The sequence below is a fragment of the Meriones unguiculatus genome, chromosome 16 (assembly GCF_030254825.1).
Source record: "Meriones unguiculatus strain TT.TT164.6M chromosome 16, Bangor_MerUng_6.1, whole genome shotgun sequence".
NCBI classification, from domain to species: Eukaryota; Metazoa; Chordata; class Mammalia; order Rodentia; family Muridae; genus Meriones; species Meriones unguiculatus.
Genome location: NC_083363.1, coordinates 201,307 through 273,395, shown reverse-complemented (window position 1 = coordinate 273,395; position 72,089 = coordinate 201,307). Strand labels below are relative to the sequence as shown.

Here is a 72,089-nt window from a genome sequence, read left to right as displayed (position 1 = left end):
TATTTATTCACTTTGTATCCCCCCTAGTTCCCTCCCACTTCCCCTCCCAATCCCACCCTCCTTCCCCCTTCTCCAGCTATGTCCCTCCCCCAGTCCACTGATAAGGGAGGCTTTCCTCCCCTTCCTTCTGATCCTAGTCTATCAGGTCTCATCAGCAGTGGCTGCATTGTCTTCCTCTGTGCCCTGGTAAGGTTGCTCCCCCCTCAGGGGGAGGTGATCAAAGGACAGGCCAATCAGTTCATGTCAGAGACAGTACCTGTTCCCATTACTATGGAACCCACTTGGACACTGAACTGCCATGGGCTACATCTGTGCAGGTGTTCTAGGTTATCTCCATGAATGGTCCTTGGTTGGAGTATCAGTCTCAGAAAAGATCCCTGTCCCCAGATTTTTTTGGTTCTGTTGCTCTCCTTGTGGAGCTCCTGTCCTCTCCAGGTCTTACTTACTTCTCACTTCTTTCATAAGATTCCCTGCACTCTTCCCAAAGGTTGGGCATAAGTCTCAGCATCTGGAAGCAGTCTTTAAAAGCCTTTCAACCAACCAACCAACCAACCAACCAACCAACCAACCAACCAACAAACCAACAAACTAAACAACAACAACAACAAAACCCCACTATGGGCCAGATTGTTTTAGTGCAGAAATTCTTCTGGACCTTCAAAGAAATGCTGATATCAATAATCCTCAACTTATTCCACAAAATAGAAACAAAAGGAACATTGCCAAATTAATTTTATGAGGTCACAGTCACTGTGATTCTTAAACCACACAAAGATTCAACCAAGAAAGAGAATTTCAAACAAATCTTCCTTATCAATATTGATGCAAAAAAAAAAAAAAAAACCTTACAAACTGGATTCAAGAACACACCAAAAACATTCACCATGAGAAAGTAGGCTTCATACCAGAGATGCAGAGATAATTCAACATATGAAAATCCACCAATGGAATCCATCATATAAACAAACTGGAAAAAAACCCATATGATCATCTCATATGAAAAAGCCTTTGACAAAAATCTAACACACCTTCATGATAAAAGTCTTAGAGAGATCAGGGACACACAGCATGAACCTAAACACAGTAAAGGCAATACACAGCAAGGTTACAGGCAATGTCAAATTAAATGTAAATAAACTTAAAGCAATTCAACTAAAATCAGAGCAAGACAAGTCTGGGAAAAAAAAGAAAAAAGGAGATGCTGGATTGCTATTGTGAGTTAATCTAAAGGACAAACATGATATTTACTAAAATAAATAAATAAATAAATAAATACACTTAAAGTATTACTGTGAGAGAAATGAAAGATAATAAAAGTTCTTCATAGACTTGGAGGATGTCACAATGGGAAAACAAAACTTTCTGGCAATCCCGACAGCCTGAGTTTGGCTTATATGATACAAGTGTCTGTAACCTCAGCATGCTTGCAGGAATGGGGAGGAGGAAACAGAAGCAAGTGGGTCAGCTAGCCTGACCTGAGCAATGACAAAGAGACTTATCTCAAACAGGGGAAAGACAAAGATCAGCATCCAAATATGTTCTCTGGCTTCCGCGTAGGTGCTGTGGTTCTTACACCTGCACTTACACACACTAACTGCACACTAACACACAAGAAGTTCTCGGTGACTATCTGTTGTATGAGATAATAAGCCCTGTGAAATGAATAAAGAGTCACAGTCCCAGACATTGCTTATGGTCATGCATTCAGTGTTTTGGAAACCGATACCTTCAAACTGGCAAGACAATTCAGCATTCTGTACACTTTGATACAATAATTCAATTTCTTAAGAATTATGAAGATAAGAAGCACCCCTCTTTTTTTTTTCTCTGGTTTGTCTATGTAGTTCTGGCTGGCCTAGATCTTGCTATGTAGACCAGGCTAGCCTAAAAAAAATCACAGAAGTCTTCCTGTCTCTGTCTCCTGAGTTCTTGAAGTACATTCTAAAAATGACTTATGAGTACATGAAAATTGATAGTAAATGATACAAGTTAAACAACTGAAGCTTAAGTGCATTTTATAGTAACTGCATTGAATACTTGGCGCCCAAGAGAACTATGGTAATTAGATTATGTAGATATGCACAAAAATGGCATACTTGCTTGTGTTAATCCTTAACATTTTTATAAGGAAAGATAGAAAGTAAAATGAGTCTTTGAAAAATTAACTATTAAAATAAATATTAAAATCATGACCCATTTGGTAAATTGAGTAACTAGTAAATATAATTATTCTTCATGCTTCTTATTTTAACATGCCCATAAACATGTTTTCAAAGCTTAAACATAAGCTTTGAATTGTCAGTAACTTCATCAACCAGTATGCCAATGGACTGAGAGAATTAGGAAAAATTGTGTCCATATTACTAGATTATAATCATACATTTTTTACTAACTTGACAGAACTATAAGTAAATTTATGACATATTCAAGTTTTACTATGCAATGGGTTTATAATATACATCATCTAGAAAATATCTTGTTATTTTTAACATTACACAACTAACATTCAAAATACTAAAAACCATTCTTTATGTCTAGTATTAGCAGCCACTAACAAAAAACAAAAGTAATTTTTTTCCCACTGAATTGTTCACTTAATATTAACTTCCTTACAGCTCCCTTCAAGGACTCATTCCTCAGACTATAGATAACAGGATTGAGTGTTGGGGGTAGGACTGTGTAAAAGATAGAGAGCATGAGGTCTAAAGCAGTTGGAGAGTCTGAGGTTGGCTTTAGATATGCACAAATGCCTGTGGAGATGAAAAATGAAACAACGAAGAGATGAGGCAGGCAGGTGGAGAAGACCTTAGATCGACCTTCAGCAGAGGGCATCCTGAGAACTGTGGAGAATATCTGGCCGTAGGAGAGGGAAATCCCCATGAAGCAGGCAAAGGCCATTACAGACATAAAAGTAGACACTTCCATAACTCCGAAGTAATCATTAGAGCAGGAGAGCTTGAGCAACTGGGGGATATCACAGAAGAACTGGTGAATTATTTTGGCCCTGCAGAATCGGATAGAGAGTGTAGTTGTTATGTACAAAGTTCCTGAGATGCCTCCACTTAGCCACACAGCTGCCACAGCCCACATGCGCTTTCCGGGACTCATAATGACCTCATAGTGCAGTGGGAAGCAGATGGCCACATAGCGGTCATATGACATCACTGTGAGAATGGCCATCTCACTCCAGCACAAAGCTGTGAAGAAAAAAACCTGCAGCATGCACTGGTCATATGAAATGTAGCCAGTGCCTGCCAGCGAGCTGTCAATAGACTGGGGAACTGTGACAGAAAGGGATGAGAGGTCCAGAAGGGAAAGATGCTTCAGAAAGTAATACATTGGAGACTGGAGCTGTGGGTCCAGTGTTGTGACGCTGACAATGACAAGGTTACTTGCAAGGTCCAATAGATACATCGCCAAGAAGAGCAAAGCATGCAAGATCTGCAGCTCACGGTTGTCTGAGAACCCCGTGAGGAGGAATCCACTCTTTGTGGTTATGTTTCTTGCAGTCATTTTGAGACTAGAAATTGTGGTAACAGCTAGAAAATAAAAATGTCTGTGAATCGCAGTAAATATATAGTATGGAAACGATACATAAACATTCCATTTTCTTTATTCTGGGAGCTAATGGTTAATAACTTCCAATATATCAGCTTTGAAAACTTGGTATATACCTTCAGTGGTAAGAATCTGCAGGATAAAACAGTTCTGTGATGAAGTTTAGACTTTTGATAGGTAAGAAGTAATCAGAGGTGAGTAGAGGTGTGACAAATTCCCCTGTATTGTCATGGAATATTGTTTTGCTTTCTCTAAAAACATATACAACCTTTAATTTCCACCAAGGAATCCTATGACTTTCAAGTTACAATAGCAATACAATTATAAGATTATGGTCAAAAAATTCTGGACTTATATTTTGTGTATTTCTCTAGATGGGTTAGCTGTAGACAGGCAAAACACATCTCCTTCCTGTCAAACAATAAGGCCATCGCCTCAGAAGCTATGCACAGTGGAGCTAACAGCCTAATGGCTCTTCCTACTGTTTTTCTGTTTTTATTTTAGTGTGGAACCAAGCCCTGAGCCCTGAACTTCCTCAGCAAGCACTCTATCCTTATCTTTATTTTAAATGCATATTTTATTTTAGTAGGTAACAAACTATTTTTGCAAAGAAAATACATTCTGTTTTTCAATTTGGGGTCTAACTTGATAGCCTAGGGCATAGATGGTATGAATAAACTGTTTTTTAATTGTGTGTGTGTGTTATTTATGTCATTTTTTTATTAAAGACATCAAGTAATGATTTATTGGTAACTGACTCCGAGGGAGGACACTGGCCATCAGAAAGACAATGATTTCTGGGAGGAAGAGTTAATGTAAAGAATATATTTCTAGGTGCAGCACATACTCAGAGAAGGACCCAGGTTTGATGTGGTTTTTAACTCAGAGAAAGGAGTGACCAAGTTTCAGTTAACTCTCTAGAGTTTGGCTTTGGCAGATGGAAAGTGACCATTGACATATGAGGGCTAATAGGTTATTAATAAAGGATCTCACCTTCTTACATACTATCTTCATGTCAGCTATAGACAACAGCGCAAGGAAGGCTGCTAGCTTGGTGCTTTAAAATTCTCTCTCTCTCTCTCTCTCTCTCTCTCTCTCTCTCTCTCTCTCTCTCTCCGTGTGTGTGTGTGTGTGTCAACTCCCTAGCATTGGTCTTGGTGAGAACTCCGAATCTTGAGATTAAAACAGTCCCACCTTGTTTTTAAGCTCAGAGGCATATTCATCCTGTGTCCACCTCTTCCACAGTAGTGCAGACTCTGTCTGCCTCTCACACTCTTTTTGTAGAATAAACTCTACATCTGAGCGTTCCTTTTCTTCAGTTTTGCCTGACTAAGATCTGCTTTAAGATTGTAATAAAAAAATCACTAAATTAAAAGTTTTATGATGTACTTAGCTGCCACACTGGGAAACATCTTGCCTTTTAATCCATAAAATTTAATCTATCTTGAATATCTTTCTTGAGTAACCTATCTTGATTTAATGTTTTTAATGTTTTAATTTAATTTTAATATTTTTCATCAAAACCACATACCATATAATATAAAGTCGGAAAAAAATTCTGTAACCTTGCTTCTAACATTTTCTATAGTTCTCATTTCTGCTTTGCTGTTACTGGTAAAATTATAAGCAGAATTATTGTTTGTTCTTTATTTTAATTTTTATTTCTATCTAACTCTACAAGCAGTTGACAACAGACTGAGAATTTAAACAGTTAATTATTTTCAGCACTGATTTTTGTAAGGCAGAAAGTATGATAATTTTTATTAAAGATCTTTATTTGTTCTACACAAGTAGTTTCATTTTTGTAAAGCTAGATATCTTAAGATTTACTTTCTAAAAAAAACCTTAAGTCTCAAATATTTTTATGATAGAATTGAGATATGACTTTTAATCAGTGTTCTTTGTGATGCACATCGATTCTTTATACCCAAAAATATGCCTATCAAGAAAAGGCATGACTTCAGGGGTGGGGAAGGGAAACAGGTTTCTTTGGATATGTGAAACTAAAAGCTTTATCTCTCCAACTTACCTCAGACAATATTTTAAAAAAATGTTTTACTGATACTGAGTTGCATAAACACACAAAGCTTTCCTATTTATGGTTCACTTAAGTATTATTTTAAAACTCTTACATGGATCACATGTGGGGTTCTTACAAATTTATTTATTTTCAGTAAGATGAGCTTATTTCCTTGATTGAATCATACCCTTGCTGTTTCAAACTTTGTTTAAAGAGTTTAAGGTACTGCCAGAATTTATACAATATCTTCCATACACTGATCATTTAATACTGGAACACTCACCTTAGGATATCTTGGTCTGTGGACATCTGTCCAAACTGATCACAACTTCTGATGTTTCTTTTCACAACTGTAAAACTTAAAAAATGTGTTGTTGAAGACAGTTTTGTTTTTTTAACATTTTTTTTCGTTGATGAGTGGAGCTTTTAAAGTGGAGCCTGGACTGAATGATAGAGGATGTGCCTCATTTTCTTTATTTCTTTGTCACTTGGGATTTGGATTCATTGAAATGTTCACACAATAAGCAGGGGATTTGGTGAGGCTGGAGTTTTATTGCCAGCTCAGTGGTTCCTAAAATAGCAGATCTGAGGATGTGCTCCACAGAAGTTTTCAACTAGGAGCCTCACACTTAGCAATTCTGATTCAGAAGGTCACAGTGACCCACCCGAAAGCTGCATACCCGGCTCCTTCGTGTTGCAGCTGATCACCACGTGGTGATCTCTTTTAGCTAAATCATGTATTTCTAGAAGGGTAATGGGAAAATTTAACTTTGTGTTTTAAAAATAAACTTAGGCATAGTGGTCAGAGTCATCTTTAAATTTAAAATTGAGGCATGTATATGGAATCTCAGATTTTTTTGATTTTAGATTTTGAAGCTTTATATTATTTTAGGAACACTGTGAGGTGCTTTTGAACTCATTACTTAATAGTCAAGTCACAGAAATTCATATGTTTCAGTGTAAAACAGTTTGAATTAAAGAATATATTAAAACTAATTCTGTATTCTTAACCCAAAGAGATGAACTGTGCAACAACATTTCAGGAACCTACATCAACACACACACACACACACACACACACACACACACACACACACACACACCCCAGAGTAATGCCAGCTAGTAATATATGCATATAAGAGGAAATATTAGGTTATAAAACATTACATTAAAAGTAATTGCTCCAATGTTACAACCAAATCCTATTAAGACTACCCATATAAAACTGATTTTAGTAAATTAGAGTGAGAACAAGTTTTATGAATTGGGTAAAGGCTTGCAGTACAGAAGCTGACACTGCTGTGTACTCATCGGCTCTTAGCTCCCTCTCTTCCCTGTGTTAATAGAGTACATGTCCCAACCACCTCTCAACCTGGACATGCACCTCATTTACATCTAGGTAAATGCAAGCAGACATGAAACACTTCTTTCCAGGCCTGACTCAGAGAGACCTTATGCAAAATTTGCTTAGAAACTAAGCACTCAAATATTGGTTAATCAAAAAATTGTGCCCCTATATATTTGGGCCAGGAAAATGAATATCACCAGTACACAAATATTCAGTGCTTCTTGTTTTAATAGTCTCAAGCTGGAAACAACCTGAATGCAATTTAATGGGTGAAATGCTAAGTACAGTTTAGTACATCTGTATTACAGCATACCACTCAAGAACCAGACGGTAAAGGCTTATAAGTGTGAACAGTAATCACTGACAAAAAAGCCAGCTTCATTGATGTATGCCTCTATGTATATACTATTCCTGAAATAACAATATTTTAATGATAGAAAAATGGTTTTGATTATTAAGGACTGGAATGTGGTAGGGAAGGAAGGCAAATATAACCACATAAAGGGCAAACCAGGGAGATCCCTGAAGTGATAAAATAGTTCGGTCTCAGCTGAGGTAGCAACTGTATTGATACATACATGTTAGAAAAGAATATAAACCTATGATTTGATAGTTTAAATAGTAATATATGACTTGATATTATATAGTAATGCAAGATAGAACCATAGGATAAAGGAGGCATGTGTTATATTTGTACTAACTTGCAACTTCTGAGAAATTAGAATAATTACAAAATAATAAGTAAAAAAGACTCTACTGAACAGTCTCATTTTCATTTCATGTTGATCCATGTATTAGCTGAGCACAGAGGACTCTGCAAACACAAGAGTGGAAAGAGTATATCCTTCTCTGTGGCATACTGTATAATTTTGAACCTCACTGTTTTTCACATTAGATGAACTCTGAAAAAACTAATAGAAATTTCTTTTTTGTGAATGTTGTGCTGGTTAAATTTTGTCAGCTTGAGACAGCTAGTTTCATCTGGAAAGAGAAAAACTCAATTGAGAAAATGCTTGCATTGGCCTGTGAGGGAGTCTGTGGAGGCATTTTCTTGACTTAGGATTGATGTGGGATGGCAAGTCCTCTGTGGATAGTGCCGCTCCTCTGCAAATGTTCCTGGATTGTGTAAGAAATCAGGCTGAACAAGTCCTGGGGAGCAACCAGTTAGCAACACTTCTTCATGATTTATACCTCAGTTTCTGCCTCCAGGTGGTTCCTGTTTGGAGATCTCACCTTGACTCCCCTCAATTATGGGCTATTAGCCATAAGATGAAACAAACCATTTTCTCCTCAGATTGCTTGTGGTTATAATGTTATAGCAACAACAGAAAGCATAAATGTCAAATAAGGAGATTAAACTATGAACTCAGACATCCTATGAAAAATTCCTTTATGCAGTGGAAAGTGGCTAACATAAATTCACAGATTGTCAAAGTGCAAAGAATGAGCCATCCATGGAGTTTTCAGCCACAACTGTGACATTCATATCATTGGCCCCCATGAATCAGGGGCCATCATTGAAGAGGCCTTGGAAAGACTGTAAGAGCCTTGGAGAACCAGAAAAATAATGTTTTCTGAACATGTCAGGACTGCTGTACTAATAGATTTAGAGGAGCTGTGGTCGCCTTCACAATATTTGCATAAGATTAAGCTAGTCATCAGAAGCCCTCCTGTATACCAAAGACAAAAGGGCCTAGAAAGAAATTAGGGAAACAACAGCCTTCATAATAGCCACTAATAACATAAAGTACCTTGGGGTGACTCTACTCAAGCAGTGAAAGACCTGTTTGAGAAAAACTTCAAGTCTCTGAAGAAAGAAATTGAAGAAGATATCAGAAGATGGAAAGATCTCCCGAGCTCATGGATTGGTAGGATTAACATAGTGAAAATGTCCATCCTACAAAAGCAATCTACAGATTCAGTGCAATTCCCATCAAAATACCAACATGTTCTTTACAGACCTTGAAAGAACAATTCTCAACTTCATATGGAGAAACAAAAAACCCAGAATTTCCAAAACGATCCTGTACAACAACAGATTGTCCCGTCCAGCGGGAGTTCAACGAGTTCCTAAAGAGGGGTGAAAAGAATGAAGCGGAGACAAGGAGACACAAAGAATGAGAGCAAGTCTATAATCTGATCTCGCTCTCGTTTATTTGAAAAATTTCACACAACGTTATGGGGAGAAGGCAGGAAGGGAAAATGTGTCAGCAATATAGTTTACAAAACATAACAGGGTGAATAATGATGATATAGAACACCACAAGAATGTTTACTAAAAGAGATACTACAAGAATGTCAGCTAAGATATCTCAAAATGTCTAGCCTGATGCACAGATGTCTCATAGGTTCCGGAAATGTGAATCTCTTACTTACGACCTTGTTGCAGCTGTCTGTAACTTTCCACTAGCTGGCCTTGGCTCCCGGCAACAAATCATCTGGAAGTATCTCCATTCCTGATCTCAAGCTGTACTACAGAGCAATAGTAATAAAAACTGCATGGTACTGGTATAGAAACAGAATGGTGGATCAATGGAACAGAATGGAAGGCCCAGAAATAAACCCACACACCTATGGATACTCGATTTTTGACAAAGAAGCCAAAACCACTCAATGGAAAAAAGATAGCATCTTCAACAAATAGTGCTGGTCCAACTGATGTCTATATGCAGAAAAATGAAAATAGATCCATATTTATCACCCTGCACAAAACTAAAGTCCAAGTGGATCAAAGACCTCAACATAAAACCAGACACACTAAACCTGTTAGAAGGAAAAGTGGGGAAGACCCTAGAACTCATCGACACAAGAGGCAACTTCCTAAACAGAACACCAACAGCACAGGCTCTAAGATCAACAATAAATAAGTGGGACCTCATGAAACTGAAAAGTTTCTGTAAAGCAAAAGACACTGTCATCAAAATAAAATGACAGCCTATAGACTGGGAAAGAATCTTCGCCAACCCTATATCTGACAGAGTGCTAATATCCAGTATATATAAAGAACTCAAGAAGTTAAAAAGCAACAAATCAAGTAATCCAATTAAAAATGGGGTACTGAGCTAAACAGAGAACTCTCTGCAGAGGATTGTAAAATGACAGAAAAACACTTAAAGAAATGCTCAATGTCCTTAGCCATCAGGGAGATGCAAATCAAAACGACCCTGAGATTTCACCTTACACCTGTCAGAATGGCTAGGATTAAAAACTCAGGTGGAAACACATACTGGAGAGGTTGTGGAGAAAGGGGAACCCTCCTCCTTTGCTAGTGGGAATGTAAACTTGTACAACCACTTTGGAAATCAATCTGGTTCTTTCTCAGACAATTAGAAATAGTGCTTCCTCAAGATCCAGCTATAGCACTCCTAGGCATATATCCAAAAGATGCTCAAGTACACAACAAGGACATTTGCTCAAACATGTTTGTAGCAGCTTTATTTGTAATAGCCCGAACCTGGAAATAACCTAGATGTCCCTCAGTTGAGGAATGGATACAGAAATTGTGGTACTTTCACACAATGGAATACTACTCAGCAATTGAAAATGAGGAAATCATGAAATTTGCAGGCAAATGGTGGGATCTAGAAACTATCATCCTGAGTGAGGTAGCCCAGGAGCAGAAAGACACAAATGGTATATACTCACTTATGTAGACCTATAAGATAGGATAAACATATTGAAATCTATATACTTAAAGAAGATAAACAAGAAAGAGGATCTGGGGTAAGATGATCAATCCTCACTTAGAAAGACAAATGGGATGGACATTGGATGTAGGAGAAAACAAGTAACAGGACAGGAGCCTACCACAGAGGGCCTCTGAAAGACTCTACTTAGCAGTGTATCAAAGCAGATATTAAGACTCATAACCAAACCTTTGGCAGAGTAAAGGGAATCAAATGAAATAAGAAGGAGTTAGTAAGACCTGGAGAGGACAGGAGCTCCACAAGGACGAAATATATCTGGGCACAGGGGTCTTTTATGAGACTGTTTCTCCAACCAAGGACCATGTATGGAAATAACCTAGAACCCCTGCTCGGATATAGCCCATGGTAGCTCAGTATCCAAGTGGGTTTCCCTGTAAGGGGAACAAGAACTATTTCTGACATGAAGTCAATGGCTGGCTCTTCGACCCCCACCCCTCCCCCCAAGGGAGGAGCAGCCTAGCTAGACCACAGAAGAGGACATTGCAGCCAGTCCTGAAGACACCTGATAAGCTAGGGTCAGATGGAAGGGATGGAGGTCCTCCCCTATCAGTGGACTTGGAAAGGGGCAGAGAGGAAATGAGGGAGGGATGGTGGGATTGGGAGGGAATGAGGGATGGGGCTAAGGCTGGGATACAAAGTAAATAACCTGTGAGTAATATAAAAAAATAAAAATTATAAAAAAAGACTAAGCTAGTCGACATGGAGGCAGAAAGGGTCCATGAGCTCTCACCCCTCTTATGGTCCACTGCACAGGGCAAGCTGAATTGGGCTTAAACAAAACTGGGCCTGTCTACAACAGTCAGTCATGCAACGGGGAGGGGCTCATGGGCCCTGACTGTCTTTGCTAACTAGCTGAAACTGAAGGATTCTGGGGGAAGCATGGTCTTTGCCTTTAGGAGTGTACTAAGTGGTGAACTCATCACTCTTCCTTGGATAGTTCCAAATTTCTGGCCACACATCCTGGTTAAAATCATAAAGCCACAAAGGAAAAAGAGGAACATTATGTGGGAATGTGAGAAAGATCTGTAGCGAGGAGGGGAGAAAGGGATATTAAGGATAAGAGGCGATGAAATAGCATGAAGGTAAACAGAATACACTATATAGATGTATAAAAATTTCAAAGCACAAATTTAATCAAAACTAATAAAATAAATAAAACCATGACTTCAAAATGCTATCTAAACATTCATAAAAGCTTTATTTGCAATGATCCTACACTGCAGTCAATGCAGTTATTTGCCTGACAACAAATCAACGAACAAGATATCTCACAAGTAAACAAATAAAAGCAATAACAAATTATACTAAATTGCAAAGTAAATGCCCCATGTCTATGTTATGGAGCACAATTCAGATAGGAAGAAGTGAAGAGGAAGAAGAGGTTTAACTCTATAGTTAAACCTCAGAATAGTATACTCAGCAAGAAACTCTGCTGTTGATGAGTGAATGATACAAATCTTGAAAGAGAAACAAATGTATAATGTAAAGGTGGTTTAGTGGTCCTGGGGTTAGAAGGCTGGGACAGAAAGAATTGCCTGAAACACATGAATCCTAGGTTGGTTCTGTCAGTGTTTTGATTGAGGTTACTGACTTAAATGGTTGAATTCAGTGCTCAGTATGTGTGCCCTTTACATAAATGTCATTTTAAAAATACATAAACCTCATCACAATAAAGTTGATAAGATGCAAATTGAAAGAAATCTATACTGCATTCAAAACAAAAAAATTGGAAAGGATTGTTTATGGCTTGTCCAGTCCATCAATCTGAAAGATGTTTATCTACAGCACCGTGACACCAATGAAGATGCATTCAGAACTACATATTGAGTGCTTGGTTTGGGGTTTAAGAGAAGATAGCATTGAATTACGTGAACAGTTAGGTGGCCAGAGGAGTCATTAACTGAGGTGAGAAAAAACAAAACAAATCCAAGAGTGAAAATATGAATTGAAAACTAAAGAATGAAATGTAGAAGCTATTAAGAGCCCTGTTACTGCAGATTCTTTGGCAGTTAATGTCAATTACATATTTTTCCTTCCATGACACCGACAAATAGAGTTTCCGATTAGAGTTAAGTGGGCTCACCATTCAACATCATTTCAAGCTAATGATTTGCAATAATGACAAGAATCTAAGATCATTTTCCCTCAAATCTAATTCTAAATTATCAGAGGCACACACATGAACTAAACCTACAATGTTCTTTATCTTCATTCTGTGCTACTGTTTTATTTATTGATGGAACTTTTAAAATTCTCTTGGTGAGAAAAAAACACTTAAATAATTAAATATCAACAATAATATAATTCATAGATGATTCCTTTATTAGAGGATATAGAGTGGGTAAACCAACACTCAGGAAGATGCAGCCCAGTGTTGAATACATGGAGGAAAGAAGATGAGGAGTGAAAGCCAAGGAATAACTCATTCATATGACAAATGCATTTGTAGGTCCAAATGATCCTTAAATTATGCTTAAATACTGTGAATACAAAGCTAAATATTCAAAATATAAAGTAAACTAAATATTACATATAGTAAATAGAATGATCTAAAAACTAGGCACTATTTTGTGTACTTATTAATCATTATGTGCAATGATATTACTATATAATATATTTACACACCTATCTGACTAGAAAAATGCCAAGAAGTGCACTTACAAACAGTGGAATACGGATTCTGATGGAGATTTTTATAAATGATAAAACCCTAGCATAGCTGTCCTTTGAGTGACTCCACTGGAGATAGAAACAGATGCTGAAACTCATTGGACTGAGCGCAGGGATTCTGTGGAAGAGTGGGAGGAAGACTAGAAGGATCCAGCAGGGACAGGAGCTCCACAAGACCAATAGAGCCAACCAAGGACCATGCATGGACTAGACCTAGACCTCTACACATACATAGGCAGTGGGCAACTTGGTCTTCATGTGGGTCCTCTAGAAAGTGTAAACGGGGCTGTCTCTAACATGGACTCTGTTGCCTGTTTTTTCCCCTGGTAGAGCTGCCTCACAGGAGAAGATGTGCTCAGTCTTGATGTGAGTTGATGTGCTCGTGTGAGTTGGTAGGGGCGGGGATTCCTATTATCTAAGGAGTATAGAGAGGGGGGAGTGGAAGAGAGGGTAGGACTTGGAGGGGAGGAGGGAGGGGGCTCTGATTGGGATGCAAAGTGAATAAATAATGAAACAAATAAATAAATTAAAAATAGTAAAAGAAAAGAAACATGGGAAAAATGTATATCTGATAAAATACAAGTGGCTAACCATTGGGAAGTGGAGGGAGAATCATGAGTAGACATTAAATAAGTGCATATTAGATTAAAAAATATACTTAAATAATATATGCCTTTTTGAGAGTTAACATTGGAGGTTCTAGCAGGGAGCAAGCTATCTGTACATCCTTGACCACAGACCAGTCTTCCTCACTTTGGGGAAGGTTGTTCCCATTCTCCTCACTTGAGTATGCAGCTTCTGGAGGGATACAGTTGGAGTGGTGGTGAAGGAGAAAGGAGACACCTGCCTACCCAGCCAGATCTGCTGAATCAACCTTGGGCTGATCAATAGGATGACAGACATCACACCCCCACAGCTTCTTATTTTGAAACATATTGAGAAAGAGAAAGTCATTGTTATTTTAAACAAATTTTAGGATTGCAAAATGTAGCACAAAATAGTTGATCATTAATTTAAACTTCATATAGATGAGACTTTAAAAGCACAATGAGAGACAAGAAAAAAGTCCTCCTTTGTGTGTATTTCTGTGTAGATACTATTGATTAAACCTCTGATCCAGAAAGTCAGATAAAACATACCCTTCCACATTATTCCTACCCCGCTCATTCCCAACATCCTTAGAATGTGAACCCTATTCTTCTTAACGTCGTTTGTATTTTCACTTTGTGAACAATGAGTCTTTGAAAAAACATCAAAATTTTACCCAAGTGAGTAGCAGCATTAGCTCCTGGTAAGTTAAGCTATTGCATTCACAAGTTTGCACCCAGCGCACACTACTCACCACAGCTGTACTTTATCGTCTGGCTGAAAGGATCTTGCTCAAGTCTCATTTTGTATCAGATGGGGTAAGACTTAATTTGAGCCTTTTCAGTGATGGAAAAGAAGATTCTTGGTACCTACCTACCTCATTAGTGAGTTGTAGCCATGTGTCCCTATTTTTATAATCATATGTACGTGCACAAATTATACTTGGGAACGAAAGCATTTGCACTGTGAGACATATAAGTAACTGCCCATTAGGAAAAAAACATTCATGTTATGATTCATGTGAATCATAACTTTACCAACTTTTATTTTAAAAATGTAAAAAGAATTAATTTCTCTAAATGTTGCTCTATCATGTGTAAAAAGGGAAAATGTAGTAAAACTAGGAATTGGTTCACTTGGATCACAAGATTATATAGAGAACACGTGAATTTTGCTAGGGACTGAATACGTTATGGAAATAGCTACAATTCTCTTTATAGCAAGAAAACCTTGCAGCTACTTAAGGAAGATAGGAAGCTTGACACTATAACTATGTACAACACCGTGGATATAATACCACACAGGCAAAATCAGTTTACTTAATGGCAGTCTGAAATGTATTTATTAAAAGTAACTTTAAATTAATATTGATTATATCGCCACTCCTTAATCTCTTATTTCCTGTGCGTCCCTAAAATTGGTTTGAAATAGTATTGAAACTGAAGGAAAGAAGGAAGGCCATGCATATCTTTACTGGTCAATCATCTTTAATTTGATAGAGTTATCTCTCAGGACATAAGTAGAGAGACACTGAAGCAGAACCCTAGAAGAAATCCAGTTCACCCCTCCTCTAATCTAGTACACAGTACCAAAATCTCTTTTTTTAATTTAAATTTATTTTTAAATTTATTCACTCTATATCTCAATTGTAGCCCCCTCCCTTCTCCTTCCCATGCCACTCTCCCTCTCTTGCCCACTATCTTACTTCCCTAGTCCTCAGAAAGGAGGAGCCTTCCTCCCCTACCAATTGAGCCAGCCTATCAAGTCTCATCAGGACTGCCTGCATCCTCTTCCTCTATGGCCTCTTCACCAGGGGGAAATGATCAAAGAGTGGCCAACAGAGTCCATGTAAGAGACAGCCCCTTCTCCCCTTTCTAGGGGACCCACATAGAGACTGAGCTGCCTATAGGCTACTTCTGAGCAGGGAGTCTAGGTCCCCTCCATATGTGGTCCTTGGTTGGTGCATCAGTCTCTGAAGGCCTCCCTGAGCCCAGATTTGTTGGTTGTGTTGGTCTCCTCCAGGTCTTTCTATTCCCTAATTCTTCCATAAGTCTACCTACGCTCTGCCCAAAGTTTGGCTGTGAGTCTCAGCACCCAACAGGGGATCAAAGCAGATGCTGAGACTCACAGCCAAACTTCGGGCAAAACACAGGGAGTCTTATGGAGGAAGAGAGGGGTGGGATTAGAGGGACATGGAGAGGACAGGAGTCTCACAATGAGACCAACAAAACTAAAAGATCTGAGCCCAGGGGTTCCTGCAGAGTCTGATGCACCAACGGAGGACCATGCATGGAGAGGACCTAGACCCCTTTCTCAGATGTGGCCAATTGGCAGCTCAGTTTCCATGTGGATCTCTGAGTGAGGGGAGCAGGGGCTGCCTCTATCATGAGCTCAGTTGACTGCTCTCTGATCACTCGCCCCTGATGATGCAGCCTTGCCAGGCCACAGAGGAAGAGGATCCAGGCAGTCCTGATGAGACTTAACAAGCTAAAGGGAGATGCCAATAGTAGAGAACTCTCCCTTTCAGTGGACTAGGGGAAGGGGATGAGGGGAAGAAGGAGGGAGGGGGCTTCAATCAGGATATATAACGAATAAATTGTGAAGAAATAAAATAAAACAAAAACAAGGAAATCATGAAATTTGCAGGCAAATAGATAGAACTAGAAAAGTCCATCCTGAGTGATGTAACCCAGAACCAGAAAGACACCTATGGTATATACTCACTTATAAGCGGATATCTGTCATATAATACAGGATAACTATACTACAATCCACAGACCTAAAGAAAGCTAAGTAACAAGTAGGACTCTAGAGAGAATGCTTAATTCTCATTCAGAAGGGCAAATAGAATAGACATCAGAAGCAGTTGAAGAGAGGAAACAAGATGGGAGCCTAACATAGATGTCCTCAGAAAAAACTCCACCCAGCAAGGGATCTAAGCAGATGCTGAGACTCACCAGCCAATGTCTCTTAATTTGTCTCTTTAGACTTTGAATATAGCTTTTAAATATGCCATTCTCTGAGAAAATTCTTCTCTCGACAACACTTTCTTCAGAGCTGCTTTCATGGCTTCATTTCTTAAGCTGTAGATGACGGGATTGAGTGTTGGAGGTATCACAGTGTAAAATATGGAGAATGTGAGGTCCATTGCTGACAGGGAATCTGAAGGGGGTCTTAGAAACTCAAAACCTGCTGCTGAGAGAAAGAAGGTGACTACAAACAAGTGTGGCAGGCAGGTGGAGAAGACCTTAGTCCGACCATCAGCTGATGGAATTCTCATCACAGTTGAAAAGATCTGAATATAGGAAAACACTATAGCTATCAAACAGACAAAAGCCATGGATGTTGTGAAAGCAGCCACTGCAATCTCATTAATGAATTCAGAAGAACAGGCTAGTTTTAGCATTTGGGGAATGTCACAGAAGAACTGGTGAATAATTCTCTGCCCACAAAGAGGAATTGAGAAGTTAACACCTGTGTGCATTAGTCCAGATAGGACTCCTGCCGTCCAAACAGCTATCACAGCTCGCTTGCAGGCACGGGGATCCATAATTGTCTCATACTGCAGTGGCTGACAGATGGCAACATATCGGTCATAAGACATCACTGTGAGAATAGCTACTTCTGATGAAGCCAGAGCTATGAAGAAGAAAACCTGAAGCATACACTGACCCAGAGAAATGAAACCATTGTCCATGAGTGAGTTTGCAATGGATTGGGGGACAGTAACAGAGATGAAGCAGAGGTCCAAAAGAGAGAGGTGCTTCAAGAAGTAGTACATGGGAGCATGAAGACGATGGTCCAAGGTGATGATGGTGATAATGAGCAGATTGCCCATGATGGCCAGCAGGTACATCATCAGAAAGAGTACAGCATGTAAAATCTGAAGCTTGCGTTCATCTGAGAACCCCATGAGGAGAAATCCAGTCTGGAAGCTCACATTCATTATGCTCACTCTTGAGACCCAAAGTATATCTCTATTTAGGAAAAGAAAGACTGAAACTACTGATAGTAAGAAGAACTTGCCATCCCTGGGATTAGCTAGCACTCAATTTTGACAAATATTTAGCAATTTCTGGAACTAGAAACCTTAAGTGTGATTAATGAGTCATGACAATTTTCTGGAATAGAGCCTGACTTGTCAAAGTTAGAAAAACTGAACGAAGTGATGATTGAAATGGCTTTGCTTCAATAAAGCCAATGGTAATGAGGTCAATATAGTAGCATCATCTTTTATACATGGTATATTAATACCAAAATAATACTCTGCAACCACCTCTGATAACTATGGAAAATTCAGCTACTGGAAAAACCCATAAATAATTAGAAACAACCCAGAATAAATGTAGGAAAGATGTCAGTCACTTCAAGTGAGAACATGCAGGCAGATATGTGTTAAGTTCCTTATTATTCTATCTGCACAGGAATAAAATTCTCTTTTCTCCTTTCCAAGTCAGTGTCTACCCCTTTGCCTATCTGTATTCTATCTCAGATTGTTTTGTTACAGTGTGGTGTTTCTCTCTCTCAATGAACTACTCATATTGATCACTTTACTGCGCACTCTCTCTATTAAATATAAATAATCTCACCCATTTTAGAGAATGAACAAGCCCATGTCCTGTCCTTAGCATTTTCTCATAATCTTTTTCTTGCTGTTTTGCTCCTGTTTCAGAGCCTCACAATCCAATTCATGGTTAGCTACCTCCAACTGGGTCAGCTTCATCTCTGTCTGTCACATCTCCTTCATTCTCACATTCAAACATTAAAATTTTATCTGCAAGTTTTCTTTAGCTATTACCTCTTGCTACTTTATAGATGAGACTTTCATATTTGGCAGTTTCTTTCTTCAACTTTATGCAATTTAGGTCATGGTTCCATGTTGTGCTCAGTTGGGCTGTAAAGTAAACCACCATGACTTTAACATCACACTTACACTCTGCAGCTTTCATTATTATAAATTATATCCAAAAACATTAGCATACTAAACATTATCTTCCCTAACATGTTTCCTGACTGACCTTCTACTTCTTCTCATTGTAACTTAATCAACCTTCTCAACCTGTGTCTAATAATGACTATTTCTTAGATTACTCCTAACGAACCAATCATATTGTAAGGCTATGCTGTTTTATTTTCTTAAATCATATTTTGATATTTTTTGAAATTCTTCTTCTAAGACTCCACTTGCCTTACTTGAAAAATGTTTGATAACTTTAAGACAGTTGTATTTTTATCCCAGTTTAAAGTTCTTCTGAGTGCTTATTCATGGTAGCGCAGATCACACAGGAAGTGACTATAATTCACGTAACTTACAGATTCACTCTCTGCATGTATTTTCCAGCCTATCTAGACTCTTCTTCAAGGAAGAAAGTTGAAAGCTCATTAGAAGTCATACCTGTGATAACTGACATGAATACTTGTGCACGCTGCTTAAATCTTAGGTGAATTCTATAAAATTTAGAGAAGTTTTACTCACCAATGATGATTTTAGTCAGTAGGAACACATTTCATTGAATCCTTGAGACAGAGTATATTTGTTCTAGAGTCTAGCTGTGGGATTTTCATATAAGGAAAGGACTAAGATGCTTTAATACAAAAGTGAATGTGAAGCAAGAGATGCTTTAACTTCTTATTAAGCTCGTGGTACCCTAAGATGCCCAGGCACCAGGGGATATGCTGTTCCTCCAGGCTGGGTCTCAGGTAAACACTGGAAGTTCAAAGTGTGGAATTTTGAGGAGCTTTCCCTCAGGGACCCACCCCAGTGGAGAGTGCCTAATTATTCTCTTGACTTAACTAAATGTAGATAAGGGAGATAAATAGCTTTTTAAACTTACCTTCTAAAGTTTATGTTTACAAATTTCTGTATGAAATTACCTTTTTCTCTTTATTTTTAATTTCAATTTAACTTGTCATTGATGAACTCATGCATGTACGTATGTAAAATATGTATGTATGTAAAATAGCAAATATTTAGTAGCTGTTTCTACACAGAAACTCTTAATTACAAGAATTCTTAGCATTAAACCATTTTAGCATTATATGAGCTCCAAGCTTCCTTCAAAAAACATTTCTTTTCTAAAATCACTCTAAAGGTGATTGATTCTAAGCTTCCATTTTAACAGTTAATGAGGTTTGTTGTGTCTGAGTGCTTGGTGCCTAGCTGCTGGCATTGTTCAGAAGTTTGTTAGAATCTCAAGGTAGTTGATTTTTTTTGGGGGGGGGTTACATTTGGAAGACGGGTTGAGGTTTTCTTATCTGGGCTCCACTTCTTGTTTTCTCTCTGCTTCTTGTCTATTGATGCCACATGCCCAGCAGCCTCCTGCTCCTGCTACCACGTCTTCTCAAACTTTGAGCCAACATAAACTGTTGCTTCCATAAGTTTCTTCTTACCAGGCATTTGATCACAACTGTGAAATAGCTAATAAAAAAAGCAGGAAACTCTTCAAAAGTATGTGGTCATATAGGGAGAGAAGAAACTATGGGGGTTAGGTGATCAAAAAATAATAATAAAACCCTTTAGCTAAAGTTCAGCTCACTGGGGCATGGATGTGGGCTCAATACATCCCCAGTGGCTGTTTTCCAGTACCAGAAGCAAGCATATTTCCAAGGTTATCTTCTACTTATTTGCATATTATTTAGTTATACTTCCAAATATTTTATAGTTTCCATTAAGGAGTTCTTTCTCTTCTTTTAAATTTTCCTTTTTATTTTCCAATCCTTTATTTTATTTTTACATTTTTATTTTTGATAATTTCACACATGTGCTTAGTGAATATTAAGTACAGTATGTTGATAAGATGATAATACATTTCTTTCATTAAGCTGCAAAACTTTTGTTTGTTCACATCATTGGAAATTGTCCATTTATCTCTAATAAACATGAGAATTTGTTCTGATATTTGAAAAAAAATCTGTTTAGCTCTGTATATTTCTTAATTGGATTATTTGGTTTGTCGGTGTTTAACTTCTTGATTTCTTTACATATATATTCTGGATATTAGGCCTCTGTCAAATGTAGGTGAAGATTCTTTCCCAGTCTGTAGGCTGTTGTTTTCTTCTGCTGACAATGTCCTTTGCTTTACAGAAGGCTTTCAGTTTCATGAGGTCCCATTTATTGATTATTGATCTTAGAGCCTGTGCTGTTGGTATTCTAGTCAGGAAATTGTTTCCTGTGCCAATGAGTTCAAAGCTCTTCCCCACTTTTTCATCTAACAGACTTAGTGTATCTGGTTTTATGTTGAGGTATTTGATCCACTCGGACTTTATTTTAGTTCAAGGTGATAAATACAGGTCTATTTGCATTTTTCTACTTGTAGACACCCAGTTAAACAGAGAATTTTTAATAGAGGACTATCAAATGGCAGAGAAACACTTAAAGAAATGCTCAATGCCCTTAGTCATAAGGGAAATGCAAATCAAAATGACCCTGAGATTTTACCTCACACCCATCAGAATGGCTAAGACAAAAACTCAAGGGATGACATGTGCTGGAGAGGATGTGGAGAAAGGGGAACCCTCCTCCATTGCTGGTGGGAATGAAACCTTGTACAACTGCTTTGGAAATCCATATGGTACTTTTTCAGAAAATTAGAATAGTGCTACCTCAAGATCCAGCTATACCACTCCTGGGCATATATTCTAAAGATGCTCAACCATACAACAAGGACATTTGCTCAACTATGTTCATAGCAGCTTTGTTCGTAATAGAATCTAGAAATAACCTAGATGTCCCTCAACCAAGGAATCAATACAGAAATTGTGGTACATCACACAATGGAATACTACTCAGCAAAAAACAAGGTAATCATGGAATTTGCGGGCAAATGGATGGAACTAGAAAAGATTATCCTGAGTGAGGTAACCCAGAAGCAGAAAGACACATATGGTATATACTCACTTATAAGTGGATATTAGCCATAGAATATAGGATAAATATACTAAAATTTATAGTACTAAAGAAGCTAAACAAGGAGGACCCTAGAGAAGAGGCTGAAACCTCTCTCAGAAGGGCAAACAGGATAGACAGTGGAAGTAGGAGAAGACAGGGAAACGGACAGGAGCCTTCCACAGGGGCCCTTTGAAAGACTCTACCCATCAGGGTGTTAAAGGAGATGGTGAGACTCATAACCAAACTTTGGGCAGAGTGTAGGGAAACTAATGGAAGAAGGGGGAGACAGAAAGACCTGGAGGGGATAGGAGCTCCACAATGAGACCAACAGAACCAAAATACGTGGGCCCAGGGGTGCCTGCAGAGACTGATACTCCAACCAAGGACCATTCATGGAAAGGACCTAGACCCCCTGCTCTGATGAAGCCAATAGGCTGCTCAGTTTTCAAGTGGGTTCCCTAGTAAGGGTATCAGGGCCTGTCTCTGACATTGACTCAATGGGAGGCACTTTGATCACCTTTTCCTGGGGTGGGGTGGGGTGCAGGCTTACCAGGCCACAGAGGAGGATGCAGCTAGCCCTGATGAGATCTGACAGGCTAGGGTCAGATAGAAGGGGAGGAGATCCTCCCCTATCAGTGGACTAGGGGAGGAGAATAAGGAAAGAAGAGAGGGTGTGGATAGGACTGAGAGGAGATGGGGGGCTACAGCTGGGATACAAAGTAAATAAACTGTAATAAATAATAATACATAAATAAAAAGAAAATGAAAAAAACATGGCTTCTCCTAGGTATGGTGGAGGAGAAAGTTTATTATAGATATGTGGGAGAGCATAGCCAGTGGCATGACCCTAAGCTGTGTGACGAGAGGGGGAGGAAAAGGGAGAAGGGAGAGTGGGAGACCAGGTACAGTAGCCAGGAGACCCAAAAGAGAGTAGACAAAAAAAAGCAGGTAACCAAAATGATTGGAATATATAGGGAAGAAGAGCTTGGGGAAAGGCAGCCCAGCCCTTGGGCTGGAGAAGTATAGGAAAGGGGGCAGAATATGCCAGCCAGGAGGATCATCAAACAGGTAGGGACTAAAGGCACAGGGAGAGCCTGTTAAATAGGCACCTTACTGTTTGTCCTGGGTTTGAAACCTAAAAATATGAATATTTTTACCTTATTAAATGTTTCTATACTTTTCTTTCTATTTGATGGCCACTGCCTTTTTTACAAAATTTGCCAATATGTTTAATAAATTTACTAATAGTTTAAATTAATTTCAAGGATAATGAAGATTTTTCATTGTTTTTACCATTAAACTATTTTGATTTGCCTGTTAATTCGTCTAACCTTGTGTTTAGACTCATTAAATTATTTCTAGTATGGGGATGTGACAGCTAGGCCTAATTTGATGACACTGTGTTGCCTGCTCTCTCCCAATCAATTAGTGACACTTCCTCCACAGTGCTCATGCCTGTGTAATAATTTACACATAACTCCCCTGGGTGGCTAAAGAAAAGTAAAATGGTAGCAAACCTTGTGGGTCCTCTGATCCCAGTCAGCTGTTGCACCCTGTGGTCTCATGATATGGATGAGCCGAGGAGCAGGATATTGGGCTGCATTGAGCACAGCAGGTATAAATAACCAAGGAGACTGTTTTGGAGGACAACTTGTTTATTGAAGTAACAAGGCTAGCTTCTATAGTGAGGGGAGAGGCGAGGACAAAACAACAAGGGAGGAAATCCACCTCATTTGAAGATAGGCAAATGTTAATGATGCATCAATTCAAATACAAAAGTGTGCAGGAAGAAGTGCAGGGAGGAAGTGCTGCAGTGGAGACAGGGACTTTCAAAGAATACCAGTAAGATTAGCAAACTGCCAGTCACTGGATTTCTGAGAAGCCTGGAGAAACAGAAGCTTAACTGACTCTCTGTGACATGACATTTGTCTCTATGGAGTTTTAGGCCCAGGCCTGATCTGGGTAGGGAGTGCTCCACTCCTGCTGTGCTCTCTGAGGGATGTCCTAGATGGTGCCCTCATTTGGCTTGGGAACCCACAAGGCATCCCTTAAGCGCCATTGACCTTAGCTCTGCAATGCCTAAGAGATTTTAGTGGCTGCAGGTAAGATAAGAATAAGTTAATTAGCCTGTCGTGGTAGAGCACTCCTGTAATCACAGCACTCATCAAGACAGAGGCAGTTGGATATCTTTGAGTTTGAGGCCAGCCTGATCTACAAAGCAAATCCAGAACAGCAAGGGCTACACAGAGAAACCCTGTCTTAAAAAAAAAAAAACAAAAAAACACAAAACACAAAAAACAAACAAAAGATAATGGGCCACTCAGGTCTCCTTTGCACTCCATGTGCCAGCCCCTGCCTGTTCTGGGCCACTGGGCAAAAACAGCAGCAGTGAGCTATGCCCTGCCCCGTGTACACTCCATCACTAGCCTCACCCCTATGTACACTGAGGCTGGTAGCCTCCAGTGACCAGCAAATGAGAATGCTCAGACCACAGCTGTCAGCCTGCCCTGTCCTCCCAGAAAACCTAGCAGCAGAGATTCCAGCCCTGTCATTCTCCTTCCTTTGGCAAGGGCCTGGATCCTAGCTGGGGTCCTGGATATCAGCTTCCAAATGGAGAAAGAAGGTTCCGTTTCTCTTAGGGGCAGCTAGAGTGCCTTAGGGCGAGCCCCAAGTTCACTAAGGCAAGCTGTAGAAAAGGTTTTCTACAGAGTGTTACAGTCTTGCTTTTTTATCATGAGGTCTCTAGTGGCAATGGAAACTAGGGTGTTCCAAAACCTATGGCAGATACCAAAGTGTTACAGCTCTTGGTCAAGCTGCTGCACTGAGCACAGCAGAGATGCTGTTCAAAGCCCATGCCTTCGGCTTGCAGCTGAGACACAGGCCTGGTAAAGCCCAGGCCTTGCAAGGCCCAGGCCCAGCAAAAACAAAAGAAGGGAAACACACAAACACAATAACACCACCAACGTCAAAATAACACGAAGTAACTACCTTTGATCATTAATATCTCTCAACATCAATGGTCTCAATTATTGGTCTCAATTCACCAATAAAAAGACACGGGCTAACAGAATGGTTTTGAAAACAGGATCCATTATTCTGCTACATACAAGAAACACCCCAGCAGCAAAGATAAACATTACTTCAGAGTAAAGGGCTGGAAAAAGGTTTTCCAAGCAAATAGACACAAGAAGCAAGCTGGAGTAATCATTCTAATATCTAATAAAATAGACTTTCAAAATTAATCAAAAGAGATGGGGAAGGCACTTCATATTCATAAAAAAATCCACCAAGATAATGTCTCAATTCTGAACATACATGCTCCAAATGCAAGAACATCCATATTTAAAAAAAAAAGCATTACTGAAGCTTAAACCACACATTGAACCCCACACATTAATAGTAGGAGACTTCAACACCCCTCTCTCACCAATGGACAGGTCATTGAGAAAGAAACTAAACAGAAATGATGAAACTAACTGATGTTATGAGTCAATTGGACCTAACAGATATCTACAGAACATTCCATCCAAACACAAAAGAATGTACTTCATCATCTCATGGAACCTTTCCCAAAATTGACCACATACTCACTCACAAAGGAAGCCTTAACAGATACAAGAAAGTTGAAATACTACCTTGTATTCTATCAGATCACCATGGAATAAAGCTGGACTTCAACAACAAAAGAAAGACTACAAACTCATGAAAACTGAATAATTTTCTACTCAATGACCACGAGGTCAGGGAGGAAATAAAGAAATTAAAGACTTTCTAGAATTCAATAAAAACAAAGGCACAACATACCCAAATTTATGGGATACAATGAAAGTAGTGCTAAGAGAAAAGTTCATACCACCAAGTACTTTCATAAAGAAATTGAAGAGATTTCATACTAGAAAAAAAAGTGCATCTGAAAGCTCTAGAACAAACAGAAGCAAACACACTTAAGAGAAGTAGATGACAGGAAATAATCAGACTCAGGGCTGAAATCAACAAAGTAGAAACAAAGAATACAATTCAAAGAACCAACAAAACCAAAAGCTGGTTCTTTGGGAAAATCAGTAATATAGAGAAACCCTTAGCCAAACTGAAAGACAGAGAGAGAGAGAAGAGAGAGAGAGAGAGAGAGAGAGAGAGAGAGAGAGAGAGAGAGAGAGAGAGAATACAAATTAACAAAATCAGAAATGAAAATGGGGACATAATTATAGACACCAAGGAAATCCAAAAAATCATTAGTTCTTACTTCAAAAACCTGTACATCACAAAATTGGAAAATCTAAATGAAATGGATGATTTTCTTGATAGATACTACTAACCAACATTAAATTAAGATCAGGTAAACATTTAAATAGTCCTATAACCCTTAAGGAAATAAAAGCAGTCATTAAAAATCTCAGTCAAAAAAACAAAACAAAACAAAACAAAAACAAACAAACAAACAAAAAAAAAACAGAAGAAAGAAAAAAAGCCCAGGGTCAGACGCAGATGGGTTTAGCATAGAATTCTACCAGACTCTCAAAGAAGAGCTAATACCAATGTTCCTGAAACTATTCCACAAAACAAAAACAGAAGGAACATTGCCAAACTCATTCTATGAGGCCACAGTCTCCCTGAAATCTAAACCACACAAAGACTCAAAGAAAAAGAACTTCAAACCAATCTCACCTATGAGCACTGATGCAAAAATACTCAATAAAATACTTGCAAACCAAATACAGGAACTCATTAAAAATATCATCCACCATGATCAAGTCGGCTTCATCCCAAGGATGCAGCGATGGTTCAAAAAATGAAAATTGATCAACGTTATTCACCATATAAACAAAAACTGAAAGAAAAAAAAACACGATGGAAGTTTGTCTAATGCTAATTACTGACCCTCAAGATCTGGTTACTGCCTGCCAGATACACCCATCCTTGTTTGTGTAAACTTGCCTAAAACATTATACCTGATTGGTTCATTAAATGGCCCATACTTGGGCAGAGCAGGATAGGGTAGGCGTGGCTAAGGTTCCCTGGCTTTCGAGAACCAAAGAATCACAAGAATCACAGGAAACACAGATGGACAGAAAGAGAGGAGGAAGGAGGATGCCACGATAGGTTAGTGTGGAGAGAAAATCATGTGGGTGAGGAGAAAGAACTCCAATAATGGCCCAGATGAAAAATAAAAGCAAGTACCAAGGATTGTGTATAGAAGGTAGACCAGATAAGGAGGTTTAAAGCAGATGGCATTGGATGGGGACTGGGCTACGGATTTTTAGGATATTAAGACAGTATAAGGCCTGTCCAAAGGTAAATAAGGCCATTATAAATCTAAACGGTGTCTTATTAATTGTGATGGCAGGTTAGATAATACTGCCATGATAATCTTAGGGCTAATCATAACTAATATATAGCCCAAAACTCATCATTTTTTATTTACTACAACATCCACATGATCATCTCATTAGATGCTGAAAAGGCCTTGACAAAATCCAACACCCTATCATGTTTAAAGTCTTGGAGAGTTCAGTTATTCAAGGTGCATACTGAAACACAATTAGGGCAACATACAGCCAACATCAAGTTAAATGGAGAGAAATGTAAGGCAATCCCACTTAAAATCAGGGACAAGACAAGGCTGCCCACCCTCTCCATATCTATTCAATATAGAACTTGAAGTTCTATCTAGAGCAATAAGACCACTAAAGAAAGTCAAGGGGATACAAATTGAAAGAGAAGTCAAACTATTGCAAAAAAAAAAAAAAAAAAAAAAAATTCCGTAGCCTTCCTGGATACAAAAGACAAAGGGTCTGAGAAAGAAATTAGGGAAACAACACCTTCACAATAAAATAAAGTACCTTGGTATAACTCTAACCAAGCAAGTGAAAAACCTGTTTGAAAAAAAGTTCAAGTCTTTGATGAAAGAAATTGAGGAAGATATCAGAAGATGGAAAGATCCTCCGTGCTCATGGATTGGTAAAATTAACATAGTGAAAATGGCCATACTACCAAAAGCAATCTACAGATTCAATGAAATTCCCATCAAAATACCAACACAATTTTTACAGACATTGAAAGAACAATTCCAATTTCATATGGAAAAGAAAACAACAACAAAAAACCAGAAAAGCTAAAAGAATCCAATGAAAGATCTTCTGGAGGTATCTCCATCCCAGATTTCAAGCTGTACTGTAGAGCAACAGTAATAAAAACTGCATGGTACTGGCATAGAAACTGGCTGGTATATCAATGGACTCAAATAGAAGACCCAGAAACAAATCCACACACCTACGAACACCTGATTTTGACAAAGATGCCAAAACCATACAATGGAAAAGAGATAACATCTTCGACAAACGGTGCTGGTCTAACTGGATGTCTACATGTAGAAAAATGCAAATAGATCCATATTTATCACCCTGCACAAAATTCAAGTCAAAGACCCCAACATAAAACCAGATACACTAAATCTACAAGAAGAAAAAGCAAGTATAAAGTCTGGAACTCATTGGCATAGGAGACAACTTCCTGAACATAACACAAACATTTCAGGTTCTAAGATCAACAATAAATAGGGCCTCATGAAACAAAAAAGCTTCTGTAAGGCAAAGAACACTGTCAATAGGACAAAAGGGCAGCCTTCAGATTGGGAAAAGATTTTCACCAACCCTATCTCAGACAGAGATCTAATATCTAAAATATATAAAGAAGTTAAGAAAATAAACACCAGATGATTGTTCAAGGTTCCTGAATAAACTGCATTGAAAAAAAAAAACTTAAGTGAGAACAAAAAAAAAAAAAAAAGAAAATAAACACCAACAAAATAAATAATCCAATTAATAAATGAGGTACAGAGGTAAACAGAAAATTCTCAACAGAAGAATATCAAATGGTGAAGAAGCACTTAAAGAAATGCTCAACATCTTTAATCATCAGAGAAATGAAATCAAAACTACTCTGAGATTCTACTTTACACCCATCAGAATGACTTAGATCAAAGACTTAAGTGACAGCACATGCTGGTGAGGATGTGGAGAAAGGGGAGGTTTCCTCCATTGCTGGTGAGAGTGCACACTTGAACAAACACTTTGGAAATCAATCTGGTGCTTTCTCAGAAAGTTGGGGCTGCCTCTAGCTAAGATCCTAGCAATGTAGACCATGGAGACTGAAGTGACCATCTCCTAGCCAGGCAGATTTCTTAGTGGAGAGAGAGGAACACCAACCCACCCACAAAACCTTTGATTCAAAATTTATCCAATCTATAAGAAGTGCAGGGATAAAGAGGGATCAGAGATTGAGGAAATGTCCAAGCAATGATTGGTTCAAACTGAGACCTACTCCATTGTAGAGACCCAGCCCCTGACACTATTAATAATACTCTGCTATGCTTGCAGACATGTAGCCTAGCATCCTAACTTTCCTCTGAGAGGCTCTACCCAGCACTGGATTGAAGCAGATGCTGAGACTAGCAGCCAAACATGGGGCAGAGCTCAAAGAGCCTTGTGGAAGTGTGGGAGAGGGGAGGATAGAAGGATCTGGAGCAGACAAGAACTCCACAAGAAGATCAACAGTCAACTAACTAAGCCCATGAGGGCATACAGAGACTGAAGCACCAACCAAAGAGCATACATGGTCTGGATTTAGGCCCCTACACATATGTAAGTGATGGGCAATTTGCTCTTCATGGGGGCCCCCTAGGATGTGGAATGAACACAGTACCCCTATTCCTGCCTCATAGTCACTCCTTTCTATTTCCTCACCTTTTATAATAAACAAAATGGAGGAATATTATATATCAGGTACTCCACCAGCCTACCTTCAGTTACTCAAAACCAGAAGCTTACACCATTACCCGCTGCTGCCAGATGTTGCATATTTTCACAGGCAACATACACACGCCTTAAAAGGTTCCTCTTGATAGCATAACTCTCTCTTTCATTCTCTCTGTCCCCCTGTCTCTCTGCCTGTCACTATTTCTCTCTCATATCCTCACTCCAAGACAGCCTACCACTTGCTGTCCCCCAATAACCTTTTGCATTATATCGGATTCATGCCTGATCTATGCAGCCATTCCTTGGCACAGACCTTCCAAGGTACTTTTCACTGCCTAATCCTAACATTCTGGCCTGGGAAATACTTGAACAACATCTTACATTTCTTTGGTGATTTTGTTTAGAAACTTGTATTATCATAAAATAAATATGTATATGCTTATTCCAATATAAAATAAAAGTTTTAATAATTAATAATTGAGTCTTATCTAGTCTTTAAGTAAAACTAAGAAATGCAAGATGTAATATTATAATTTACTCTCAACAGCACATGGCCTCTGATGATCACGCTACTTGAAGAATAAACATTAATACTATGCACATGTTTGTTAATACAAGTTAGCATGCTTTATGTTGTATTGCTGTGAATCCCAAATAAGAACAGGCCATAGTTTGTGATAAATACTGCAATAAAAAGCTTTGTAGTACTTGGGTTTCCTTTTCAAATTATATTTAGATGAGAAAACGGGCTCTCCACTCTATAACAATGGGGATGGTTTAGCTTCATTTGCCTCACTACTTGGAACCTCATTAAAAAAAGAAGCTACCCTGTCTTCAGTTTCAGGACACACAATGTTGTGTTGTTTTGGAAGGAGAGAGAAGTGTGCAGCCGCTCTTGTAGTGTAGATCAGTCATGCTGGTTCTGTGTACTGAGCACTTAAGTCTACAGAATGATGTAGAGAAGCAGAGGCTGTGTGTGCTCTGTGAGTTAAAGGAGGTCAAAGCAAGAAAAACACCCAAATAGGACTAATCTGCCCATCTGAAGAAAGACTGATCACATGGTTTGGATTAATCAGTGTTGTGGGAAAAAAAGCAAATGTAAGATTATTAAATATGTTTTGTGAGAAATAAGTAAAATTCACACATGAGGTAAAAAGTCTCATGGCTTGTGGTATCTCAATTTGCTGGAGTACTTTAAGTTATGGATGATATTTTGCACATATTTTATATTAAATGGCATCTTAATGGTTTTAATTCCAAATTTCCATAATTTTGGCAATGTAGACTCTGAATATTGTCAATCACAAACTTATTTAATTTAGATCTTAGACTCCATACCTCAGTACATTTGTTCCACAAAAAATTAAAAAAAAATAAAACAAAGATTTTCAGAACATTTTTCAAGATTTGTCAAGACCCTAACCTATTATTTTGAAATAGTGACAGGGAAAAGAATAATTATTAGCTGCATGTTTAGACATTCACACATTATACTTCATAAAATATGATTTGTATAAAGAAAAATTATGGATGTATATTTACACTATGGAAATGAAGTATATTATTCATAGTGAGCATATGTTCATGATTTTACAAATTATTAAATAGAAAGTTGTGTATATTAATGAATTGAGAAATAACTTTTTCACTTTGACTTTCTTTATGTAAGAGCCAAAGTCAACCTGTAAGCCCCACCTACCCAAGGACCAGGTAACTTCCTGGAATGCTGGGAGCTGTAGTTCTTGAAAAATAACGAAGCCACATGGGGAATATGGTGGCCACATGGTTTTGTCCTTAAAAACCTCTACAACATATGACTCATTGCCACTTCCTGGGATTCCAGAAAGTGGACCTGGAAAGACTCCACCATGTTCAGTTTTTAATTAAAGCTTGCTTCAAAACTGGCTCAAAATTGTGAAACTGGTTTTTCTCTGGTGAATCTCAGGATTAACAACACATCTATATTTTCTCACACCTCAATCTTCTTTTAGAAAAATTCAAAGCATTTTCAAATATTATCTAGATGCCTTCACCTCACCTCTCTGCCCCATTTTCTCCCCATCACACACATTGATTTAAGGCAATTGTTGTTGCACACATTTGGTGACAAGGGTGACAAAATTTTTTCCTTCTACACACAACTTATACTTGTTGAAGGAATTGTGTTTCTGATTCAATATGCTTTTTGCTCCCATTAAAGGCAATAATGTTAGTATTTGCTGAACTCAATCTCGCTTATAGCTTTACCCAATATGTATTTGTAAATAAGTCTCTAGCAAAAAGTTATAAAATATTTAAGACAATGCAACTAACATATTAACCGAAGTTTTTAATTTAATATTATTACCCACACAACCAGGTATTGAAATAAGATGAACTTGCCTTGAATGAAACTGCTTTATCAAGTGTATAAATTTCAGGTGATTTGACTTTCTTTAGTGAGAACATTTTCTGCCTTAGGTATTGCGACTAGGGTTCCCTGTGCAAATCAGTTCGCTGTTCTGCCTTTTCTTCCAGACTAGATTGTTTTAACCCTGACATATTTATTGGGTAATAATCAAAAAACATCTTGTGCATGTGATGTGACATTAAATAAGGCTTATTGCAAAATAATTTATATTTAAAATTATGATCTCTAAATTTTTTTACAGATTTCTATTTTATGGGCTTCAACTTCAGTGTCTTTTCCATTCTCTTGCTCCTACTGTCTTAAAAAAACTTTTAGAGTAACGTATATCAAAATGAATGTTGAGAGATGCTTAAATAGTGGCAATATATGTTGATTAAACTTAATTAGTATTGTAGTTGCATATTTTTCTAAACTATTGTATCATTTCTAATTTTCTTGATGTTAATTAACAATTCAATATTTGTGCTAATTTTTCCTCAACTTTCCAACTATCTTTTTAAAAAATATTCCACCATTTCCTTTCTTAAAATTGATTGATTAGCATTTGAGGTAAGAATAATTGACTTGTAAGAGGCAATATTGTAAAATAGAAACAATTTTGTCCCTTTATCCATGATTTCACTTTTCCAGTTGAACCACAGTTCAAAAATATTAAATAATAAATTCTGTAAATAAAATTTTATGCATTTAAAATTGGTCACCCCTATGTGTAGTTTGAGGAAAATTTTACACCATTACATTCTGCCCTGTCTGGAGAAAATTCACTCATCAGTCATTTACTGCACTCTTGGTTATCAGGTCAAACACCATGGTCTAACAGCTTGTGTTTGAGGAGCTCTTATTTACTGATGGCCCCAAAGTGCAAGAGTAGTGTTTCTGGTCCTTCTGATTCCAGAGAGGAGCTGGTAAGTGGTTCCTTTAGGTGATGAAATGAATGATCTCTACTTAATAATAAGATTGACGAAGCTGCTAAAACATTTCTGTAAGAATAAACATTTTGCCCATGAGATTCTGAAAGAGAGTCATGTTTTTTTCTGATGTAACTCAATCACAAATATTACGGCCATGTGGTGTTGTATGAATCCTTCAGTTCCAGTGTTCAGTCCTGCCCACAGCTCAAGTCTCAAGGTTATTGTCACAATGAGAGATCTATTGCATTTTTATAAGTACCTAAATGCAGTATAGGTTTCACCAAGAGCTGTTTCCTTTTGGTGAGCTCTGTGGCATTTGTCAAATGGTTCCCTCATAAATTCCAAGTCCAGAATCTTCTTTGAGAGGCAAATCAGTTTATTTTTGCTTCTTTGTTCTTCCTTTAGCTATTACCTTGTCTTGACCCAAAACTCCTTCGTCAGTGCCCTCCTCAGAGCAGCCTTTACATCCTTGTTCCTCAAAGTATAGATGAATGGGTTGAGGGTAGGTGTAACAATGCCATAGAACAGAGCCATGATCTTGCCCCTGTCATGAGAATAGCTTGAGGGAGGCTGAACATACATACTGATGGCTGTGAAGTAGAACAGGAAGACCACCAGCAGATGTGAAGCACAGGTATTAAAGGCCTTCCAGCGACTTTCAGCAGAATGGAGTTTTAGCACTGCCTGAGCAATGAACACATAGGTGCCCAGAATGAGGCTGAGTGGCACCAAGAGCAGCAAAGCTCCAAGAACATTGAGCTCGGCTTCATTCACAGTTGTATCAGTACAAGCTAGTTTCAAAAGGGCTGGGACTTCACAGAAGAAATGGTCTATTACTCTCTGTCCACACCTTGGGGCTACCACAGTGAGAGTGGACTGCACAAGAGAGTTTGCAAAGCCACTAATCCAGGTCCCTGTGGCCATATGAACGCACCGTCTCTGGTTCATGATGATAGGATAGTGAAGGGGCTTGCAAATGGCAGCAAAGCGGTCAAAGGCCATAATGGCCAGAAGGATGCATTCAGTTGAGCCCAAGGCCAAGAAAATATAGAGCTGGGCAATGCAGCCACCATAGCTGATGGTCTTTTTTGGCCCTCTAAGGTTGACCAACATCTGAGGGACAGTGCTAGTAGTATAGCAGAGGTCCAGAAGAGAAAGGTTGGATACAAAAAAGTACATGGGGCTGTCAAGCTGGGGGTCTAGGCGCGAAACCAGGATAATGGAGATATTACCAAATAAGGCAAAGATGTAGGCCACCAGAAAAATTACAAAAAGAGGTGTCTCCAGCCAAGGCCGGTCAGAAAATCCCAATAAGATGAAGTCATCAAATAAGCTCTGATTGTTGGTCCACATATTATTATTAACAGGTAAAATTCTAGGTATAACCTGTAAATATCCAGTTTCTGGAATGGGCATCACTGAGTTAAGAGGAAACAACTGAGAATTTGAAGTAAAACATGCTGTGATAAAATTCCCGTTTTCTTTCTGTACAATGTTGTGTCAACATGGTTATAATATTGAAAGACCAGTAATCTACCCAGAGAATGTTGCTTAATTAATGACTAGTTAATTCAAATTAGCTGCTTTCTGGATTTTGGTATATATATATTTTTAAAAATGTTTCAGGAATACTACCATTGACTCTACATGAGATGGGTATAGTGACAACATAGTATAGGTTAACACAAATTTGGAGATGAGAGTTCTTACAAACTATTTGACTAAACAAGAGCAGGCAGTGGATCTGTGTTTTAGGCAGAGCTGAGGCAGTTTGGCACATCCATCTTTCTCATAATGAGAATGAGATGAGGAATTTCACAAAAACTGAAACATTTCACCAAACCTGGGTGAGAGGATGGCATGTCAGGACTCTTTTTGTTCTTTCCAAGCTCTAGTGTTCATCCTATGACAAGAAAAAAAAAGCATCATAGAGGAAGAAAACAAAAGGTTTGAGCTAGTTCTCAGCTTTTCAGGCCTAAGATATTTGTAGATTGTGAATGTGCTACTCAAAGATATCTATATAAAAGACTTTTCATTTTACAGAAATACCAGAATTTCAAATGTTTATATCTTTGTATAACCCTTGTGTCAATTTCTAATTGCCAGTGTCATTAGCATACCCAAATGTACACATTTCTCTTCTGCTTCCTTTATTCTGAAGTATGACTCACTAGCTTTATTATGTCCACCACCTCAGCTGCCCCATTCAAATCTTGCAATTCCTTTATGTTATCATTTATGAAAAGTAACCTCAATGGTCAGTTTTTGTAATTCTTTTTTATTATGTTTAGATATTTTTAATTTAATTTTATTTTATTAATTATGCTTTATTCACTTTGTATCCCCCCCATAAGCCCCTCCCTCCTTCCCTCCCGGTCCCACACTCCCTCCCCCTTCTTCAAGCATGCCCCTCCCCAAGTCCACTGATAGGGGAGGTCCTCCTCTCCTTCCTTCTGATCTTAGTCTATCAGATCACATCAGGAGTGGCTGCATTGTTATCTTCTGTGGCCTGGTAAGGCTGCCCCCCCCCTCAGGGGGAGGTGACCAAAGAGCAGGCCAATCAGATTATGCTCATGGCTTGACAGGATTAACATAGTAAAAATGGCCATCTTACCAAAAGCAATCTACAGATTCAACGCAATTCCCATCAAATTACCAACACAATTCTTTACAGACCTGGAAAGAAAAATTCTCCACTTCATATGGAATAACAAGAAACCCAGAATTGCTAAAACAATCCTCTACAATAAAAGATCTTCTGGAGGTATCTCTATCCCTGATCTTAAGCTGTACTATAGAGCAACAGTAATAAAAACTGCATGGTACTGGCATAGAAACAGAATGGTGGATCAATGGACCTGAACAGAAGACCCAGAAATAAACCCACACACTTATGGACACCTGATCTTTGACAAAGTTTTTGTAATTTTTGTCTTAAATTTGTTTTTGTTGGGGTGAGAAACAACTCAGTTGGTAAAGGGCTTACTGCCAAGCCTGATAACCCAAATTTTATCACTGGAGCCTACACTATTAAAAAATTAATAAAGCCACATGTGCTAGTGGTGACCCACATCTGTAATCCCAATATTCCTATAACAAGATGGGAAACACAGACAAAAGAATCTGCCAAAAGTTCCTGTGTGCATCCCAGCAGCAGACACACAAGATACCCTGCTTTAAAACAAGGCTGAGGAGAAGAGACGCTCCTGAAGTTGTCCTCTGAGCCCCTCTCGGCCTCTCCTTGACACGCATGTACCCACACTCAGATACAAATATGTGCACATACAATACACAAATACATGATTAAATTCACTTTTGTTTAAGTCCCTAAATTTGAGTAAATTTGACCTGTATTTCTTCCTGGTTATTTTATCAAAGGCATTTTTTCTTCTTTCTTCAAATCCCATTCATCTTATTTACTAACGGCATGGTTTTGAGGTGGCATTAACTATTTTGTACTTCAATATACTCCTTTGAAACAACAATAGCAATACTTCTGTAAGTAAACATATTTAGCAATATAATATAAATTTCAATCCTAGTTTTTTTCTACATCAGTTATTCAATAACAATGAATTCTTTATTTACCTGGTAGAAGTTCTCAAACATACTGTGATTGCTTTATTTTGTACCTACACACAGTGCATAATTAACTGCTATCTATTAGGACGTAGTAAAGACGATGTGATTGATAAGTCAGTTTCAGATAATTGACTATTCTGACCCCTTTGTTTTGTCACACCCTATTATTGCAATAAGACAATAGTAATCTTTTTTTTATCTTTTTTTATTTTTTATTTTTCTTATCAGTTACATTTTATTAACTCTGTATCCCAGCCGTGTCCCAATCCCTCATTCCTTCCCAGTCCCTTTCTCCCTCCCTCATCTCCACCGTGCCCCTTTCCAAGTCCACTGATAGGGGGGACCTCCTCCCCATTCCTCTGATCCTGTTTTATCAGGTATCTTCAGGACTGGCTGCAAAGCCCTCCTCTGTGGCCTAACAGGACTGCTCCTCCCTTCGGGGGTGGGGAGACCAAAGAGCCAGTCATTGAGTTCCTGTTAGAAATAGTCCCTGTTCCCCTCACTTTGGGAAACCAATTGGTTACTGAGCTACCACATGCTACATCTGAGCGGAGGTTCTAGGTTATATCCATACATGGTCCTTGGTTGAATGTCAGTCTCAGAAAAGACCCTGTGCCCAGATATATTTGGTCCTTGTGGAGCTCCTATCCTTTCCCCATCAGACTAACTCCTCTTCTTTCTTATGATTCCCTGTACTCTGCCAAAGGTTTGGTCATGAGTCTTTGCTTTGAAAACACTGCTAGTTAGAGTCTTTCAGATGCGCTCAGTAGACTCCTGTCATACGTTCAATGCACATCCCATCTGTCTTTCTAAATGAGGATTGATCATCTTACCCCATGTCCGCTCAATTGATTATCTTTTTTAGATGTATAGATTTCATTATGTTTATCATATCTTATAGGTCTATATAAGTGAGTATATCCCATGTTTGTCTTTCTCCTTCTGGGATATTTCACTCAGAATGATCTTTTCTAGATCCCACATTTGCCTTCAAATTTCATGATTTCCTCCTTTTTGATTGCTGAGTAGTATTCCATTGTATAAAAATACCACAATTTCTGTACCCATTCCACCGTTGATGGACATCTGGGTTATTTCCAGGTTCTGGCTATTACAAATAGAGCTGCTATAAACATGGTTGAGCAAGTGTCCTTTTTGTGTACTTGAGCAAACTTTGGGTATATACCTAGCAGTGGTATAGCTGGGTCTGGAGGAAGCACTATTCCTAGTTGTCTTAGAAAGCGCCAGATAGCTTTCCAGAGTGGTTGTACCAGTTTACATTCCCACCAGCAGTGGAGGAGGGTTCCCCTTTCTCCACAACCTCTCCAGCATGTGTTATCGCTTGAGTTTTTCATCTTGGCCATTCTGATGGGTGTAAGGTGGACAATAGTAATCTTAATGGCTTTAGTTAGCCAAGCCTTTTTTCTAAGTCTGTATTATTGATCTGTGAGTAGAACGAAGGACAGTGAGGAATGATAGGGAGAGACAATTTCTTTACAGTTTAACCTCAGAGTCATTACCTATAAGTCAGGTGTGATGACATACCCATATATTCCCAACATTTTGGAGGCAGAAGCAGAAGGACTGCAAGTTTGAAGACAGCCTTGCATAATCATGTCTAAAAAAAAAATGAAAGAAAAAGAGAAAAATCCTTAAATCTAAAATAGAGTTCAGTCATAATCCCAATGCCTTCATTTTGTTTATCATAATTATTTTGGTATCTAAAAGTGATCATTCCCTTTGAATTGTATTTTCCTGTGTCATCCAAATCATCAACTGGACCAATTCTTATTTATATATTTATTAAATCCGTAGCTATCAAGAAACACCAAAGAAGACACATAAAATTCAAATTAATGTCCCATGATCTGTAGCTTTCCAACCAGCGTCCTATTTTCATCTTTAAAATACACTAGTTCATTAGAAAGTCAACCTTGTTTCCATACATAGTTAATTATCCATATCTCAGCATAAATTTTTCAGTGGCCCTTGATGTTCAAACATTTATATAGGAAAGCAGTTTTAGACACAGCAGTTCATGAAATGATGGCTTGAAGCCTACTGAGGTGGCCCTGACTCAGGCAGCACTTGCCTCCCCTAATGCTTACTTTGATTTGAAGCTGAGCTGCAGCTATCCACACTGGAAAGGTTAGCATAACTATAAAAAACATTTAAGAATAGTTTCTTCTTTCTTCTTTACTGACCCTTCAGAATTTGTAATCCTCGCAAGATGAATTCCACATTTATCACACATATCAAGACTATACTCATAAAGAGACGTGCAAACACATATTTGTATATAATCATATATATATGTATATATACATATATACATATGGCAAGTAGGCGTTTGGTTTTTGAACTAAGTATGTTTTCTTGTTTAGACTACTGGTATTCTTTGTGCATGACTGTAAAACTTTATGGACAAGAGCATGTGTTCAACTGTATGCTTATAATAGGTGTTCACTTAATTTGGAATTATTTGAAACAAGTAATTATTTTTAAAATATTCTAATAGGTGAGATTACATTAGCATCTTGAGATATCAGTATTTCTTCTTACCTTTAACCTTAATTAATATCATTGGTATTTCATTTCACCTGATTCCAGAGAAACCTTTTACTTTTTTATTCTAAGTCTGAGGCATAATATCTCTATCTCTATCTTTATCTCTATGTCTATATCTATCTCTATCTATATCATCTATCTATATCTATATCTCTCTTAACATTTTAATCATTCTACCCCTAATTATAAAATTCATGTCACTAATTAACCAATAAATACATGCATTTTACTTGGTAAGAATCAAAGGGCTTTGAATGTTTCACTTCATAACTTGTAGAGATTCCACTAGTTAAAATAAATCAAAATACTTGAATATAAAGTCCATATTGCTTTCATGACTATTGAAAATTGAAATTTATTTATTTTGTAAATTAAAGACAAACAACTGTATAATAATGATATATGATGTAAAACTGAAATGTAAGCAGTAGCAATAATATTAATAACTTACATAGTAAAATTATTATGAAATTATTCTAGAAATTTTCATGTGCCTATGACCATCTGTGAAAAATTAACTTAATGAGACTTTTACCTTAACAGACTTTGTTATTTTTTATCACTCTAATTCTACTCTTCATTTCAAACTTGTCCTATTTAATTCCACTATTTTTTCCACTTTTCATACAGGGACTGTATTATTAGGGATACTATTTTCTTATATTATATTCCCAAAGAAATGGGACAAGTGGCATTTCCAGTAGAGAAGAAGATTTTTATAAGACTAGAGTTTTATTTGGCATTAAGAAAAAAAGCTTTACTTCTTTGTACTCACAACCCAAATTTTGCTGTGGTAACAAAGGAAATTCCCTGTGAGATTTCAGATGTTGTCATTCTCAGCTAACGTTCACACAGCTTCTGTCCAAATAGAATCTCTAAAGGTACAACAGCAGAATGTTGCCTTTGTCCTGTGAAAACGAGTTCTTTGCAAAAGCTGAATTCAGAATATCATTTTTCAGGTGCTGAAAATTTTACAGTATTTTTCTAAAATGTAAAGCCAAGATTCTTTTACTGTGTTTCATAGTGATTATCATACCATTTTTCCAATCTTCACATTTTCCCACCATTTCTCTCCAAATATGTACAGCAATTTGTTTTTTTTTAAATACTATTGAGCTTCTGAGATAAGCAAAGGTTGTTTCCAATAAATTCAAATAACATAACTGTAATTTATAAAATTTTAATAAATAATAACTGTAATTTATAATATATGAGACTATATAATATGTTTATTGTTTTGGATTATATTTGAATACAGAATCTTTTTTTAATTTTAAGTTTTTATTAAATACAGAATTTTAATGCTCATATTTTTCCAGAGATTTTAAGTGAGATGGGTAAAACCACATTCTGTAGAAGAGATTTTTCTCCCTGACAATGTGAGCTCTATATATAATGTAATAAAAATATTTAATAAAAAATTACGTATATATAATGTTACATGTGATATGTAATATATTATATATTATATAATATATAAAATCATATAAAATTAAATTACACATAATTATATATTTCTAATTTAATATCATATTTTGTAATTTATAATTGCAATAAATTAATAACTATAAGGAATAGTACAGTTATTATAAATAAATGACGGCATTTTTTTTTAGTTTTTTAAATCTTGATACACTCCTAAATATTAAAGATTTATAGGAACATAGAAGAAAATGAAGTGATAAAAGGAGAGCAATTCTTTTTATTTTTTTTAAACAATATTTCAGCCCTTTATTCATGCAGAGGTTACCTGCTGGAGGGGAGAAAGGTTTGATTAGGTTCACTGCACATCTTCCAGGAGAAATCTTAAAGGAAAGCTCACAGCGCTCCTGACATATGAGTGCTGAAGGTGCGAATGGCTGGCTTTCACAGCCAGGTCTGAAGGCGCAAAGCCCCTCTACAATCACAAGTAGGTAGAAGGTAGCTGGAGAGATGCTACACATCTTTACCGAAACAATGTCCCGCTGCAAAAGTCTGTTCAGTGTTTTAACATGTTTACGTTTACATTGTCATTTACTAGTATTTCTCCCAGTGGTGGTAGTGAATAAGGTAGTGTGGGCTTCACTAACTGTCAAAGGGTTAAAACACGCACTTAGGACTTTCTTTTAATTTCTGTGCCTCTAGCTCAAGTTGGCCTGAAACTCAGCAATGGAGAGCAATTCTTAAACTCAGATAGTAGAGAGAAGAAAATGAAGAAGAGAGAACAAGGAGTGGGTAGGAAAGAGATATGGATAGACTGTACTGTTGTGGCACTCTGGCTCACAGAAGGTGCTTAAATAGGTACTTGTCACATAGAAACATAGAAATAGAACAAAAGTGTAAAATGAATGTGACAATTAAGGCCAACACAGGCAATCCAGTTGATTTGCCTTGAAAGGGCTGTGAGGAAGGGGAGTTGTTTCCTTTCCGAGATACATGGAGTTTAGGAGAATTTAATTTATCTAAACCAGAAGTAAAACTATGCTGGTGGTTCCCATGAGAGACACGGAAGACGTGTCTAATAGGTCTCATGAAAAGTGTGAAGAGGAACAGAGGGTCCAGAGATGGGAGTCTGACTTTAGGGCTTAAGGCAGGGAGAGAGCCATCTCAGATGTTTAAATTGTTCTGTGCTCCTCACTTTTCACACTGTCTCAGACATATTCTAATATGCAAAATTTACTGTTTTTAACTTTATGACTTGGCTATTATATGCTCTTATTTTAAATTGTCAGATTTAAACAACTTTTAAGTTATTGAAATATTTAGCCCTTAAGTGCTAATTAGATTTGTACACAAAATCACTATTTTAATACCCACAAACATTGAAATGCAACTAATTTCAATCTTGAAAGTACTAAGGAGTTTGTCTAACGTATTTAAATGAAGATTCAAGATTCTGAATGTAAATAGCATGAGCAGTGATGTGTATTCTCACAGCCCTCCTAATAAAACTGTATGAAAAGGATCTGTGGATATTAAAAGCACATATCAGATTTTCTATAGACTGATTGTATATATATTCTAAACAAATATATATTATACATTCAGCACTTTCTCAAGTTTGTGTATGTAAATCCAGAAACGATTTATTTATTTTTTAAAGCTATTGAGTTTTGAGATAAGCATGAGTTGTTTCCCATAAGTTCAAATAACATAACTGCAGTTTGTAAAATTGTAATAAACAATAACTGTAATTTATTATATATAATAATATATAATGCTTATTGTTTTGGAATATATTTAATTGAATAATGTTAGATTTTGAATTCTGTACCAACATTTTCATAATTCTTAAAATGAAAATGTGTATGACTAGAGAGAATTAACCTTTCAGTTTTAAATTATAGTTTTTCCTGTCCTAATCCTGGGAGCCAGAGCAAAATGAAGTGACTGGTTTGACTCACCTTCTGTCCCCAAATCCCTCCTGTGTTTTGCTGGAGCTGGGCTATAGAGTTTTTGCATAGTGATCAGGAGTGGAGAGAGATGGACTACTGCTCAGATAGGGCATGCAGACCTGTTTGTGTCTGAATCTCTTCTTTATGACCTAAGAAAACGCCAAATTTAAGTAGCCCACTCCAATTTATGCCTATGTTCTGGCCCCACAGATCAACAGGGAGCTTTCCCTATTTCCTTAGTTGCATCCTGTTTTAAACCTCTGAGGTTCAGCATAATTATCACCAGTGCTGCCAGCATGTCCAGAAAAAAAGAAGCAGTGGGACCAGGCAGAAAGAAAAGCCCAGAAACAATCAAGAAAAAAATTAAAAGCAAAGCATCAACTTTAGGGTCAGCAAAGAAGAAATCAAACCATTTGAGTAAGACCTGGTTTTAGGACACACCAAGACAGTTTCTAGATTGAAACTAGCACTAGATAAACTCCCCTTCGTATGTGCTCACTGTTGTGAGACAAGCAATGTTCCTAAAGAACGACTTTATAAGGAGAATTTGTTATTTGCTAGAAGCAGTTCCGTGCTGGATTGCAGAAGCAAGTAAGTACGCTTCTTGGAGGCAGCTCGCTTATTTTTTGCATGGGTGCTGCATGGGTGTATCCCTGGTTTAGGCAAAGCCCAAGAATTTTGCCTCAAGACTGCTTACTGTTGTTACACGCTCTTTCCATGCTTTTCTTACACATCTACACTGCAGAGACCTTCGCTATTTACTGCTTCACTCTATTGCTCAGATTTTCTGCAGGTTATTTTTAAATTTTTAACTTATTATTTATTTCAATTTATTCACTTTGTATCCCAGCTGTGGCCCCCTCCCTCGTCTTCTTCCACTTCCACTCTCCCTCTCTCTTCTCCCCACATGCTCACTGGTAGGGGACGTCCTCCTCCCCTTCTATCTGACCCTAGTCTACCAGGTCTCATCAGGACTGGTTGCACTGTCTTCCTCTGTGGCCTGGTAAGGCTGCTCCCCCCTCAGGGGGAGGTGATCAAAAAGCCAGCCACTGAGTTAATGTCAGAGACAGCCCCTGCTCTCCTTACTAGGGAACCCACTTGGTAACCAAGCTACCCATCGGCTACTCATTTGAACAGGGGTTCTAAGTCCTCTCCATGCATGGTCCTTGGTTGGAGTATCAGTCTCTGCAGGGCCCCCTGGGCCCAAGTTTGTTGTCTCTGTTGGTCTCCTTGTGGTGTTGCTGTTCCCTCCAGTCTTTTTATATCCCCTTTCTTCCATAAGATTGCCTGCACTTTGCCCAGTTTGCCTATGAGTGTCAGCATCTCCTTTCAGCCTGATGAGGCTTCTGAGTAGGCTTCTGTCCTATTCCCTGTCTTCTCCTGCTTCCAATGTCTATCTCATTTGTCCTTCTGAATGACTGAGCATCTTCCCTACAGTCCTCCTTGTTTAGCTTCTTTAGGAGTACAGATTTTAGTATGTTTATCCTATATTATATGGCTAACATCCACTTATGAATGAGTATATATCATTTCTGTCTTTCTGCTTATGGGTTACCTCACTCAGGATGATCTTTTCTAGTTCCCACCATTTGCCTGCAAATTTCATGATTTCCTTATTTTTAATTGTTGAGTAGTATTCCATTGAGTAAATGTACCACAATTTCTGTATCCATTCCTCAGTTTAAGGGGCATCTGGGTTGTTTCCAGGTTCTGGCTATTACAAATAAATTTGCTACAAACATGGTTGAGCAAATGTCATTGTTGTGTAGTTGAGCATATTTGAGATATATTCTTAGGAGTGGTATAGCTGGATCTTGAGGTAGCACTATTCCTAATTGTCTGAGAAGGTGCCAGATTGTTTTCCAAAGTGGTTGTACAAGTTTACTTTCCCACCAGCTATGGAGGAGGGTTCACCTTTCTCCACACCCTCATCTTCTCCAGCATGCGTTGTCACTTGAGTTTTTGATCTTAGCCATTCTGATGGGTGTAAGGTGAAATCTCAGGGTCGTTTTGATTTGCATCTCTCTGATGGCTAAGGACGTTGAACATTTCTTTTTTTTAAATTATTTTTATTTTTATTAATTACAGTTTATTCACTTTGTATCTCCCCTTACTTCCCTCCCTTCTCCCCTCCCAATCCCATCTTCTTTCCCTCTTCTCCACCTGTGCCCCTCCCCCAGTCCACTGATAAGGGATGTCCTCCTCCCCTTTCCTCTGATCCTAGTCTATCAGGTCTCACCAGGAGTGGCTGCATTGTCTTCCTCTGTGGCCTGGTAAGCTGCTCCCCACTCAGGGGGAGGTGATCAAAGAGCAGGCCAATCAGTTCCTGTCAGAGACAGTCCCTCTCTCCATTACTATGGAACCCACTTGGACACTGAACTGCCATGGGCTACCTCTGTGCAGGGGGCTTCCAGTCCATCTCCATGAGTGGTCCTTGGCTGGAGTATCAGTCTCAGAAAAGATCCCTGTTGCCCAGACTTTTTGGGTCTGTTGCTCTCCTTGTGGAGCTCCTGTCCTCTCCAGGTCTTACTTATCTTCTTTCATAAGATTCCCTGCACTCTGCCCAAAGTGTTTTTATGCCTTTCGATATTCCTCTATTGAGAATTCTCTGTACCCCAAATTGATCAATATAATCTACCATATAAACAAACTGAAGGGGAAAAAAACAACAACACATGATCATCTCTTTAGATGCCCAAAGAGCATCTGACAAAATCCAACAGCCGTTCATGTTTAAAGTCTGGAGAGACAGGGATACAAGGCACACACCTAAACATTACTGTTTAGGCAATGTACAGCAAGCCTATAGCCAACATCAAACTAAATGGAGAGAAACTTAAATCAATTCCACTGAAATCAGGGACAAGGCAAGGCTGTCCACCCTCTCTTTATCTGTTCAACATAGTACGTGAAGTCCTAGCTAGAGCAGTAAGACAACTAAAGGAGATCAAGGGGATAGAAATCAGAAAAGAAGAAGTCAAAGTATTACTATTCACAGAATATATGATAGTAAACATGGGAGACCCCAAAAGTTCTACCAGAGAACTCCTTCAGGTGATAAACACCTTCAGCAAAGTGACTGGATACAAAATTAACTAAAAAAAATATCAGTAACCCTCCTGGGTACAAAAGACAAAAGGGATGAGAAAGAAATTGGGAAATCAACACCCTTCACAACAAACAAACAAACAAAAACCATAAAGTACCTGGTGTGACTCTAACCAAGCAAGTGAAAGACTTGTATGAAAAAAAACTTGAAGTCTCTGAAGAAAGAAATTAAAGAGGATATCAGAAGATATAAAGATCTTCTATGTTCATGGATCGGTAAGATCAACATTGTGAAAATGGCTATCCTACCAAAAGCAATCTACAGATTCAGTGCAATTCCTATCAAAGTATCAGCACAATTTTTTACAGACCTTGAAAGAACAATTCTCAATTTCTATGGACAAAAACCCAGAATAGCTAAAACAATCTTGTACAATAAAAGATCTTCTGGAGGTATATCCATCCCTGATCTCAAGCCCTACTATAGAGCAACTGGAATAAAAAACTTAATGGTACTGGCATAGAAACAGACTGGTGGATCAGTGGAATTGAATGGAAGTCCCATAAATAAACCCACACACCTATGAACACCTGATTTTTGACAAAGAAGCCAAAACCATACAGTGGAAAAAAGATAGCATCTTAAATGAATGGTGCTGGTCTAACTGGATGTCTACATGTAGGAAACTGCAAATAGATCCATATTCATCACCCTGACAAAACTAAAGTCTAGGTGGATCAAATGCCTCAAAATAAAACCAGACACACTAAATCTGTTAGAAGAAAAAGTGGGGAAGAGCTTCGAACTCATTGACATAGGAGACAACTTTCTGAACAGAACACCAATATCTGAGTCTAAGATCAATAACCAATAAATAGGACCTCATGAAACTTAAATGCTTCTGTAAAGCAGAGGACACTGTCATCAAAACAAAATGACAGCAAACAGGCTGGGAAAGAATCTTCACCAACCCTATATCTGACAGAGGCTAATATCCATAATATGTCAAGAACTCAAGAAGTAAAACACCAACAATCTGGATCACCAGTAATCCAACCTGCAGGTTATTTTGAAGATGTACCTTCATGGCATAGTGCTGTTTAAACAAATTGATGACTTCATAATCCTTGATGATGATTTCAAATAATTTCTGACTTGATTCAAGTAATTTTAAAAACCTCCTGTGGTATAGCAAAACTTCTAGGAACTCTGTGATCTTCCATATGTCAAGTACTTGATTTATACCAAAAGGGAAAACAAGATTGAAACAAATTAGTAACAAAAGAGATATATTCATTCTAGATTTAGTCCAAGGAAAAGGCCCAGGTTACACTATGATAAGAAAGACCATATGAATGTAGAAGCAAGAAGAAATGGTCAGCTGTACAACACAGACACCTGTTTCTTAGAAAACCTTGACATGGGTTACATAGTAATGGGAAGAGGGACTGCCTCTGACATAATCTGATTGGCCTGCTCTTTGATCACCTCCCCCTGAGAGGGCAGCAACCTTACTAGGCTACAGAAGATGACAATGCAGCCACTTCTGATGAGAATGATAGTCTAAGATCAGAAAGAAGGAGAGGAAGACCTCCCCTATCAGTGGACTTGTGGAGGGGCATGCATGCAGAAGGAGAGGAAGGGTAGGATCGGGAGGGGAGGAGGAAGGGGCTTATGGAGGGATACAAAATGAATAAAGTGTAATTAATAATAATAATAAAAAGAGAAAAAAATTTTGAACACATAATGTTCATTTGAAATAAGAAAAAGATTAAAACTTCTGCTTTGAACTCATAATGAGCATATAGATAAAAACACTGCTTTAAACTTATAATAAACAGAATGGCTTAGTTAGATATCAGGATCAGTAGTATTACTATAACACCCTTTTATGTAAAGATTGTATCTATTTTTGAATGAGGTAATTTTTTTCAAACATAGAGAACCTTTGTATTAGATTGTGTAAAAACCCAAGATAGAATTAAAAAGTTGTTGAAGCCATTTGCTTCATTCAAAGATATGTCTATCTGTTCATATGTCTAATTGTCTGTGTATATTGTCTCTCTCTATATATGTGTGTGTGTGTGTGTGTGTGTGTGTGTGTGTGTGTGTTCACATATATGTGGATAAATGGTGTCATTGGGAGCTCCTTTGTTTTGTCTATTGATCTTGTATATGTGCATGTGTGTGTGAGGTTCATAAAAATCTGCTTGCTTTGTCTGCCAAATGTGTGTATATTTTTGCATGCTTCTAAATTTAGTAAGTGATAAGCAGTTCAGAGTGTTTTATCAGCCTTCTTAATTAGGACTCTAGCTTCTAGCAAGCCACTGTTCACTGCTAAATCATTAAGTTAAAATGAACTAAGGTTTTTCTTTTTACAAGCCCTTGAATTTACAGAAAGAAACTGTCAGGACTGCAGCCGCTTGCATCCTGAGTGAAAGGAGCCACCTGGCTTGAGTGATTAAGATCTTCTGCTCTTAGATAGTAAACGTTTTTACTATTTAAGTTTTGGTGGCAGAGAAACAAGCAGGCATAGATAGCTCAGTCGATAAAGTTTCAGGCCCTGAATCTGAGAGCTCGGTGTTCAATTCCCTGCTATTTCTCTCTTCCCTTAGAGGCTCTTGTGACCAGAGGCCCCTGGAAATTTAAACTGTATTTGGAGAGAGCCCCACATAGCAAGGATACCAGCCTGGAAAGTCAAGAGTTAAAGTGTATAAATAGAGTTCCAATTAGCAAGTCTACCAGCCTAGAAGTTTAAGAGTTTAAGTATACAGAGAAACAGCAGCCACCAGCTGGTAATCACAGACACTGAGGCCCTTCTTGGTTATACCCTGTGCTGGAGCTTTCCTCTAACAGCTGTATGTAAGCTCATGTGGACCTGGAGACTTTTCATCTTTTAGGTGGAACTGTTGTCGTTTATAATCTATATAGATCTCCAATTCTAGCTCCTGTTTTCACTCTATTTATAGACTGAACTTGATTTGTTTTGTTTTGTTTTGTTTTCTTGGCTGGTTCTGTAAACTAAAGTTCATGTGAAGATTCATTGTGTCACAATATGGCTCTCACATTGTCAGGGAGAAAATCTCTTCTGCAGAGTGTGGTTGTACCCATTTCACTCAAGTTCTCTGAAAAAGTACATAAATTAAGATCCTACATTCAAACATATTTCAAAACAATAAACATTTTAATATAAAGTAATGTGAAAATTGTATTGCTCAAAGGTCAAATATCACTAAAAAAAAAAACCTCTGGGCCTTAAATGAAATGTTTTTGACACATAAAAGTTAAATTTCCTAGGTTGTTTCCTGTTTTCTTCTTTTGATGTCTATCCTCTTTGCCTTTCGGGATAGGGATTGAGCGTTTTAGTCAGGGTCCTCTCTCTTAATTAGTTTCTTTAGATATACAGGTTTTAGTAGGTTTATCCTATGTTATATGTCTATATGAGTGAGTATTATACCGTGTGTGTCTGCTTCTGGGATGGCTCACTCAGGATGATCCTTTCTAGTTCCCAACATTTACCTGCAAATTTCATGATTTCCTTGTTTTGTTTTGTTTTTTTTTTTATTGCTGAGTAATATTCCATTGTGTAGATGTACCACAATTTCTGTATCCATTCTTCAGTTGAGGGGCATCTGGGTTTTTTCCAGCTTCTGGCTATTACAAATAAAGCTGCTACAAACATGGTTGAGCAAATGTCCTTATTGTGTACTGGAGCCTTTTTTGGATATATGCCTAGGAGTGGTATAGCTGGATCTTGAGGAACCGCTATTCCTAGTTGTCTGAGGGAGCACCAGATTGATTTCCAGGGTGGTTGTACAAGTTTACATCTCCACAACCTCTCCAGCATGTGTTGTCACTTGAGTTTTTCATCTTGGCCATTCTGATGGGTATAAGGGGAAATCTCAGGTTCCTTTTGATTTGCATGTCCCTGATGGCTAAGGACTTTGAGTATTTGTTTAAGTGTTTCTCTGCCATCCAATGTTCTTCTATTGAGAATTCATTGTTTAGCTCTGTTCCCCATTTTTTAATTGGGTTACTTGATTTGTTGCTTTTCAGCTTCTTTAGTTCTTTATATATACTGGATATTAGCACTCTGTCAGATAAAGGGTTGGTGAAGATTCTTTCCCAATCTGTAGGCATTCGTTTTGTTTTGATGACGGTGTCCTTTGCTTTATAGAAGCTTTTCAGTTTCATGAGGTCCCATTTATTGACTGTTGCTCTTAGAGCCTGTGCTGTTGGTGTCCTGTTCAGAAAGTTGTCTCCTGTACCAATGAGTTCAAGGCTTTTCCCCACTTTTTCTTCTAAGTGATTTAATGTGTCAGGTTTTATGTTGAGGTCTTGGATCCACTTGGACTTTAGTTTTGTGCAGGGTGTTAAATAGGGATCTATTTGCATTTTTCTACATGTAGATATCCAGTTCAATCAGCACCATTTGTTGAAGATGCTATCTTTTTGCCATTGTGTGGTTTTGGCATCTTTGTCAAAGATCAGGTGTCCATAAGTGTGTGGGTTTATTTCTGGGTGTTCTATTCAGTTCCATTTATCCACCATTCTGTTTCTATGCCAAACAGAGTACCAGGCAGTTTTTATTACTGTTGCTCTATAGTACAGCTTGAGATCAGGGATGGAGATACCTCCAGAAGATCTTTTATTATAGAGGATTGTTTTAGCAATTTGGGGTTTCTTTTTATTCCATATGAAGTTGAGAATTTTTCTTTCAAGGTCTGTAAAGAATTGTGTTGGTAATTTGATGGGCATTGCATTGAATCTGTAGATTGCTTTTGGTAAGATGGCCATTTTTACTATGTTAATCCTGCCCAGCCATGTGCATGGGAGATCTTTCCATCTTCTAATATCTTCTTCTAATTCTTTCTTCAGAGGCTTGAAATTTTTTTTATACAAGTGTTTGATTTTCTTGGTTAGGGTTACACCAAGGTACTTTATGTTATTAGTGGCTATTGTGAAGGGTGTTGTTTCCCTAATTTCTTTCTCAGCCCTTTTGTCTTTTGTATACAGGAGGGCTACTGATTTTTTTTAGTTAATTTTGTAGCCAGCCACTTTGCTGAAGGTGTTTATCAGCAAAGGAGTTCTCTGGTAGAATTTTTGGGGTCACTTAGATATACTATTATATCATCTGCAAATATTGATACTTTGACTACTTCCTTTCCGAATTGTATCCCCTTGATCTCCTTCAATTGTCTTATTGCTCTAGCTAGGCCTTCCAGAACAATGTTGAAGAGATATGGAGAGAGTGGACAGCCTTGCCTTGTCCCTGATTTCAGTGGGATTGCTTTAAGTTTCTCTCCGTTTAATTTGATGTTGGCTATAGGCTTGCTGTATATTGCCTTTACTATGTTTAGATATGTGCCTTGTATCCCTGATCTCTCCAATACTTTAAACATGAATGGATGTTGGATTTTGTCAAGTGCTTTTTCAGCATCTAAGGAGATTATCATATGTTATATTTTTCTTTCAGTTTGTTAATATGGTGGATCACATTGATGGATTTCTGTATATTGAACCACCCCTACATACCTGGGATGAAGCCTACTTGGTCGTAATGGATGACATCTTTGATGTGTTCTTGTATTCTGTTTGCAAGTATTTTGTTGAGTACTTTTGCATCAATGTTCATAAGGGAGATTGGCCTGAAATTCTCTTTCTTTGTTGGGTCTTTGTGAGGTTTGGGTACCAAGGTGACTGTGGCTTCATAGAATGAGTTTGGTAGTGTTCATTCTGTTTCTATTTTGTGGAGAATTGGAGTTAGCTCTTCTTTGAAGGTCTGGTAGAATTCTGCACTGAAACCATCTGGTCCTGGGATTTTTTTTGGATGGGAGACTTTTGATGACTGCTTCTATTTCCTTAGGGGATATAGGACTATTTAATTGATTTACCTGGTCTTGATTCATCTTTGGTAAGTGGAATCGATCAAGAAAATTGTCCATTTCATTTAGATTTTCAAATTTTGTGGCATACAGACTTTTGAAGTAAGACCTAATTTCCTCAGTGTCTGTAGTTATGCCCCCCCCTTTTCATTTCTGATTTTGTTGATTTTGATGGTGTCTCTCTGCCTTTTAGTTAGTTTGGCTAAGTGTTTGTCTATCTTGTTGATTTTCTCAAAGAACCAGCTCTTGGTTTCATTGATTCTTTGAATTGTTTTATTTGTTTCTAATTTATTGATTTCAGCCCTGAGTTTGATTATTTCCAGCCAACTACTCCTTTTTGGTGTGTCTGCTTCTTTTTTTCCTAGGGTTTTTAGGTGAGCCATTAAGTTGCTTGAATGAGATGTCTCGAATTTCTTCTTGAAGGCACTTAGTGCTATGAACTTTCCTCTTAGCACTGCTTCCATTATGTCCCATAAGTGGATATGTTGTGCCTTCATTTCATTGAATTCTAGGACGACTTTAATTTCTTGCTTTATTTCTTCCCTGACCCAGCTGGCATTTAGTAGCAAGTTGTTCAGTTTCCAAGTGTATGTAGGCTTTTTGCTATAGCTGTTGTTGTTGAGGTCCAGCTTTATTCCATGGTGATCAGATAGGATATAAGGGATTATTTCAATCTTTTTGTATCTGTTGAGGCTCGCTTTGTGACCAACCATATGGTCTATTTTGGAGAAGGTTTCATGAGGTGCTGAGAAGAAGGTAAATTCTTCTGTGTTTGGGTGTAAGATTCTGTAAATGTCTGTTAGGTCCATTTGATTCACGACCTCTGTTAGAGACATTGTTTCTTCGTTTAATTTCTGTTTTGTTGACCTGTCCTTTGTTGAGAGTGGGGTGTTGAAGTCTCCCATGTGTGGGTATCTATGTGTGGTTTAAGTTTTATAAATGTTTCTTTTACAAATGTGGGTGCCCTTGTATTTGGGGCATAGATGTTCAGGATTGTGATATCTTCCTGGTGGAACTTTTTTCTTGATGAGTATAAAGTTTCCTTCCCCATCTCTTTTTATTAATTTTGGTTGAAAGTCTATTTTATCAGATATTAGAATGTCTACTCCTGCTTGCTTCTTGGGTCCATTTGCTTGAAAAACAATCTTCCAACCCTTTACCCTCAGGTAATGTCTATCTTTGTGAGTTAGGTGTATTTCTTGTATGCAACAGATTGCTGGGTCTTGTTTAGGCATCCATTCTGTTAGTTTGTGTCTTTTTATTGGAGAATTGAGTCCATTGATGTTGAGAGAGATTAATGACCAGTGACTGTTAGATCCTTTGATTTTGATGTTGGCTGTGGTAGTAAGTTTGTGTGCTTGGTTGCTTTTTGCTTTACTGTAGTGAGGTTAATTATTTCCTGTGTTTTCTTGAAAGTAGCTTGTTTTCTTGGGTTATATTTTTTCTTCTAGTATCTTCTGTAATGCTGGATTTGTGTGTAGGTATTGCTGAAATTTGTTTTTGTCATTGAATATCTTGTTTTCTCCATCTACGAGGACTAAAAGTTTTGCTGGGTATAGTAGCCTGGGCTGACATCTGTGTTATCTGAGGGCCTGCATGATATCTGTCAAGGCCCTTCTGGCTTTCATAGTCTCTGTTAAGAAGTCAGGTGTGATTCTAATGGGTTTGCCATTATATGTTACTTGGACTTTTTCCCTTGCAGCTTTTAGTATTTTTTCTCTGTTCTGTATATACTTACTGTTTTGATTATTATGTGGCAGGATTATTATGTGGCAGAAGGATACTTACTGTTTTGATTATTATGTGGCAGGAGGATTATGTGGTCTAATTTATTAGGTATTCCGTAGGTTTCTTGTATGTTTATAGGCCTCTCCTTTAAGTTGGAGAAATTTTCTTCTATGATTTTGTTGAAAATATTATCTGGGCCTTGGAGACGTGACTCTTCTTTTTCCTCTAGTCCTATTATTCTTAGGTTTTGTCTTTTCATGTTGTCTTGGATTTCTTGAAAGGTTTGTGTTAGGAATTTTTTAGATTTAACATTTTCTTTGATGGCTGCATCATTTTCTTCCATTGTATTTTCCATACCTGAGAGTCTTTCTTCCATCTCTTGTAGTCTGTTGGTTACACTTATCTTTGTAGTTCCTGTTTTCTTCCCTTAGTTCTTCCTCTCTATGATTCCCTCTGTTTGTATTTTCTTTAATTTTTCCAATTCTATCTTCAGATCTTAAACTGTTTTGTTGATTTCCTTCACCTGTCTGACTGTATTTTCCTACAATTCCTTCACCTGTTTGTTTGAACATTCCTCTGTTTCTTTTATTTCTTTCAGTGACTTAATTATTTCCTCTCTGAAGGCCACAAATTGTTTGGCTGCATCTTCCTGTATTTCTTTACTGATGGCCATAATCTGTTTGACTTTATCTTCCCCTAATTCTTTATGCATTTTATTTGTTTCCTCTATTATCCTCTTCATAAGCATAGACGTTAGGTCATCTTCTTGAATTTCAATTAAGCTGGGGTGTCCAGGGCTGCTTGCCCCTGTTATAACTGAGCTCTGGAGGTGCAATATTGCTTTGTCTTTTGTTGGTTGAGCTTTTATGCTGGCCTCTACCCATTGGGCTATCTTAGGTGTTGGGTGCTAGTTTCTGGTGGTTCCTGGAATCCTGTGGTGGAGAGAATCCCCTTGGCAGGAAGACGGTTTTTCCTGAAGGAAATCTCCTCAGCTTTTTGGATATGGTCACTGAATGGCTGGTGTTTTTCAGGAATTGCCACAGCTCACCTCACGCATACAGACCTGAGTGGTAACTGTGGTCCTTGTTAGTCCAGAGGGCTCTCCTCTCACTTGGAGACGTCCTGGAGATAGCTGTCCTCCCTCTGGGTTTCTTGCTGTAAATTTAGTGAGCTGCTACTGTAACCTGGGTGCCCCGTGGTTTGGTCGGTTTGGTTAGGGATAACTGGTTGCCCCTTGGAGCAGTATCTGGGGGTTGATCTCGGGGATCCCAGGCTTCTGTAGGTCTGAGATTGGAGCTCTGTGGCCAAATACCCAAGCAGTAATCAGTGGCAGGTGAGCACTGCTCCCATGGAAGCAGCAGGAGGCTAGTTGGTGCCAGTCTGCAGGACTTTTTCCAGAGATATACTGGGTGACCTAAGTCTGTCCCCATTTGCTTCCTTCCCTGTGGGGTTTTCTCCAGAAAGGGACTCCCAGTTGCACCCAGTCTCTGGTGCCCTGGGGCACACAGTTCTGTCTGTGATGATTAGTTGGTGCACAGTGGGTCTCTGGGCTGGTGGCACATGTGCCCACCGGTCTGTGGGACCTTTTCCAGGGATATATTGGATGACCTAAGTCAGTCCCCGTTTGCTTCCTTCCCTGTGGGGTTTTCTCTCAACAAGGACTCCCAAGTCTCTGATGCCCTGGGGCACACAGTTCTTTCTGTGACAGAGAGTTGGGCGCACAGCAAGTCTCTGTGCTTGTGGCTGGAGCCCAGTTCAGTACTGGCAGCCCATGCCCGCCATTCTGTGGGACCTTTTCCTGGGAAAGACTGGGTGACCCAAGTCAGTACCGTTTCCTTCCTTCCCTGTGGGTTTTTCTTGCGACTGGGACTCCCAGTCTCTGGTGTTTTTGTGCCCATCCTTCAGCCTGGGAAGCTGATCAGGACACACAGGTGTGTTGCTCTGGTCTGGCGGCCGAGTGCCTGCGCGACCCGGGATCTCTTCCAGTTTCTGGCTGGGTGACCTGAAAGTGGACCTAACTGATTCCCACACTGTGGAGTTTTCTCTCACCTGGGAAACAGGATCGCTGTTGTTTTAGGGCCCAGAGTTCAGTCTCTTGGTCACTGTATAGAAAATGTTGTCCTGCTCCTCAGACGCAGTGTCCTCCTGATGCCACCGTCTTGTCACTCTGATTAGCTATTCTTTCCAATCATGTTTTTATCTAAAAAAATTTAAAGGGGGAACAGTCACAGGTTTATTTTCTTTTATATAAATTTATTGTTGATTGAGTTTTAATATTAGGGACTGTGCTTGGATACCAGAAAATTGTAAGCAGGTAACAAAAGGTAATAAGGACATACATAACTCATAAGTATAAAAACTAATTATAAGAAAAGGCATAAAATAGATAACTATACAGGATTCTGCTAATATATATTTTCAGGAATAAATTTAAATAAGTGCCACATGTGTTATAGCTATAGTGCATGAACACCTTCCATGATAGGAGGTGAACTGGGTGACTAAACACAGGGGATAATCCAGGCTGTTGGGGGAGAATGATTTTAGAGTTTGAGCTTATATCAGTGTGCGAACTATAGGTTAGAAATCATGTAAATCAAACTTCATGCTGCAAGTAAGTCACCATCATTAGATTGCAGCTGAGTCAAATAATCTCATCACAGTAAACTGTTTCATAAAAGTACATATTTACATGAAACTAACAAACTTATTTAAGATGTATAAAGCATAATCTGTTTGATTATTGCAAATGGGTTGATTAAGGTATCAATAACAACTAATAACTGCTTGGATACTTTATCTCTGGAAAACATTTATATATCTATCCAAGCCACTTTCTTGACAGTATGAGTTTCACTAGGAAGAGAAATTGTTTATTAATGCTAAATCTTATGTATTGACTCCTTACTAAGTGTTTTCTAACTATTCCAATACAACATAAAGTTGACTCATGTTAGAAATGAAGAAGCCAAGGCCTCAGTTTTTCCTATTGCAGGTGCTGCAGTTTATTGTCACACACAGAGTATCTATCTTGGAATGGTGTTTTCTATTCCATTGCCATCAGTAAAATCAAGTAAAACACAATGAGCAAGGAGGGACATAAGAGAGAGTTTGGAGGGAAGAGAGATGTAGTTATATTATAATCTCAAAAAATAAAAGAAATTACTTAAAAACCTGAATGACAAAAGAACCACTTTTTTCACTTTTTAAAATAATTATTTATATTTTTATAAATTACAGTTTATTCACTTTGTATTCCTGCTGTAGCCGCCTCCCTCACCCCCTCCCAATCCCACCCTCTCTACCTCATCTTTTCCCATGCCCCTCCCCAAGTCCACTGATAGGGGAGGTCCTTTTTCCCTTCCCTCTGACCCTAACCTATCAGGTCTCATTAGGCCTGGCTGCACTGTTTTCCTCTGTGGTCACTGAGTTCATGTCAGAGACAGTTCCTGTACCCATTACTAGGGAACCCACTTGGAGACTCAGCTGGCTTGGGCTACATCTCCATGCATGGTCCTTGGTTGAAGTATCAGTCTCAGAAAAGACCCCTGTGCCCAGAATTTTATGATCTGTTGTTCTCCTTGTAGAGCTCCTGTCCACTCCAGGTCTTCCTGTCTCCCCCTTCTTTCATAAGATTCCTTGCACAATTCCCAAAGTTTTTTTTATGAATATGAGCATCGGCTTTGATACCTTGGGTAAATCTTTCAACGGCCCTTTGTGGTAGGCTCTTGTCCTGTTCTATGTTTTCTCCCTCTTCCAATGTCCATTCCCTTTGCCTTTCTGCATGAGGATTGATCATCTTAGCCAGGTTCTTCCTCCTTGCTTAGCTTCTTTAGGTGTACAGATTTTAGTATGTTTATCCTATATTATATGTCTAATATCTACTTCTAAGTGAGTATATACTGTGTGTGTCTTTCTGCTTCTGGGGTAACTAACTCAGGATGATCTTTTCTAGATCCTACCATTTGCCTGTAAATTTCATGATTTCCTTGTCTTTGATTGTTGAGTAATATTCCATTGTGTAAAAGTATCACAATTTCTGCATCCATTCCTCCACTGATGGACATCTGAGTTGTTTCCAGATTCTAGCTATTACAAATAAAGTTGCTACAAACATGTTTGAACAAATATCCTAGCTGTATACTTGAGCATGTTTTTGATATATGCCTAGGAGTGCTGTAGCTGGATCTTGAGAAAGCACTATTCCTAATTGTCTTAGAAAGCACCAGATTGATTTTCAAAATAAAAATAACCACTTTTTTTCTTTATTTTTAATTAATTTTTTATTTTTAATATATTTATTGCAGTTTATTCATTTTGTATCCAGCTGTAGCCCCCTCACTCATTCTCTCCCCTTCCCACCCTCCCTCCCTCCCTCATCTCCTCCCATTCCCCTCTCCAAGTCTTCTGATAGGGGGGGTCCTCCTCCCCTTCCATCTCACCCTAGCTTATCAGGTTTGATCAGAAGTGGTTGCATTGTCCTCCTCTGTGGCCTGGCAAGGGTGCTCCTCCCTCAGGAGGAGGTGATCAAAGAGCCAGCCACTGAGTTCATGTCAGAGACAGTCCCTGATCTCTTTACTAGGGTCCCCACTTGGAGACTGAGCTGCCATGGGCTATATCTATGCAGGGGTTCTAGGTTATATCCATGTGGTCCTTGGTTGGAGTATCAGTCTCAGAAAAGACCCTTGGGACCAGATATTTTGGTTCTGTTGCTCTCCTTGTGGACTCCAGGTCCCACTATCTCCCTCTTCTTTCATAGGATTCCCTGTACTCTGCCCAAAGTTTGGTTATGAGTCTCAGCATCTGCTTTGATACACTGCTGGGTTGAATCTTCCAGAGTCCCTCTGAAGTAGGCTCCTGTCCTGTTCCCTATTTTTTCCTTCTTCCAATGTTTGTACAGTTTGTCTTTCTGAGTGAGGATTAATCATCTCACCCAGGTTCCTGTTTCTTTAGGTGTACATATTTTAGTATATTTATCCTATATTGTAGCTCTAGTATCCACTTGTAAGTGAGTGTTTACCATGTGTGTCTTTACACACCCAAGAGGAGTAGACGGGTGGAAATATTCAAGCTCAGGGCTGAAATCAATAAATTAGAAACAAATAAAACACTTCAAAGAATCAACGAAACCAAGAGATTTTTTTTGAGAAAATCAATAAGATAGACTAACCCTTAGCCAAACTAACTAAAAGGCAGAGAGAAACTATCTAAATCAGCAAAATGAGAAATGAACAGTGACACATAACAACAGACACTGAGGAAATCCAATCATTAGGTCAATTTTCAAGTAATTGATCTTTTTCATTCATATATGGATTCAAGTAGATATGTAACTACAAACTAGATAAGAAATATTAGTTGATATAATTGAATATGATAAGCCTGAGTAGATCAACAATATTATAATCATAAAAGTAGAAGTTTGAAAACATGTTATTTATGTATCATTTAGTATCAAATATATTGGTTACCAGAATGATGAACATTACTTTTTAACTCACAAGTCAATGTAGATATAAAGATGTAGTGGAGTTAAAATCCCAAGTCTGTAATTTAACTTTTCTGTTTTCTACCATATTGATGGTAAGGTTTGCTGTAAAAGTGGAGAAGCTGCTTTCTAGGATTATTAGAATATTTCTGGGGAGGCACATGCTGTGGAGCATTATGGCAATGTTTGTGAGTTCAAATGCAAAGGAGAAAAAAAGAAAAGAAGGAAGAGTAAGGAGAGTGTGAGAAGCAGAAGAGCCATGGACTTCAAGGGATGTGGGGATAAGATGCTGAGAAGACAGACTAGAGTCCATTTTCGTTGCAACACTGACAAAGCTTATAGTGAGACGCACAGGCCAAGAGGACGCCAGTGCAGGATTATATGACAGTATGTTCAGGGTCCTGTAGTCATAAAATCGCTGTCAACACGTGCTCTGTTTCGTTTGCACACTTCGGAGTCTACTAAAGAGACGCTCCAGAGCCCCTTTCACTTCTTTATTCCTCAGTGTGTAGATGAGGGGATTAAGGGTTGGGGTCATGACAGTGTAGAAGAGAGAGATGAACTTCCCGCGGGTGTGGGCGTATGAACTGTTCGGCTGGATGTAAATGGCTGTGATGCTCCCATAGAAGAGGGACACCACCATCAAGTGGGAGCCGCATGTGCCCAGCGCTCTGCGCCAAGCCTGGGATGATTTGATTCTTATAACGGCCGAGGCTATATGTCCATAGGACGTCAGTATCAGTGCTAAGGGTAAGAGTAGCAAGACCAATGAGGCCACAAAGAGCTGGACTTCATTGGCATGAATGTCCACACAGGCAAGCTTGATCATGGAGGGGACCTCACAGAAGAAATGGTGGAGCCACAGGTGGCCACAACGGGGGAGCCAAAGGGTGACTGTTCCCTGGATGAGAGCATTTCCTAGTCCGCTGAGCCATGAGATTCCTGCTAGAGCTCGGCAGAGCTGTGGATTCATGACAGTTACATAGTGGAGAGGTTTGCAGACAGCAGCATAGCGATCAAAAGCCATTACTGCCAGGAGAATACACTCAGTAGAGCCCAGAGTCAGAGAGACATAAAGTTGCACTGCACAGCCCACAGCTGTGATAGTCTTGGCTGGTCCTTTCAGGTTCCAAAGCAGTTGGGGGACTATACTGGTAGTGAAACAGATGTCAACAAAGGAGAGATGAGTAAGAAAAAAGTACATAGGGGTCCTGAGTTTAGAATCTATTGAAGAGATCAGAATAATTACTGTATTTCCCACCAGAGTGAGAAGATAGGAAATTAAAACAACTATAAAGAGTGTTCTTTCCAGCTGGGGCTGGTCTGAGAAACCCACCAGAATGAAGTCACTGTTGACACTGCTGTTAGTCATCCCTGCCACCTGGTATAGACAAGAAGGAAAACATTGTAAATTAAGAGAAAGTCACAATATTAATGTCCATAAAAACAATTAAACTACTGACACTTAAAAAATTTACAGTGACTTATGGCTCAGGGTTCTTTAGAAGGTGAAGTAGATTTTGTTACAGAAAGTATTTGAATCTTTAGAAAGGCACAAAAAGGCTATGGTAGAGGCAAAGTCTTTGCCTGAGTAGTAGTTATTAGAAGCTGAGACAGTTTGTCACAGAAAAAAAAATCCTTCAAAGAAATAAATATATTTTGCCCATTTATAATTGATTACAATTCATTCAAATTAAAGTTTAGTGTCTTTAGTGTTTAATATAAATACTTATTTAAAAAAATTAGTTTCTTCAACTGCAGTCCTTAAACTAGTCATTCTTTTAGTTTCTTATAACAACAACATTTTTCTGGAGATTTTAAAGGCTACTTTTGACATAAAACATCAAACATGTTTTTTTGTGGGACTTGTTAGATCATCCAGTCTACCAGCTTCCAGCTTGTGAGTTGGCTCAGACGGTGCATTTGCACAGCTCCACTCTTCAGCTGTGTAGTGGTGAGTGAGGTTACTCGCTTTCTGATTTTGTATGCTGAATGAAAAGGTGACTGAATCTGAATGTAAGCATATTTGCCTGTATAAGTAAGGCTCCTTGGGCAGATGGAAGAGGGTCCTTCAATGTTACTTAACCATCATTAATTTTTCCTTGAGAGGTTAAAGGAACAACTTTAAGAAACTTGAAGTATTTACAAATACAAACATCTAAGGTCGAGTCACTGCTTTCTTTTGTGCCCAAGGACTTATTACTATGGCCATGTGTAATGTACTTGGTACCTGGTATCAGTACAACCACTCGGGCCTTAAAATTCTTCCTTGATTGCAATTTCATATCCTGTATTTTTTATTTTTGAAAAATTAATTGTGGATGTAATTAATAGGAAATAATTCTTAACTATTGACAAATTTCATTTGTCATGTAAAACTATTACAGAACTCAGAGAAAATTAAGTTGGGGAGGGTCAGATAAGGGGTCCAGACAGGCAATAACAAAGCAACACGACATACCTAAGTGAGGACTGAAAACAAGAAAAGGGCTTCACAATGATAAAAAACAGACTATAAAGAAACCCCTACGAAACAAACCGTCTTGTGTGTTTATCACACATACATACTAATGACATGCATACATGTAGACATATACATATACGCATGGTTCTCATATGTACATATGCATAATATGTACACATATATTGCCTTAGCTTATATTGAATGTAACATATACTAAACATATACAGTTCTAATTCTAATAAATGCACTCACAGCTACATACACATGCATCACACAAACATAAATACATGGGTATCATTTTCTCACTTTGTTGCCATCAAAGGAATAAAACGAAGGCAGACATGTTACTTCTGTTCTGCTCCTGTTCATGATCACCTTACCTAGCGAAACGTTCTATATCACTTCTAAGACCCTCACAAACACAGGCAGCCTCCAGAGAATGTGCCTCAAATCCATGGCCATGGACCAGTTCTCTTATATTTATGGTTTTAACCCAACTTTTAACTGCTGAGCCATCTCTCCAGCCCAAAAACTGCGTAGCCCAGGCTGGCCTCAAACTCATGATCCTCCTGCCTCTGACTCCTTCAGCAAATCCTACCAGTGTGCGCCACCACAACCGGCCAGTTCTCTATTAGAATATGCTCATCTTGGGTTTTTAGAAGAATTGTTTTTCTCTCTGACATACTCCCAATCACACATGAATTCCTGGCTGCCTCTTTTCACCTAGGTGAGAGAGCATCATTTGAAACCTGAGTATTGTTGAGAATCACACACATGCATAAACATAAACCAAGTCTCATCGTATAGAAAACTAGTGACAGAATTCCATTCACTCTTTCATATGGAGAATAATGTTGAAACAAATATGAAACCTGAGTCTCAGTGCTCACAGTGTTATTACCTTGAATAACAATCAGTGTCTCAGCCCTGTGTTGATCCTAAGGGCTACTATTTGAGGGTTTAATTCTCTGAAGACCAGAAAATCAGGAGAGACTGTGCAAGGACACAGGCCCCTGTGCTGGAAATGTTCCAGGGACACAGGTCTCACATTATGGCAATTAACCTTATGCTGCAGTGCATCAAAGGCTGAACTTTCCCAAAATGCCATTCAGATGGAGATTCTGCTGATTTTCTGATCTTTCAAAGTTATTTAAATATAAGGAAAAAAACCCAGAGGTAATACTTTTTGTCTTCATAACACACCTATATAGAATATTTTAAAAATTTCAGCTATTTTCATGCTAATTTTCCATGAATAATTTATTTAGTGTATGTGCATATGTGTTTACTCTGCATATAATTTCAAATTCATTTAACCATAATTTTTATTATTACCTCCTTTCTTCATATCTAACCTAGCACATTTGCATGTTTTAGCAGGCTCTACATAACTATTGCTATGAATTTAACCAATAAATGCAAAATTGTGTGTTGCCATTTTTGTCTCTATCACCATTAATTCAACACCATTTTTCTGATAATCATTCATTTTGGCCCATGTTAACAGCAGAGTACAACCTACACCTGAATCTGGATTTTGTTGTTTTAATATGCCATAAACTATTTATCTACTATGATGCTAATGGTTACTTTTGTATTTCTGAATTTCTTCTTTAACAAAGAATGCTGCTCTGAGACCAACTGAGCCAATAAATCTAGACCCGAGGGTGGGGGTGGGGGCGGGGGCTGCAGAGACTTGATGCACCAATCAAGGACCCTGCACTGAGAGGACCTAGGCTTCTGCTCAGATGTAGGCAATAGGCAGGGCATCTGCATGTGGGTTTCCTAGTAAGGAGAGCACGGGCAGCCTCTGACACAGACTGTTGCCTGCTCCTTGATCACTTTTCCCTCTGACACAGACTCTGTTGCCTGCTCCTTGATCATTTTGCCAGGCCACAGAAGAAGAGGATGCAGCCAGTCCTGATGAACTTGACAGGCTGGGGTCAGTTGGTAGGGGAGGAGGGCTTCGCCTTTCTGAGGACTAGGGGAGGAAGATGGAGGGGAATAGGAAGGAAGGGTGGGACTGGAATGAGATGAGGGAGGGGGTTACGGTAGGGATGTAAAATGTATAAATTTAAAAAATAAATAAACAAATAAAAGACTGCTGCTCTGAAGATTTTTGCATGTGTTTTTGAGCAAATAAAATTTTGAGTATCTTTGGTAATAGCTTTTAGCATAGGATTGTTCAATCACAAGTTTTGCATGCATCCAGAGTTGATGAATCTGTGTAAACTAGTGTATCCTCCATTGCATGTCGAATTGGCACTCTGCAGGCACATGCCTAGCATCTGGGTTACACTTAGTACTCTCTGTCCCTTTAATTCCAGCCATTTTGACAGTATGCAAAGGGAATCATGCTATAATCTTCATTTGCACTCCCCTGATAACTAAGGTAGTTGACTGGCTTCTTTTTCAACAGGTCATGAAGAGAGGTTAGTACCTACTCAAGTCTCTAGACTTTTCCTACATTTATTACCTTTTTCAGGAAACTAAGTTTTAGGCTTGAAAAAATAGAAAGAAAGTATAAAAGAATGATAAAGATGTTTTTGATAGATTTTTCAGTAATAGAGACTTGCAGATGTTCCTTAATGTGATACAGGATAAAGTGCAATCTGTTGATATACAAACTAATACAGTAGGATGAAGTCAGACAAGTTAGATAAATTAATATGCCTTGTATTTTTTTCTTTCAAACATATTTGTGATGGTTATTGTGGTTGAAAATTAATATGTAAGTAAGGGAAACTATTTAATTGAAAGACAAATATTAAAGAGTGCTCTCCAATATGTAGTTCAGAGTTGCACTCCTGAATATTTTAGAGTAATAGCTGATTTTCAGGTATTCGGATCTTAGGGTCAGAAAAATGAAATCTTAGGCTTACACTGATTTCATCCAACACTGATAGTTTATTTCTAGTTTAAATGAAAACACTTTGTCAGTATTTTCCCATATAAATTTATGAAATTTACTGATATTAGGTTATAAATGACATAGAAGAATTCTTAGAATAATGTATTACTCTTTATAAATCAATGATTTAATTATTGTTCTTGGTTCAAAAGAAATGTCATTATGCTCAATTTTGGGCGTTTCTCAAGTAATATTTCAAAGAAAAGAAGGAAAAAATGATTAATTCAGTACCCAAAGTTATTTTCATGTTACAAATTTTGTTAATTTTGCATTAGGCATTGGTTTTGTGGATATTAACAAAAGTATGTAACAAACAATCAGATATACTGTTCCTTCCAGAGACTGTCAAACAAAAAAATCTAGTCCTAGGTGTGGAGTATGCCCCACCTTTGAATTGTTAATAGGCTCCCCCAAACAATACATGTTGTTGAAATTTCACTTAGTTAACTAACAGAGCTTGAAGGTAAGACCCCATTGCTGAAGACACCACAGACTTTGGTCATCGGACTTGCAGAAATCTAGTGAGTAAACAGAAAATTCCTCCCTGATGGTCTGATTTCATAATTTCAAAAGGTGCTAGGCAGGTTGGTTGGAGAGAAAAGATACCAACAGTCTTTGTAACCAATAAACTCTGTGAACTACAATAATGATTGGCCTGGAAAGGTATGCCTGTTGGTACAACAGTGGCACACATGTCTTGGGGAAAACTCTGTCTGACTGCATTTAAGACTTATTCAACAGGCACATAGCACATTGTCAATCTAGCATTGGCCATAACTGGAGAGGTCATATCCCAGGGGAGAATGTACTATCATCATTTTGATAAATTGATATAGTATCCAACTGTTCTCTAAATACACATCTTTATGCACATAGACTAGTCCACCTCTCACTCCGCCTCAAAGGACCTTATTTTTGCAGTAGATTGAAGTTAACACAAAGAAACACTGTGATTAAAATGCAAAGATTGACTGTACAGTGCTCATCTTTAAATGATGCTTCTACATCATCCTTTTTATCCTCACTAAGGCTCAGGGAATGCCATCGAAGTGGGAATTGAAAGACTGTAAGAGACAGAGGCAGGGTAGAACTGATGTGAAAGTCTCTTCTGTACATGACAGGCAGCTGTACACATGAAATCTCAATAAATGTGGATGCTACACAAAATCTGCACAGGCTCAATATAATTAATATTTCTGCATGGATGATCAGGGAGACTGCACAAGACCCAGCTCCTGCTTAAGAAGCCACGGGAAGCACATTGCTACACAGGAAAAGCCATTTTTCTCAGGTACGGGGTCCCGTGCAGGTTCCCCAGGTTGTAGGCAAGAACTACATGTCCAATGTATGTATGCAGGCGACACTAACTGGACTCTGTCATATGTAATTGTTAAAGAACTACTACAAATGTATGTATGCAGGCGACACTAACTGGACTCTGTCATATGTAATTGTTAAAGAGGGATGGAAAATGGCTCAGTGCTTAAGTGTACTTGTTGCTCTTGCGGAAGACCTAGATTCAATCCCCAGAACCCACATAGTGGCTCATGACTATAACTACACCTATAGGGAATCTGACACTATCTTCTGTGAGCTCACTACCTCTGTGAGCATCAGACATACAAATGATTTACATACATAAACCCAAGAGAACCACTCATATGTAAGCATAAGGTTATTGTGTAATTAAAATGCTGATTTCTGTACCCCACATATCTGGTTGCAGCCATAGTTGTAAGAATCTCCTGTCTGAATGTCCCCTGACATGCCAGTGAAGCAGCTTACAACCAATCACTGAGCAGGGGAAAGAATAGAGCTGGACTTCCCATAACCCAACGGAGGAGGAGTTACGAGAGGAAGGAGGAGATTCAGCTCCAAGAGAGGTTCAAGTAACATCAGGAGAGAGGAGGAAGAGAAGCACAACTATTTCTGAGATGTATGCTGGAGAAAACCAGATTAATTTAAGGGTTAAGAATAGGATAAGGAAATCATGAAATTTGTGGGTAAATGGTGGGACCTGGAAAGAATCATCCTGAGTGAGCTGTCCCAGACACACACGGTATATATTCACTCATATAGACATATAACAAGAAACCTACTAAAACCTGTACATCTAAAGAAACTAATCAAGAGAGAGGACCCTGACTAAAATGCTCAATCCCCATCCTGAAAGGCAAAGAGGATGGACATCAGAAGAAGAAAACAGGAAACAACCTAGGAATCTGCCACAGAGGGCCTCTGAAAGGCTCTGCCCTGCAGACTATCAAAGCAGATGCTGAGACTTATGGCCAACTGTTGGGCAGAGTGCATGGAATCTCTTATGTAAGAAGTGGGAAATAGTAAGATCTGGAGAGGACAGGAACCCCACAAGGAGAGCAACAGAACCAGAAAATTTGAACACAGGGGTCTTCCCAGAGACTCATACTCCAACCAAGTACCATGCATGGAGATAACCTACAACCCCTGCACAGATGTAGTCCATGGCAGCTTAGTGTCCAAGTGGGTTACATAGTAATAGGAAGAGGGACTGCCTCTGACATAATCTGATTGGTCTGCTCTTTGATCACCTCCCCTCAGAGCAGCCTTACTAGGCCACAGAAGATGACAATGAAGCCATTCCTGATGTGATCTGATAGACTAAGATCAGAAGGAAGGAGAGGAGGGCCTTCCCTATCAGTGGACTTGGGGAGGGGCATGCGTGAAGAAGGGGGAGGTAGGATGGGACCGAGAGGGGGAAAGGGAGGACCTTATGGGGGGATACAAAGTGAATAAACTGTAATTAATTAAAAAAAGAATAGGATGAGGGAGGGGGCTATAGCTGGGATACAAAATGAAATAATTGTAATAAATAAATGAATAAAAAGGAATAAATAATAAAAAAATAAAGCAGGTTTCCAGTCCCCCCCCCAAAAGAATACAGTTGGGGTACAGAGTTAAACAGAGAATTATCTGTAGAAGAATATAGAATGGCAGAGAAACACTTAAAGAAATACTCAACATCCTTAGTCATCAGGGAAATGCAAATCAAAACAACCCTGAGATTTCACCCCACACCCATCAGAATAGCTAAGATAAAAAATTCAAGTGACAATGCATGCTGGAGAGGATGTGGAGAGAGGGGAACCCTCCTCCACTGCTGGTGGGAATGTAAACTTGTACTACCACTTTGGAAATCAATCTGGCACTTTCTTGGACAATTAGGAATAGTGCTTCCTCAAGACTCAGCTATATCACTCTTAGACATATATACAAAATATGCTCAAGTACACAACAAGGACTTTTGCTTAACCATGTTCATAGCAGCTTTATTCGTAATAGTCAGAATCTGGAAACAACTTAGATGTCTCTCACCTGAGGAATGGATACAGAAATTGTGGTACTTTTACACAATGGAATACTACTCAACAATTAAAAACAAGGAAATCATGAAATTTGCAGGCAAATGGTGGGATCTAGAAAAGATCATCCTGAGTGAGGTATCCTAGAAGCAGAAAGACACACACAATATATACTCACTTATAACTGGATTCTAGACAAATAGCATAGGATAATCATACTAAAATCTGTACAAATAAAGAAGCTAAGCAAAAAAGAGGACCCTGGGTAAGATGATCAGTCTTAGAAAGGCAAATGGGATGGACATTGGAAGAGTGAGAAAAAAGAGAACAGAACAGGAGCCTACCACAGAGGGCCTCTGGAAGACTCTACCCAGCAGGGTATCAAAGCAGATGCTGAGACTCTTAGCTAAACTTTGGGCAGAGTGCAGGAAATCTTAGGTAAGAAGGGGGAAATAGTAAGGTCTGGAGTGGACTGGAGCTCCACAGAAGAGCAACAGAACCAAAAAATCTGGGCACAGGGGTCTTTTCTGAGACAGATACTCCAACCAAGGATCATGCAGGGAGATAACCTAGAACCCCTGCTCAGATGTAGCACATGGTAGCTCAGTCTCCAAGTGGGGACCCTAGTAAGGGGAACAGGGACTGTCTCTGAAATGAACTCAGTGGCTGGGTCTTTGACCATCCTCCCCCTGAAAGGGCAGCAGCCTTGCCAGGCCACAGAGGAGGACAATGCAGCCACTCCTGATGAGACCTGATAAGCTAGGGTCAGATGGAAGGTGAGGAGGACCTCCCCTATCAGTGGACTTGGAGAGGGGCATGGGAGGAAATAAGGGAGGGAGGGTGGGATTGGGAGGGTATGAAGGAGGGGGCTACAAAGTGAATGAACTGTAATTAATATAAAAAATTAAAATTAAAAAGAATACAGTTAATACTGCTCAAGATTGTGCTGTGAGGCTTGTTAAAATAATATCAAAGGTTTTCAGTTATTTGTGTAGTAGCTGAATTAAGAGAGAAACTAAGAGAAACAAACAGTTTTATAAAAATAATTATGACACTCATATACTCAAAATTAGAAAAAAACTTAAGAAGAGGATATAGTCTTTGTTGTATATCTAAATGTTTCTAAGTTTTCTTACTAGAGATACTTTCTTTCTTTTTTTTTTTTCAAAGCACATGAGGGTCTCTTTATTGTAAAATACAAGCTGCAGCTCGGGCCTACACAGCCCCACCGCCGAAGCGGTGGGAGCAGGTTAGTGGGGTGATTTATAGATTCTGGTCCATCCCAGCATGCCCAAGGCAGGGGCAATTCCTGCCTGGCAAGGAATCTATTGGTCAAGGTGTTACATTTTTAATCGATTGGCTATAGGAAGGTTCCCAGAACATTGATGACCAGGTGTCCCTCCCTAGGGGGAGGGCCCAGTTTCCTAGCAACTGTATCTTTAGTGGACTAGAGATACTTTCATATTCACCCACATTGCTGTAGTTTTCACCATAGGCAAGCTGTAACCAGTATAGAAATCCACCAACAAATAGACAACAAAATGTGGCATATATAAAAAATGAAACTATTAAGTTTGCAGGAAAATGGATGAAATTTAAGCTCATGATGTTAAGCAAGGTAACCTCAACTTAAGGAAAATAACGTTATATCTCATATGTAACACATACATACATACATACATATGGCATGACAGCAGAACGAGGATTACAAGTTTCAAGAAAAAGATTTAAAGGGAGAAAAAATGAGAAGATGGAATAAAGAAAAATATAAAAAGTATATTTTTGTAATATGAGGACTCTTAATTTAATTAAAAATACACACATGCATGCATATACATTATTATATGGTTTATTTGGAGTACAAAAGGGATCAGAGAGATCAGAGGAAGAATGGGGAAGTAGTGAATATGAACAAACACAATGGCATACATGTGCGTATAAGCTAATACTTTAAATAAAAGCAAAAGAAAATGTTTCTACGACAAATATATTTTGAAATTATTTACACATATTGTACACAAGTACATGTAGTCTGTAAAATGTCAGATGCACTTAAGTGGATGACATCACACAAAAAAAGATGTGGGTATCATATAATCTAGAGAAACCTACGAAAGAACATTGCCATTAAGAACAATGTTATTGACAGAACCAAAAAAAACCTGAGCACAGGGATCTTTTCTGAGACTGATATTCCAACCAAGGACCATTGATGGAGATAACCTAGAACCCCTGCACAGATGTAGCCCATGGCAGTACAGTATCCAAGTGGGTTCCATTGTAATGGGAACAGGGACTGTCTCTGACATGAACTGATTGGCCTGCTCTTTGATCACCTCCCCCTGAGGGGGGAGCAGCCTTACCAGGCCACAGAGGAAGATAATGCAGCCACTCCTGATGAGACCTGATAGACTAGGATCAAAAGGAAGGAGAGGAAGACCTCTCCTATCAGTGGACTTGGGGAGGAGCATGCATGGAGAAGGGACTGGGAGGGGAAGAAGGAGGGGTTTATGGGGGGAATACAAAGTGAATAAGGAGTAATTAATAAAAATTTAAAAAAATAAAAAATATTCAAAAAGAACAATGCTATTAATAGAAAGCATACAAGCATAGTCATTGTATAACAGAACACAATTTTTTCTGACATAGTCTATTTTTAAATAGTTAAGAACTTTGCAGTTATCTTTCATGTTTCAGTTGGATATAGAGCCTACTTCTTTGTCATTCCCTCTTTCTTAGTATTCAGTAAGTCAGCTGTTTGATTAATACCATCTTTTAACATTCTTTTTTAAAAACTTCATTTGGGTCTTTGTGAATTTCACATCATATACTTCAGTTTCACTCATCTCTCTTTCCCCTCATAACTGCCCTCTACCCTTGCAACCTCCTCCCCCTATAGAGGAAACAAACTCAAGGAAACTCTAGGGTGTCACAGTGTGCCCCACAGTATACCCCTTTGTTCACACTTCTTTCAGTGTTCATTGCAATAACTCATTGGTCTGGTAATGAGGCCTCTGGCTTCTGCTACTCTATCAGTACTAGAACCTCAGAGACTCCTCTTGGATATCCTGTTGTTGCCATGTGTCATGGAGATCCTGATGATTTGTGTCTATAGGATCCTTTTGTGCAATTCAGCAGTTCATCAATGGGGTAGATGTTGGAGTGAGCCAGTTCAAAGCCCTGGGTCTGGGCCTGAGAGGTATCTGAGCTGATCAGCCGACTGGCTATCTCTCTCTCATGCCTTCAGAGCCAGCTCAGCAGCAAGCCCCGCAGCTAGGACCAGCTCGTCCCTGCTTCCCAGGCAAGGTGCAGGGCCTGCTCTCCTGCGTGTTGCAGCCAGTGAGGAACATGGCCAGTTCTCTAGATCTCATGACCCTGGGGCCAGATCTCCCACCTGCCATAGATGTTGAGGGACAAGGGAGAGGAAAAGGGCATCTCTCTCTCATCCACACCAACCCTTAGCAGACAACAGGAAGGGCTGACTCACTCCCAACCCCCACACCCAGAGCCAGCTCTACTGTGATGCAGCAGGTGAGAGATAGGGCCAGCTCTCCTGCCTGTCATAAGTGGCAAAGAATGATAGGAAGGACATCTGTCCCTTGCCCATGTCAGTGCATGATAGACAAGTTTCAAGTCCAACTCTCCCATGCTCACACCCTCAACATCATCTCACCCATGCCCCCATCACCAGGGTCAGCTCTACTGTGCTGCGTGGGGAAGATACAGGACCTGCTCTTCCAAGTGCTGCAGCAGGTGAGGGGCAGAGACAGTGCTTTCATGCTGCCAAGGTCAGCTCTCTCACAATCTCCAGGTGAGGAGTGGGGCCAGTTCTCCACAGCCCACAGATCATGTTCTAGGACAGCAGCCCAGACCAGGGACATCCACCTGGCCTTTGGTGGTAACAGATCCCTGCTGCTGTATGGCCATGGACCCAGATATGGCCACTGGCAGCAGCACAGGCCAGGACCCCACTATGGTCCCAGGTGGCATCACTGGCTACTCACATCAGGCTATTCCTCACTACCCCCAAGTCTCCAGTCTTCCTCTCTTCACTGTGCACACATCCTTCTGTTTCTCTTTCTCTTTCATTTCTCCAAAACTTACTTGCTCCTCTTAGTGGTGCCTGAGGTCTTTGAGTGTCTGGGGTCATCTCAGGAGTGTTCTCAGAAGTGCTGTGCCCTGCTCGTGCATTATGGCACCTGGCAAAGGTCATCTTGGGCATGGTCTGCCCCCTTCAAGGCCTTCAAGGTGCCAGATTTGTGGTCTTCTCAGGCCAGCTCTCTGTCAGTGCCCCATGGCTCCAGTCTGGTGGTTGTAACAGGCTCTCTTTTTGGGGGGAATGTTAGGCTACTAATCATTCAGATGTTCACAGATCAGACCACTGAGTCTGATATCCTCTCCACATATCCTCTCTCCTCTCCGCCACCTACTGATGCACATTTGACACAGTAGCCATGCCTCCAACACTTCTACGAGCAAGTCTTTTAGCTTTTGTATGTGTATTTATAGATATATGTAAATCTATAAACATGTATACAAAGTTCAGTCTTAGTAATAAGTACAACTTAAAAGAAATTTTAAGAAATTATGAAAATAGTTTTGATACTTTTAATACCACATTTGGTAGGAATATAAAATCCCTCGAGATCTCACCTGGTGTGTGTGTGTGTGTGTGTGTGTGTGTGTGTGTGTGTGTGTGGAGATAATCCTATACAAGCTTAACCACCCTCCCACAGACTGACTGGATTGCCTTTCTTTTGGAAGGTTGATAATTCTTTCTCATTTCCTAAGAAGAGAGGAAGTTTGTTTAAAAGATGAGAAAATTCAAAGCTGGTTTCTTTTTATAAT

General features: G+C 38.7%; 3 protein-coding genes and 2 pseudogenes across 3 annotated transcripts; all 5 read right to left on the bottom strand.

Moving 5' to 3' along the window:
* Window positions 1-2,546: 2,546 nt before the first annotated feature.
* Window positions 2,547-3,513, bottom strand: LOC110562338 (olfactory receptor 14J1-like). The gene has a single exon (XM_021659052.2). It carries the CDS (start codon window positions 3,511-3,513, stop codon window positions 2,551-2,553), a length of 963 nt encoding a protein of 320 aa, XP_021514727.1. The 3' UTR covers window positions 2,547-2,550.
* A 13,361-nt stretch (window positions 3,514-16,874) lies between these two features.
* Window positions 16,875-17,840, bottom strand: LOC110562344 (olfactory receptor 14J1-like). The gene has a single exon (XM_021659061.1). It carries the CDS (start codon window positions 17,835-17,837, stop codon window positions 16,875-16,877), a length of 963 nt encoding a protein of 320 aa, XP_021514736.1. The 5' UTR covers window positions 17,838-17,840.
* A 15,422-nt stretch (window positions 17,841-33,262) lies between these two features.
* Window positions 33,263-34,207, bottom strand: LOC110562339 (olfactory receptor 2B6-like). Its single transcript, XM_021659053.1, has one exon. It carries the CDS (start codon window positions 34,205-34,207, stop codon window positions 33,263-33,265), a length of 945 nt encoding a protein of 314 aa, XP_021514728.1.
* Window positions 34,208-58,921: 24,714 nt separating this feature from the next.
* Window positions 58,922-59,900, bottom strand: LOC110562333 (olfactory receptor 2G3-like; annotated as a pseudogene).
* An 11,679-nt stretch (window positions 59,901-71,579) lies between these two features.
* Window positions 71,580-71,721, bottom strand: LOC132648413 (small nucleolar RNA SNORA17; annotated as a pseudogene).
* Window positions 71,722-72,089: the final 368 nt, after the last annotated feature.

Excerpts from the sequence above, each read along its gene's own strand:
- LOC110562338 (XM_021659052.2), bottom strand. The coding sequence starts at position 3,513 with ATGACTGCAAGAAACATAACCACAAAGAGTGGATTCCTCCTCACGGGG.
- LOC110562344 (XM_021659061.1), bottom strand. The coding sequence starts at position 17,837 with ATGAATGTGAGCTTCCAGACTGGATTTCTCCTCATGGGGTTCTCAGAT.
- LOC110562339 (XM_021659053.1), bottom strand. The coding sequence starts at position 34,207 with ATGTGGACCAACAATCAGAGCTTATTTGATGACTTCATCTTATTGGGA.